Source organism: Lissotriton helveticus, chromosome 8, assembly GCF_964261635.1.
Source record: "Lissotriton helveticus chromosome 8, aLisHel1.1, whole genome shotgun sequence".
NCBI lineage: Eukaryota > Metazoa > Chordata > Amphibia > Caudata > Salamandridae > Lissotriton > Lissotriton helveticus.
Window position 1 is genome coordinate 1,196,918,521 of NC_136069.1, and position 72,089 is coordinate 1,196,990,609.

At 45.6% G+C, this 72,089-nt stretch overlaps 1 long non-coding RNA gene across 1 annotated transcript; it reads left to right on the forward strand.

Moving 5' to 3' along the window:
• The first annotated feature begins 18,859 nt into the window (after nucleotides 1-18,859).
• LOC144771923 (uncharacterized) lies at nucleotides 18,860-39,027 on the forward strand. The gene is made up of 3 exons (XR_013599547.1): nucleotides 18,860-18,994; nucleotides 23,364-23,431; nucleotides 38,928-39,027. It is a non-coding gene; the product is annotated as an uncharacterized LOC144771923 (long non-coding RNA).
• Nucleotides 39,028-72,089: the final 33,062 nt, after the last annotated feature.

Here is a 72,089-nt window from a genome sequence, read left to right on the forward strand (position 1 = left end):
GGGTGCAAACCTATTTGGGCTACATACACTCCCCCATTCCGCTGGTACTTCCCCAACCAAGTGTTCTAGATGTCCCTCCACAGCCTTGCCCCTTTGCACCTCCTTATTTGCCATCCCTGTCACACTTAATATTAGAGTCTTCAGAGGTCTTTTAAAAAAGGTCCTGAGAGAGAGGGTAACCTTCACCTTCTGGGCTATTTTCATGCGTTTCTTCACCAACCCCTCTTGTTTGTACGATTTCTGTTCTTTCACCACAGGGCTTCTAACTGCTGGGGCTCTTACTGCTGGGGTTGTCTCTCCTTTACTTTCTCCTTTTACCCCTCCACCGAAAAAGGGTCCTCCCACTGCGCACTGTTCGTACAAAGCTTTCCCCGTCTTAGCACTCCTTAGCGTGTACCTCCCCACTCCCCGATGTTTGGGCTTACTTGTGCTCTTAGTTACGCTTTTATTTTTTGACCTTATTACATCTCCCTGCACTTCTTTATACCTTTTCCCCTCTCCTCTCAGCTTTGCACCTTGCTGTGATTCCTGACACCTTACTGTAGTTTACCCCGTGTCTTCTGAGTCCTTGGTAGTTCTCTGAGGCCATCTCTGCCTCCTCCCCGGAAGGAAATCCTCGCTGCAGCCTTCCTCCCTCTCCTCACATCCAGCGCGGCTCTTGACCAGCGCTGCTCGCTGCCCTCCATGCCCACCATAGCTGCCTCTCCACAGCTTACTTTTCCTCTCCAGTCGCCTCACAACACCGCCAATAGCTTTCGGGCCCTCCAAACCCTCCAAGTCCTCCCCAACCAGCCTTAACCTGGGCTGTTGCGGTACCTCTCGCTCAGGTCCAAAGCCTAGAATCAATCAACTCCTCCACGCCGCTGGAAAGAAGCCATTCAAACCCGCATCCCGCGTCCCGACTCAAGGTATGACCCAGAACAGCAATTATCCCATGCTACTCCCCTTGATCAATCATTCCGCCGTATTCATCATTGTTTTCCATCCATAAATCGAAAACCCATAGTCCGCTTACACCTCCTTTGTCTCTATTCGCGTGCCCACTTGGAGAAGCTCCCACGACCCGCCTCTAGCCAGCCACCATGTTCTCCCCCCTGCTTCCTTAAAACCTTCGAGGCATAGTGTGTCTATGCAGCACACAGTGATAAGGTCAAAACGCAACAGAAGATTTTTTTTTTGAATAATAGAGTACATTTCAATTAAAAAAAATTAGACTAATGTGACACAAATACAATCAATAGAATCAGAGATATTAAGTTTCAAAGTTGTAGGTAAGTATAGCTCCTAAAAGTACAAAGTTCCACTTCCAGTCACTTAGTCGTGTTAGTCTGGAGAAAAGTCACAAGTTCAGGCCAACTACGATGGAGCATAGGCCGGATTACGAGACCAAGTTCATCCCACTGAAAAAAGTTACCTTCTCAACGTCCATCATGAAAAGTCCACTTCGTGGTGAAGGAAGCTGTGAGGAGCAGGGAGAACCTCATGGATAGTCATCAATGTAGTGTGAAGAGCAGGCCTGGCATTGTGAATGGTCTTTACTGCCATGCGAAGATCCGGTAGGGCATCATGGACGGTCTTACTGTAGCTTTGTGTTAGCGGTTACCATAGGCTGTTGTTGCTGTAGCATGAAGTGTAGACCTTGTAATGCTGATTGCCACTATAGCGTGAAAAGTCCGTTCACCGTGAATTTTGCGTTGGCGGTTGTCCTGTGTGTCAGTATCTTACCACAAATGGCACCTCTTGGAGATCATTAACTCACTCCAGCAGAGGCCAGGAAGTCCAGTTGCAACAGCCCAACTGGGCAGTGGCAGGGAGGCCTCTGGAGCTTGTTGTGTCCCTGTGGCACAGAACAGGAGGTCAGTCATCTGAACCTTGGCGTCACTCAGGTTGCCTAGGATGAAGGGAGCAGGCTCTGTCTGTTTTCTCTCAGAGCAGGACAGGCCTCAAAAGCATGGCAGTCTTCTGGAGAACAAAGCAGGCCTCAAGAAGCAGGGCAGTCCTCTGGAGAACAAGGCAAGCCTCAAGCCAGAGACGTTTTAAGGCATGGGAAAAGTAGGCTCTGGCCCAGAGCCCCAGTATTTCTGGAGGTCCCCTACCAGAGTCTTCTAAACTTTCTGCCTGAGCTATCTGTATTATTCTGACATTCCAGCCCTGATAATATGAACAGCTGCTGAAACATAACTATTTGTTTCTTTTAATGTATGTTTTTAGCAAGGGGAGACCAGGTGATGGGGAGTTCCTCACATATATTTTGCAGAGAAAAGTTTTTAGCCCCATGTGACATTTGTAATAAGATTTATATAGAGCTGAGCAAAGTTTCATTCAGGAGTAAGGAAGGAGAACCACAGAGACTATTTCTTATAACACTACTAAGCTGCAATTGTACCACAATATTGAATAATCAAATGATACTGTTTTGTCTGCCAGTAAATGTATTCTGAACATTAGGGTCCGGATTTACTAACACTGCGCTGGGGTTGCTTTACCTTTGTAATCCAAACCCAGCACAAAGCATTTCTGTGTAATTTACTTTCAATTCAAATCATGATTTAAAAGGGAAAGATGGTTAACTTAAAGTATTTTATGTCAAGATGACGTGCCATGGGTGGTAGAAGGGCGTTCCCATGCAGCTACCCATTGTTTATCATGCAAATCCCTATCTAATAACAATTTTACACAGTGATTTACACCAGAACCTTACACCTCCTCAAGGCAGGAGTAACAGAGGAGACATGTTTTAATTTCTCCATGCTTTTCAAACTTTTCATGTGTGCTGCATTGTACAGCATGCATACACAGCAGAATAAGTATTAAAGCATAGTATTTGTACTGGGAGGGTTACCTTCCAGTACACAATCTAAGCTTGACAGAATCCACACATCCTTGCTCCATGGTTCCAGGGGCACATCCTTGCTCTATAGTGCAAGGGTGTGTCTGTTGGCACACAACAGTGGGGGAGAGAAAACAGCATTATATCTCATTAGATAATGTGCTGTTTTTCACTATCTCTTTGACACAATGCAGCACAGCAACTGTGGTTGCAGTTCTGTGCTGTCACACTTCAGTAAATTTCCCATAGAATTAAACACATTTGAAACCTGGAGTGGTGTTTGGCGCATACTTACATCTTCATTGTATACTATTCCTCAGATATGTATGTCTTATTTGAGCACATTTATACATTTATAAAATGGCATATGCAGCCCTCCATCCCAAGAACTTCTTGAACAAAGTTACTGTTAGAGAGTTGAGTGAGTAACATCTGTGTAATTTGAGGAAAGCTGATGCTGTCATATATCTAACTTGAAGATAAATGTAGCTTTATGAGATAGAATTGATGCCGGAGCTCGACTCTGGAACATCTGTTTAACATGTGCAATAGAATTGTTCTTTGGAATATCATTTTGTACAATACTAACCAGAGGGATGTATTAGAGGCTTGTGTTTAGAAGATCTTTACAACCTGAGGAGTTGATTTCAAGGCTTATAAAGCATATACAAACTTCCGAAAAACATTCTTGTGTGATGCCTGGGTCTATACTAATATCTGTGTAACTGGAGAATAGTTATTCTGATGAAAGCTAGAATGTGTATAATCTGTGTTATATAAGTAAAGCTCACTTTCCTAAATCTGTGCCGACCCCAACTAGCAATGTCTCAAAAAAGGTGTAGAATATGTGGAAGTTTAAGAAACCTGTACAGTTAGAGTAAAATGTTCCTGGAATTATTGCATTATACCCCAAATCTATCTTAAATAAAAGACATTTAAAAAAAATAATTTCCTTCTTTCTTGGTTCTAAGTTCACTAAGTCTCTCTCCTATATTTGATGAACTATAATTGCACTATTGTTATAACTTTTGCAAGTTGAGGTCCTTCTTGCCTAATGTTAATAAAGTACACTGTTCTACTAGGGAAATTAGATAGTATATTAGGTATCTAGATCCAAGTAGGTCATTGGAAGGGTTAGCTATGTGGAGCACAAGTCCTCATCCACCCAAAGGTGGCATGCTTCATCATCGGGTATGCTCCTTGTTGGGCTAATACTGCAATGCCCAACGTGCTCCTCTGGAGGGCTCTTTGCAGGGAATCTTTTTGTTGCCTCTTGCTTTGTGAGTGTGCAACTCGAATGCCTTCAATGTGAAATGGACACCAATGACTATCTAAGGAGATGGGTGAGGAGTAGTGCAAATTAAAATTAACTGCATTTCGACTTTGGTGAATTGCTTTTCAGTGTAGTTATAAACTCTTTTGTTTTGCTGTTCTTGTCTCATTCATGGAGCCCTATAGACAATGGTATGCTTTCTTGTGCACATAATTGCTGAATTATTTAGTGCAACCTATGAAGCTACTAGGTGAATGACCTTATGAACTATAGTTGTTGGTTCTGTGAAACTCTTTATCTGTTATGGTTTAGAGTAGCTAGGTATACCTTGCTTCTTTCTCAGTAGAAGGACCATTCATTTGAAGATCCAGGCCCCATTCACTGTGGAGGAGGGCCTCTCACTTAAAACTCAAAGTGCACTGGGAGGCTTTTCATAAGAGTGCTCATATTCCACTAAGATTTCGGATGGCTCTGTGGCACCAGAGGCACCATGTTCCAGTAATCTGTTTTTCTTTAAGGACATCCTGGTTTAAGGTTAATGGGTCATTGGAATCTCAATTTGTTTGATGACTGGTCAAAGTTCCTCTCAGGTTCAGAACTAGGAAATAGCAGGCTCCAAAAAATCAAATGGAATTCTGCAACTTAGTTTGGACTGCATTACCTTTCCACCACTGCATCACATGTGCAGGTGGCTATTACCTTCCAAATGAATGAGTCCACAGGGGAGCAAGTTGAGGGGCTACTACAGGTTCACCACCAGGCGTTGTCCCACAGTGACTCTTGCATGTCCTTAGCCCCTTACCTTGCAGATAATAAATTTGGGTCTCAGGTTCAGCCCAAGATATTTTAGGTACAGATCCCCATGGATTCTAAGCAGACTCTCCTTGAGTTGGTTTCTATGTAGATTTCAGTCAGTTGGGACTTATTCGTTTTCTCAAGTCGAGCTGATTGCCTCTTCTCTGGGTAGCCTCGGAACATTCAGGCACATAGTAGCAGGACCTTAACCACTAGTACAAATCTTTTGTTAGCCTCAGGGGTAAAAGATATAGAGTTGGCATAATAAATCCAACTCCTCTTAACTGGTGCTGCTGTGGTTCGAGAGGATTGAGAATTTGGTGGGGGGCAAAGTTAGAAGCTCCCCTATATTCAAACTATTTGTTCCAAGCCAGCACAGGGAATTGTTTGTAGGTTTTTCCCTGGTTTCCAGCACCAGAATAAGGGAGAGAAACAAATGAGGCCAAATTAATATTTTCTAGGTATATCAATGGTCTGACAAACATCTGTGACACAAATATGAAGGCTTACTCCAGTGAGAGGGAAGATACTAATGTAGGAAATCACCATCTTGTTCGATATATGATGTGACCTTGAAGAGTTCACCATTTGCACAGTGCATTATTACTATGCATACCACATAAGCACAACTACACTTCATAAACCTGGGTGAAGCGAAGGACTGTAGATATAAAGGTTTGAAAGTTTTTTCACAAAAGGGTCTACCCGAACCTGCCCTGGGATAGATATTGAAAGACCTGTGCCACTGCAGACAAATTAGCCACCAGCCACCATCACTCTCTCCATAGCCTCGTGACGGGGGCAGAAGCTACCCTCAACTATAATTCGGAGTACAGACTGAGTGTACTCGCATTCTAACAGGACCTTGTGATGTGCTGGTTAAACAATGTAGAACACAAACAGTTTAGGGAAAGATGCTGAGCCAACTAGAAGTGAAACAGAAACTGAAAAAGAGGAAGATGGCCCAGCTGCACACTTAGGGCCTGATTATGATGTTAGGATCTGCGCCACGGTCCCGGGACAGACCGACCTCTGGTAGGCGTTCCAGAGACCTCCATTACAATGCGACCACACAAGGTGCAGTCGCATACTCCCATTTCTCTATGGGAACTTGTGCTGCGGCTCTAAATCCATGGTAGCACAAGCACCCATTTGAGAAATAGGAGATTCTGTTAATCCCATCACCTTGTGACAGGGGGAACCATCGGTGCCCCCCTCTGCCCCCAACCGTATGCTGTGGAGGAATCAGGGCCCTGCTAGGGGCCCCCAAAGTCGCTTTCCGAAAGGCTTTCCAAGTCGGAAAGCCCGACATGGTAGGCCTGTCAGAAACCAACCTCGTAATCCTGATGGTGTTAATGCCATCCTCGTGGATTATGTTGGGCCTCCGACTACCGACGGGCTCCTTGAGTCTGTTGTAATCCAGCGGGAATGACTGGCCAGTTTTAATTCCAACTGCCTACATTGTTATTAGACAGTCGGAATTGCAACCGGAGGTTTTTGTCAGAAATCATATCAACATCATAATCGGCCCCTTAGTGTGAATAATTTTGTCTCTACACGAAGCATTGTTGCCGGAACAGTAATTTTTCTGAACAAATAGGCAGCCTCAAGGCAGAGCTCAATAAAGCAGTCAAACCAACAATCATACACATTCAAAGAGAAGAGGTTGACCTATTGCTCACCTCTCTAAGCAACCAACCCACGCAGAGGCAGTTTAAAAAACATATAACATGGTTTTCAAAGCAAAGTTTCATATAACCCCAGGTCCTTCATAATTTGCACTAAAAGTTTACGTTAGAAGGACTGGACAAATATATAGCCACATCTAGATTCTGTAAGCTACCAAACTCTGGAAAACAGCAACACTAGGAAGTTCCACTGGAGGTGTGGGTATATGTATACACCCAGGCCAAAAAACCAGGTGGAGTGGGGGAATCCTGATATGTATTCATTATTTTGTTCTGAAAATATTTGCCAAGTATTTTAGTGGCATGCTTCATCATCAGGTCTCATCCAGGTCCCTATAAACCAGGAGGAGCTTGACCTTGTTGAATATTTTCTGTTTCTTGCCTTAATTTTTGGTATAGTGCCTAAGCACGAATTAGAGCTGAACAAATAGGTTGTCAATATGTCAAAGTAACAACAATGTAGATTGAATATGTCTTTCTAATGTTTATTCACTTTTATACCCACATTAGATCTAAGAGTAGATCCTAAAGATCATTTTGTCCAAGATGCTTGCAGTTTGATCATAGTAAATGCACCAACAGGTAATGGAGTGTGTGAGGGATTAGTCATCTTGTAGTTTACACACGAGGAGGTACCTGAGTTTTTAGCGACACGACATATATATATTAGAATGATTAGGGCTTCCCTTTAAGATTAACCAATCAAATTGACTTAATAGTAGAGGATTTCCTCCTTTAATCTTGTAATATTAATGGTCAGTTGAAATACCTATGTTTGTGATCTTTCTTACATTTTTATTTTGCTGTTGTGAGATGGAACACTCTCAAGGGTTCCACCTTACAGTATCTTGAGAATGCCCCTTAGCCAAGAAATAACCAGTAGTTTTTGTCATATTTTGGCAACACCTAAAGTTGCATCATTTTTTTTTTTGTCCTCATTTTGCGATTATATGCGTAAGGATTATGACGGGAGCCCAATTCCTTCAAACATTTGTGCCTTCACAGCCCCATATTGGCCATCCTGAGGTGGGGAGTTTCCCTTTACCGGTTGTTTTGGTTTGGGGTCTCCTGTAACCTTTATCATAATCAATAATTTGTTTTTTTGTGGGGTGAGCTAGCCCTCCTGGCTACTCAGCGGGAATTTTTCCCGTCTGGATTATTGTCACCGCTTTAATCATTGGACTTTGTTTTCCGGGGCCACATTAATACGTTAAAGTACCTGATTCATAATGATTTTCCCAGATTTCCCAAAAACTAAACTTTTTACCTGGTTTCCCTTTTCTATCGCTTCTATTTGTTTTTATTATGGAGTTTAGCCAGTCCCCATGTAGTTGTGGTATTGGTTTAACCCAATTTATGCATATCTCTCTCCTTGCTAGTAGTATCAGTACAAACAGCAGGTTTTCCTGTTTTTTTGTTAACTTACCCCGATCAATATTGGAGTCAATCCCAAAGATAATAAGAGTTATACTTACTTCTAGTTGTTTTCCCAGTACTAGTCTTATCGTCTTACCGACTTCCTGCCAGAAGGAATCAAGGGTAGGGCATTCTTTGAACATATGTAGATCATTCGCCCTTTCCAATCCGCATTTAGGGCAGGTCTTTATGCTGGCTCCCTTGAATTTTGATCATCTTTTCGGGGTCCAGGAGGCCCTATGTATAGTAAATAGGTGGTTTCTCTTCAGAGCGGACGGTTTTATGGTGGTCCAACACTTTTCCAGTGATCTTAGCCAGATATTTTGAAGGTCTAGCTCTGGTATATCTTTCCTCCAGACTGCATCTGGGATCAGAGAATCTTCTTCTCCTGCTGTAATTAGAGCCCAATACCACCTAGATATTTCTTTTTTTATTGGGATGGTTTTCAACATTTCTTTCTCTATGTCCTCATTTCCCTTTTTTTCCTCTGTAAGCGATTATACCAGCTTGCGAGTTGGTAATATTTAAATTTGGACAGGGATGAGCTTGTAATTGCGACTATTTGATCCCAGGAGATTATGCAATTTTCTGTCATCAGCTGGCCCCATTTTTTGATTCCTGCAGCTTTCAGGGGTAAGGCCAAGGAGTCTTTTAAGCAATCTGGTGTGCCTGGAGATTCCCAAATGGGGGCCAGAGAGTTATAGTAAGGTATGTTTAGTGTGCTTCTGACTTGATACCATAGTTTTGCTGCGTTGACTAGGATCTTTAGTTTTATCTTTTTGAAGAATTTTGGGTGTCCAAATTTAGATAGGAAATTATCTATTCTACCTGTCATATTTTGTAGGAAATCGGGGTAAAACTGGTAATTCTTGAGAAGAGGTCTCATGTTTTTAAATTGGGAAGCCCTACAGTATTCGAGAAGGTCGGGACTGGCGATTCCCCCTTGATCTTTTCTTCTCCTTAATTGTTTCCATGCGATTCTTGTTCCTTTAGACCATATGAGCCCGTGATTTCTCCCTGAATTTTCTTCAAATCATCTCTCTTGAATTCCAATGGTATAGTATTAAAGAGTTAGGTGAATTTGGGGACAATGGACATTTTTATTATGTTTGATCTTCCCAGGAAGCTAAGAGGAAGTCCATCCCATTTATGAGCAGTTTCCTAGTTTCGATAGCAATTCTGTTGAGGTTTATTTGGGGCGCTTTTCCTATATCCTTAACCAAGGTAATGCCTAAATATTTTATTTTATCTTTAGAGTATGGGGTGCTGTGGTGCGTGTTCCAGCTCATGGCCTCGGTTTTTTCTTGGTTTGTTAGATACCCTGACACTCTGCCGAAATTGGCTATTGTGTCCTCTATTGCTGCAGAGGAACTCTGATAGTTATTCGGGAAGATCATCAGATCATCTGCATATAGGGCCACCTTTTTGGACCATTCATGATGCTTAAAGGTGGTTATTGAGTTGTGGTTTCTAAGGGAGTATGCCAGCGGCTCAATATATAGGTTGAAAAGTAGGAGTGATAACGGGCATCCTTGCCTTGTTCCTCTTTGTATTACAATATTGCTGGTAAGGCCCCCGTTGACTAGTATCTTCGCCCTTGGCTTTTTATATATCTCTGCCACCATGTGGCCAAAATTCTCCCCTAGATTGTATTTACTAATGGCTTTGTTCAGAAATGTCCAGTTGACTCTGTCAAATGCTTTGGCAGCATCGAAGGTGATTATGGTCAAAGAGACTTTTTCGGAGGTGGCTATGTCTATTGCAGCAAAGAGCTCATGGGTTATTTCTTGTATTTGTCTTCCTTTTACAAAGCCCTTTTGATCGGGGTTAATCAGGTTTGTCATTATCGAGGCTAGTCTCTTTGCCATGATCTGCATAAAGATTTTATAGTCACAGTTCAGTAGTGAAATGGGTCTGTACGATTCACAGAATGCTGGGTTTTTTCCTGATTTTAAGATTATGCTGATGGTTGCATCGTTCCAGGAGTCGGGAATTTTATCCTGTTCTTTATAGATTAGATTTAGTAGCTCTGTTAATGGTGGGGCCAAGGTGTCTCTCATGATTATGTAGAGCTCGTTGGGTAATGCGTCTGGCCGGCCGCTTTCCTTTTTTTTCAGACCTTTTATAATGGTTCTTACTTCATCAATTGTGATTTCAGCGTTTAGCTCCTCTTTTTCCATTTCCGTTAGTAGAGGGAGTGGTAGGAGATCTAGGTAGTTCCAAATCTGTTCCTCTGTAGGATTGTGTCCTCCTTGTATAGGTTGGAAAAGAAGTTCATGAACTCCTGCATTATTATAGAGTCTTCCGGGCTTGGTTCATTTTGGTTGTTTTGTTGAATACAGGCTATTTTATTTCTAGTTTGGTCTTTCTTCGTTTTCCAAGCCAGCATTTTACCGCATCCGTCTCCATATTCATGGGTTGATAATTTACTGGCTTCCCATCCTTTCCTCACTTTATTCTCAAGGAGGTCAACTAGTTTCTCCTTTAGTTGTAGCCTTTCCTTCTCTAGTGTGTCTTTGATATCTGGAGTATTCTCAGCCACAATTTGAAGATCGAGTGGTTTTATATCTTTTTCCATACCTCCAACTTACAGCTTTGTACTTCTGGATCTGTGGGCTCCCATACTTAGTAGCTTTCCCCTGATGACAGCTTTATATGTATACTCAAAACGAAGAAGGGGAGAGGGCCGTTAATGTTTAGACTCTACCACCCCAGGCCCCCAAACAAATTCAAATGTGCACACAAGAGGGGTGTGTAGAGTACACGACAAACACAAATCAGACAAATTTCTCTGTTTGGAAAAACTGCCCTCACTCACATACCGAAGTATGTGACATGCTTCATCATCGGGCCTGCTACAGAACGCCCTGGTGTAGCCACATCCAGGGCGGAGCATAAGGGAGGGGGAAAAATAATAAATTCCACACTATAAGACGTACAAGCAAATAATTTCAACACATACAACACTTAACCCAGAATGTGGTGAAAAGCAGTGCAAAACACTCTGTGGCTGAAACTGATAGTGCGACAAAAAGTGCAGTACAAGGAAGTGATTAAAACTGATTTAGGGTGCCAACTGAGAGAATTGCTTTATTAAACATTGCTTGGTACCCCTATCAGGATTAAAAGTAAGAAAAGGATGTGAAATGTCTTCTTGAGAAAGTGAGGTTCCTCAAGACGTCCCTCCTACCACTGCTGAAGTCAACATGTTTCGACCGCTAAGTTCGTGCCTAAAAAGGTCACCCCGGTCTTCGTCAGGACTGTCGCAATCAGCGCCACTGTTGGCCCTCCCGTAATTCGGTCGATGGACCCCCAGAAAAGAGCAGGTCTTCTGGATCCGTACTCTTCTAAGTCATATGTGGAAGCTGATCCCAATAGTGCGGGAAAACATTCACTGTAAGTAAAGAGAGGTCATAGAAACACCCGGTTCTCACAATCACTCCCTTTGAAACCCCCCATCTGTTTCCAGCATCTTTATTCAGAATGTTGTTCGTGATGTGTTGAAAAGTCGAAATATTTATAATAAAACTATAGCAGTATCAGTGTACCTGCTATGCTTCTGACCCGGGTCCGATACTCCGTCCCCTCAAAATCTAAAGCATCAATCAATCGTTCACCCATAGTAACGATATTTAACTTTTTGAACAAAATACTGCGTGCTTCCACTGCCACTTCATGTACCCCCATACCTCCCCACACACTCACACACATACACCACCCTCTCGAAAGGGCAAGTTACTTATAACCCCAGACTCAGGTAAGTGTGACCCCCTGCTGTAATACTCAACGAGTTTATGAATTTCATAAACCCGAAATGGTGTCCGACAGGAGGGTCTCCCAAGAACACAATCTGAAAAAGAGTAATGCGGAAAGCTATTTTATCATGTACAACCTCGCACTCGGTAACTCGTCGGTGGTTCCAAATCCACCAGTACGAGCAGCGGACAAATGTGACCCACCACCGGGCCCCTCCTGTCACTTTCTGCCCAAGTGTGTGCCCCTTCATCCATCTCCTTACCGTTCCGAGGGCTAGCCCTGTCGTGTCTGCCTGTAAGCCATGACACCGCGCAGATGGTGTACGCGGTGTTTGATCGATATTTAAGGCTGAGCTGGGCTATTCCACCGCTTCACCCATGGTGTCCCACGTGATCCAAGCGTGGTCGTCATGACGTCAAGCGCGGTGCGTATAAGCCGATCAAGGGCTCTGGGAGTTGTAGTGTAACAGCATTTTCAGCCGATATCGGCCCCCAATGTAAATTAGCCCTCCCTGGAATGCATTCCAAAGTAGCTACCTGCTACTCCGGTAGCACGTACCCATCCATCTGAATATGATTATTTTATTTTAATCCTGATGCGTGAGGGGGAGTAGATGTCTCAGTGTGTCCCTGTCGAAAACCCATGACACTAACCCTCCTTCCTTCGTACCCGACTCACTATTACGCCATCATCAAGGTACTTAGTCACGTGCCACAGTGATCTAGCATGCCATCCCCAACAGGCCCATGCCCCACATATGTTGTTTACAGCCGGACCCTCTGCAGAAAAGGTACCTCCTGTATTGTGTAATAGTATATCTGGACATGAATCGTATAGTCCAAGTACAAAGAGGACATCAAATAGACTAGTTATCCCAGTACATTCGTGACAGGCCTCCATGATACCAGTCTTATATCACTGCAGATCGTCTAATTTCTGCCCAGTGACTGCCATGGGATGTCATCATTTAATCCCACCAGGTGACTCTTAAGACGATACACCCATCTCTGTTCTCGTTCGAGTAACACCCTCTGGTCCCCAGCTTGGTGTCTACCTGGTGGGACCCTCTCTATCACGGTCCATCTCAGATCTTCTATACTGTGTCCTGTTTCATGAAAGTGTGCTGTTAGTTTCGTATTTCTCTTGCCGCACCTTATCGTGCTGCGATGTTCTGTAATCCTAACTAGCACCTTCCTACTGGTCATCCCTACATACCTTTTCTGACATGGGCAAATTATCAGGTAAATCACACCCTGGGAGTTGCAGTTTGTGTGGGATCTCTGTTCCCAGGGAGTTCGGAGTCCTAGATCTATGGATTTAGTATTGCTCGTGAGGTGGCCTACACTACAGGATCCACATCGTGTATGTCCCATCAGTTTGGGCAGGCCTGCCATCGTGGTCGTCTCCCTTGCTATCCCCAGATCCCTGGGTCTAGTATGTATGAGGAGATCTTTTAGATTTTGACTTCGTCTGAAGGAAAAGAGAAGTGTCTCTATGCTCATGCCCCCTGTGTTTAATATCTTCCAGTTCTTCAAAACTAAGCGTTTTATTTGCTGTGATGCAGTATTGAAGGTTGACACAAACACCGGTTTCTTGGTTTGGGGTCTCATGGTCTTAGAGAGTAACGCGTCGCAGTTTGCATTTAGTGCTCTTTCTTTAGCTCTTTTGATAACCCTCAACGGGTATCCTCTCTGTTGTAATTTATGCGTCAGGACTTCTGATTCCATGACAAAGTCAATACTTTTTGAGCAATTTCGACGAATCTGGAAAAATTGGCCAACTGGCAAATTTTCCCGTAGAGAGCGTGGATGGAAACTCTCGAATGCCAGCAAGGCATTTTTATCAGTATTCTTGTGGAATACCTTTGTTTTCAGGGTCCCTCCACATGGTTCTAAAACTAAGTCCAAGAATGGTAAATTGGTCTTAGTGATGGTTGAAGTGAAATGGAGGAACGGATTCTGGGCATTAAGTCATTCTAAGAATAGATCAACAGATGTTCTCTCGCCCCTCCAAATCACTAGGACGTCATCTATATAACGTCGCCACAATCTCAGATTATTAACCCAAGGTCCATTGGCATCCAATACCGTCACTTTCTCAAATGCCCCTACATATAGTCCCGCTAAGCTGGGGGCGAAGACACTCCCCATGGAAGTGCCGTAGGTTTGGAGATACAGCCCCCCTTCAAATTTCAAAAAGTTTTTAGCGAGAGCTATCTCAGCCAAGTGCAAGATGAATGCCTGTGGTGTTTCATAGGGCCATTCACTTTCAAAGAGTAATGTTTCCAGTACCCTAAGGGTTTCCAACTGTGGAATGTTCGTTTATAGGGCCTCAATATCGAGACCTATCAGGAATTCAATATCTGGATCGAATGGCACATTCTTCAGCAAATTCAGAATATCCAGAGTATCCCTCAGGTAGGAGGGCAATTGCTGCACCATCGGCTTTAGATAGAAATAGCAAAATTGCATCAAAGGCTCCAGCAGGGACCCCATCCCGGAGACGATAGGTCTACCGGGAGGGGGTCTCACTGCTTTGTGGATCTTTGGAAGAGAATAGAAGTAGGGAGTCCTAGGTTGTTTATTAACAAGGAACTCCGCTTCCTGGTCCGTGATCCAATCGTTTGTTCTAGCTTCTTCCACCATGCTCACAATTTCCCTCATGATCTCCTCAGTAGGGTCCTCCCTCAGTTTCTGATAGGTTCTCGAATCCGCCAAGAGGCGGGTGCATTCTTGTCGATAGGCCTCTATGTCCATAATTACCGTGGCCCCAACCTTATCCGCGGGCTTCAGGATAATTTCTTTATTGTTGCCCAAATCCTTGAGTACCTCTTTCTCGCAATTGGAGAGGTTAGAGAAGTGTCTCTAATGTGTAAGGTTGGATGTTTCTAAATCATGGACCACTGCTTCCTCAAAAGCTGCAATCTGGGGAGGGAGCACAGCCAATTGTGGCGTGAAAGTCGATTTCGGGCGGAATGGTGTATCACCCTTATGTCCATCCTTTGGATCCCGATCCTCAAAGAACACCCTCAATCTCAAGTTGCGGAAGAATACAGCCAAGTCCTGTCGGAGTTTAAACAGATCTGGATGATTGGTTGGGGCAAATCCCAAGCCCTTATTTAGAACTTGTTCCTGAATTTGGGATAAGGGGTGGGAAGACAGATTCACCACTAGAGAGGGTCGCGGCTGGTGCTCGGCAAAACTCCTTGTGCCATGCTCCTGGTTACCCGTTGGGTGATATCTTGGTCCTGATCTGACCAGTTCACCCGCGCTGGTGTCTTCTGTTTGCCGCGTCCCTTGCCCCGGCCTCTCGCTAAAAAAGGCCCCTGATAGTTTTGGAACTGGGCATTCTGAAATTCCGGATTCTGGAATCTTTGATTCTCATATGGCTGCTTCTGGAAGGGTCCTGTCAGTTGGTAACCCATCATTGGCCAGTTATAGGCCTGATTTGGGTACTGATGAAAGGGCAGTTGAAAAAACGGTGGTCTCGGGCCCTGCCAGTTGCCGCGTCCTCTCCCTCTCCTCTTGGGTTGGTACTCATTCTCACTACCCTCACTAGAGCTACTGGTGGTATATTGGCGAGGACGGCCTTGTTGGTTACTCTTGTTGCCCTCTGCCATTTTCTGTTTAGCATATTCTGTAGACGTGTATGGATATGCCTTCTCTCTAGTGAAGTTCTTTAGGTCCTTCTGGAGCTTCGAAATCTTCGAGTGGATCAAATGATCCCTATATTCCAAAAGTTCAGTATTAATTTGATCTAGTTTGTGCTCAAACGTTGTCATTACAATATCTGGTTGGAGTCCTGCTTCAGTTGTCTGTATTTGTATAAAGAGAGCATCAGCTAACCGTTTGGCTGTCCGAATAATTAAAACCAACCAATCCCTGGTACATTTCCAGGACACTAATGCCCAATCTCGTCTGAAGTCTTCATCCTCTAAAAAAATTAGCGGTTCGTTGGTCACGAGGAGACCCCTCGGGGTGGCATTTACCCGTAAATACTCAGTTAGGATTGCCCCGTGTAAGATAGTTTTGACCTGTGTTTTCTTAAGTTCCAACAGGGTATCCCATCCTTCCCCTTGTGCAAGCACTGCCGTAACAGTACTATCACCTAGGAGTGACGGCCCTGCCAGGATGTCGGAGACAATATCGTCCCTAAATTTGTCGGATTTGTGTTTGTCGTGTACTCTACACACCCCTCTTGTGTGCACAGCTTTATATGTATCGCAGGTGTTTTGTTTTGATGTGCCAATTTGATTATCCTCAAAGAAATTTGCTGTGGCTATCCCTAGTTCTTCTGATGCCTGGGGGTCTAGTAGTATGGTACGGTCGACCGCCCACCTAGGTTGTGTATTGTTCTTTGTTATTTGTAGGGTTAGTTGGACTGCCGAGTGGTCGGACAGATGCTCTGGTAGATGTTCTATACTCCTTACGTTACCTCGTAGGCTCGTATTTATCAAGACGTAGTCGATTCTAGATCTGTGGCCAAACTTTTTATTTTGGAAGGTAAAGGGGTATTTTTTGTCGCCTTTTTCTTTCCACATGTCCATCAGTCCCAAGTAGTTTTTGTAATTATATAGCCACTCCCTAATTTTGGGTAGGTTTGCTTGTCTTCCTGGGGAGACCTATCCAATTTGGGGTCAATCAAAATGTTATAATCGCCCCCTAAAATTATCGGTGCAGTTGTTGATAGTAGTTCTGTGTAAAGTTTTTGAAGAGGAGTTGGGTCGTCTACGTTTGGACCGTAGTAGCCTGCTACTGTGAATGAGTTGTCATATATTTTTACTTTGATTATAGCCCATCTTCCTTTGTTATCAACTACCTTGTGTTCAATTTTGGCTTTGAGTGTTTTTTTGAGGATTATTGCTATGCCTTTGATGTTACAGTCCTGGTTGGTACAGACATAGGCGTCAACCCAACTGAGATTTTTCATTATTCGGTCCCATTCTGCACTTAGAAGGTGCGTCTCCTGTAATATGATTATCTCGCTATCTACCTCCTTCAGGTATTCGAGAATCCTTCTCCTTCTACTGGCTGTTCTAAGTCCGTTGACGTTCCAAGAGAGAACTCTGAATTGTTTAGGAATTGTCGCCATTTCTTTTGTGGTGGTTAGGGAGTACATATACTTATTTCATGTTTATGGGCCCCGTGCGTTCCTTTTACTATAATTACTGAGGACATTTTTTCTATTTTTTTCCCTATTTTGCTCCCCACCCGTGCTCTCTTTTTGCGTAGTATTTGTGTTTTTTTGTGAGGTTCATTGTTTCCCACCCTGAAGAAGCCTCCCTTCTTCTTTTTGGGCGGTATTATTCGCCCCATTTGAACTCTTTGCTTCACCTAGATTTGCGATTTTCACCTTGCTTGACTTTCTGTTTCAGACGGCAGTTGATCTTTTATTTGTCCTATGAAGATTTCTACCTCTCTGGGATACTTAATGTTATGCATTTTGTTTCTCCACATGACCCTCAGAGCGGCAGGGAATTTATTCTGAACAGTGGCGCCAAGGGATTTTTGTTCTTGCATAAGTTGCCCTAACTCCCACTGTCTGTCCTGGGTGGCTTTGGACATGTCCGAGCGGATCCTAAAGGACCAGTTGTCCTTATTTAAGGTCCTACATTTTAAGCCTTCGCTTAAAATTCTTTCTTTCAGTGTATAGGATTTAAAATTTATAAGGATTTTCCTTGGTGTCTTCCTCTCTTTGTTTTTCCTGAAGGGATCCCGGTGTACCCTCTGTAAGTTGTCTGTAAGGTTGGCTACTTTGGCCCTTGGAAAGTGCTCTTCAAGGAGTGAAATGATGAACTTTTTGATGTCCGTTCCTTCCAGGTTCTCTGGAACATTCAAAATCCTCAGGTTATTCCTTCTCGCTTGGTTCTCTAGCGATTCGAGCTTTTCATTCATGCTTTTATCATTGCTCTGAGATTCCTTATTTCCTTCTGGTTGGTATCAACTTTCTTACTAAGATCTTCTACCGCTGATTCGACTGCAGTCACTCTATCTCCAAGTGTGTTCAACTTTTGGTCCAAAGTCTCACATGCCTCCTATATCTTGTTTTGGTTTGCATGTGAGACTGAGAATTTTTCTCTCATTTCCCCTAGCATTTTGTCCATGAATTTTTCCATGAGCCTCCCTGTTTGTTCTAGCACAGAGTGAGGGTCCATTGCCAGTGAGTCAGCCGAGTTTATCGTGTTGGAGCCTCCTGATGCCTCCATTTGCGGACCTGTGGGATTAACTGTTTCTTGGGTCATATTCCGGGATTCTATACTGCTCTGATCCACTCTTGCGCAGGGGTTTGTTGTCAGGGCAAAGATTGTATTTAAACCTATGTTTAAACCTGTGTTTATGCCTGGAGAAGTGGTTTTGTCCTGTGGAACGGGATGGTTACCCCCTATTTGGACCAGCTGCTGTACTTTGAAAAAGGATCTAAGAGAGGGGGTTACTTTAAATATTCTGTTCTGTTTGATCTTTTCCCTTCGCAGTTTTGCCCTTTTTCTGCTGTGGGTTGGGGTTTTGTTTCTTTTTCGTGTCCCTGGGTATCACAGTTTGTTTGATCGGGGGGAGGAAACTTTGCTTGGAAAACTGCCTATTCCTAAGGCAGTAGCTGGATCTTGTCCTATTCCCTCCTCTGTCCTCTGCCCCTAGCCTCCGAGCCTGCTTGTAAGGTTATCGTTTCTGTTGCAGTTGTAGCCTTTGTAGCAGTTGTTATTTCTGCCTCCACCTCCCCTTCCCTTTCTCCCCTGTCACCCCTCGCTTGCTTATTTCCCTTATATCCAGCGAGTAGATCTACAGCAGAAACATCCTCACCACCATTCCCCCCTGTACCTTGCTCATGGGATCCAGACGTTTTACTTGCGGAGTAGACAGCACTTCCTCCTCGTCCTTCTCCCCTTCAGGCTCCATTAGCCTGCACTCCCTTTCACAGCACGCTACATCTGCTTCTGTCTGATTCTGCTTGGTAGCGCTTCCACTCCTCACCCGGAAGCGTGAATGTTAAGCAACCGCGGTGTATGCGCTGTCTGCGCTGCCACTTATGCCCCGGAAGAGGAATGAGATCCTCCCGATCGCACTCCGCAGCCTCTGCTAGCTCCAGAAGCTGCCGCCCACAGCCCGGAATACAACGCGAGAACGCCGCCAGTTACAGCGTCTGCCCGGGGAGATTGAAATCGCATCCTAAGGTCGTCGGAGCCACTAGTCGGAACCCGGACCACCGGTAGAAACACCACGTCTCCTCTCTGCAGTCAAGGTAGGTGAAATCCTGTGTTTTAATTCGTGATAAGTGCGGCGAGCACGGAGCTCCCGACCGGACCTCCTAGCCGGCCACCATCTTCCTCGCAAACCACTTTTTAATGTTGCATCATTGCTCACAAACACCAACCTGTGCTTTCCTTGATGTTATGCAGGAATACTGAAAACCACATGGACCTGTGAACAAGCGTACTACATTAATTGAATTACAATCTGTGTGATTAATCAACCTATAGCACCTGCACAGTGAAAACTGCCGACATAGAAATGCCCCTGTACTGGTGGGAAACCCTAAAGAGAATTCTCTTCAGCTGATTTGTGTTACAGGCTCTCATATGCACTAATATCCCTTTGAAATTTGTTTTACGTTTGCAAGAAAATGTCAGTTTTTCAAGCAACACTTGATTTTAACTAAATATTCACTAATATTTATTGATTATTTTCTAAATTTCATTAGATGTGTTGCTGTCTTTGGTATCATAGAACAAATGTGTTTTTCTGTCCTCAAGCAAAGATTTTCTCTGATTACTACATGGCAGTTTCTTCGCCTTTTCCATTATCTTCTGTGAATGGTGTCTAGTAGACAGTTTCAATGATAGATTTTCAGCTTCTCTTTCAAAGTCTTGCAAGTTGGTACTTGTTGGATCTGGCTTCCTTGGCATGGTTTTCCCCCTATTCTTTTTGCCTTCAGACCTCCTGCTTTGCTGACTTTGTTTTTGCTTCCCTTAGGACTCCGCACACTTTACCACTGCTAACCAGTGCTAACATGGTTGTTCTCTCTCCTTAAACCATGTTAGCTTGGTTTATTCCCAAATGAAATATTTAATGTACTTGTAATTCTATAGTAAAGTGGCAGTACCTGTGCCCAGGGCCCGTGACTTAAATGCTCCTAGTGGGCCTACAGCACTGATTGTACCACCCACTTATGTAGCCCTTTAAACATGTCTCAGGCCTGCCATTGCAGCCTGTGTGTGTTCAGAGTAAACTGGCATTTCAACATAGCAAAATAAACCTTTTGCAAGGCCCAAACCTTCATTTATAATACATACAAGCCACCCCTGGGTTAGGCCCTGGACAGCTCAAAGGCAGGGTGCAATGTAATTCGAAGGTTGAACATGTACTGTTACATTTTACATGTCCTGTTAGTAAAAAAACATCTTAAATTAGTTTTTACTACTGTAATACCTACCTCTCTGTAAGATAGCATTTGAGTTGCCATATTACATTTAAAAAGCTGTAATTTCCAAATAAGAGCAGGTAATATGTTCAAGTTTGCTGTCTTTGAAATTATAATGAACAATCCTAACTCATGGTGAAGTCAGATTTTAGCTCACAATTTTGAAAATGCCACCTTTAGAAAGTTGTAATTGTTCTTCCTTAGCCATTTGGTGCCTGCAGCATGTCTCTGTGTCACATAACTGGGTGTAGTTGACAGTTGGGATTTGCATATTCCTTCTAAAAAGCCACATACAATAGGGAGCTTAGGTGTGGCTGGATGGGCCATCACGACTGGACGGGAGGGAGTAGGTGTGCCCAGCCAGACTCACACTTAAATAGGCTGTGTCCTGTCTCCCCACAAAAGGCTGCATACCCCCTGCAGTTATTATGGAGCCAGGGCCAGGAAGGCAGGGCATCTGTGCACCTCCAAGGCCGGCCTCTAGAAACTTTTCCACACTTCTAAGGCACAACTGGGTATAATTTCTGGACAACCAAAACCAACTCTTCAGTACACTTCTGGACCTGTGTATACTCTGCCAGGAAGAAGGACTGCTGTGCTGCTCAAAGGACTGCCACTCTGCTTGACGGCTGCCCTGATGGAACTGCTGCCCAGCTGTGCTGACCTGTTGCCTTCTTGCCTGCGTGAGAAAGACTGGACCTGTATCTCTTAAAAACCAGAACCCAAAGTTACTCCAAGGACTAGTTGGCTGATTCCTGACCTGAAGCCTCAGGGGCGCAACAGGCTTCCAACAACCCTGCCCTTTCACCTGGACTCCGCCTTCTGTGAGTCTACTCTGCCAAGTGGTGCCACCCCAGTCCTAGACCCTTTGAAGTCGACCTAAGGTGCTTGCCAGCCTGTGTGGATCCAGGGGAATCGAAGTATCTCCTCAGCTGTGCAGCACAAACCCAAGCAGAACCTACGCATCGCTGCTGCTTCGTTGATTGGACCTGTCACAAAGACCCGCATCGCTGCCGCAGCCCGCAACCTCTTTCGTAACCACAGCTGCATGATGCATCCTCGTGTTCACATCACTCGTTGATGGCAGTCGCAACAGTGATGACACAGTCTGCATCACAACCTCACAGCTCCTCGCAACTGATGCATCGCCCTGACTTCGCGACACATCCTAGACACAGGACTTTGCATCACAATCCATCATTGATGGGTCTGTGACGATAGCGCAGGAGCTTTCACCGCAGCCTTGCAACATCTTAGAACATCTGCATTGCTTCAGCAGCACGATACATCTTTGACACAGATACAAACAATGCTCAGCAAACCAGGATCTAAGGTACTGTGTTCAACGGGCCTAACTTGGTCCCTGTAGATGACTCACGATCCATCATGGTCGGCCTGAGCATGTGACTTTATCCCGGTCCAGCATGACCAGATATTCACAGTTGACGCTTTGTGCTTTTTGCCACTATTTTCACTGAAATCTTTAAAATTGCATATCTCTGGTTCTAAAAAAGTGAATTTTTGTTGTTTTGGTCTTGTTTTATCCATAACAAGTTACTCTATTTTTCTAACTTGGTGTAGGATACTATTTGTGTGGTATTTTCATTTTATTACTGTTTGAAATGTTGCACAAATACTGTACACACTGCCTTCAAGTTAAGCCTGACTGCTCTGTGTCACACTACCAGAGGGCGGAGCACAGGTTATTTTAGGGTCGGCTTCTTGTGCTTTAACCTGACAGAGATTGTGGTTGCTGCCTGGCAGGGCTCACACCCCAGTCAACCAACAATCCAATTTCTTACAGTACAGTTGCGCCTGGTCCTCAAAAACTGGCCGAATGGAAAGTTCTCCCTGAGTGATCAGAGGTGTACACTGCCAAAAATTGTAATACATGTTTTCTATCAGTCAGTTTGTTATACCGTTTTGTGTGTTAAATATCGTCATTAGCCCTTATTAGTAGATCTAGAAATTATATTTCTGAGTTCGTCATGACACAGGTAAAAGTAAGATAAGGGTTCTGTCCGTTCGACCAGTTCACAAACTCCATTGCCTGTTCTTTATTGCTTGCCAAATTGCAAACTCTTCGTTGACATAGCGACACCCAAGTCATAGGTGTTCATGATATGGGTTGTAAACCTAGATTGTCTCAATTTAAAGCCATATGCCTGGCTAACTATCAAGTCATCAATTAAAAAAAAGTACAATAAGAAGTATAGAGTGAGGGAGTGGGCTTTGTATTAACTCCCTGCAGCTTTTTGCTGTCGTGTCTTTCATGGATTGCCATTGCTTGGATGTGTTGCCCATCTCCATCAAGATCATGGCATCTCATGTCTGGGTACAGTGGCCCATTTGCACTCCTAATAGGTTTTGGTGATGGAGCATTAGGTAGTCCTTTTGTTAGACTCCACGTGCAGCAAGTCATGTAGCTTACAAATGAACCAGTGTGTTATTTGATGTATATCCTTTGCTGATATAACAACATTTTAATTGCACATTCGTGTGTATTTTTGCTTAGGAAACATGTGCTCCTTCCATTCCTTAGCCTGTCATAAAGAAGAAATGCTGTTTAATAGTAGCCCTTTCACATTTATTTGATATACTTTGCTGTTATGAAGACATGTTAAATGTACAGCTTTTGTTAGCGAAGTAAGGAAAATAAAAGTACTGGCTATTTGTAAAAAAAACAACAAAAAAACTACTGTACAATTGTTTTCTGTGTTTGCTTTTTAGATTCACCTCTGACACTGCAAACTTCATTTTCTGACTCCTTTTCATAACACTTTCCTTTGAGGGTGAAGCTTAACTCTGCAATCGTTCACTAAGGTTCCTAACTATTACAAAACATCTGCACTCACAAAAAGCCAGGCCTATTGGATCTGTCGATGCTTCTTTCTAATTTTCAACATTTATTCGCAGCATCGTCAAGCATCTTCCTGCATCTTGGCTTTATAGAAAAACAGACTGCATTGGTGCTCAAAATATTGGTCTGTACTTGGCCATCAGCTGATATTTATTGCAAAAAATGATTAGCTTGTGGCAACACTAGGATATTTCTCTTGCACATTAATAGAGTTTTTAACTCCTAACCTTGTATGTGCGATTTGAATGACCGTTTTAAACCTTTTTTCATTGTCTGTGCAGATTAAATTCACTTTAGAGGCTAGACTGTAATCATGTTGTTTTCATTAAGGGTATGCTTTGACCATGTGCCATGAAGGAGTAGAGATCCTGGGTGGTTCCAGCCCTCCTTTGCACACAGTGAGTAGTAAATCTATCCTTCTCTACTTATACTTACCTTCACCTTGTTGAGACAGTCAATCTTGTGCAAATTCTATTTTTGCAAGTTGATCTTTCGACTGTGATATTGTGACATACAGTCATGTGTAATAGTCCTTGAATATTCTTTGTGATTGTAACGTCAAATGTGATCAAGGTAAGGAAATACAGGGAATGACAGATTTATTATTTTTAACTTCATACCAGTGGAAGTTCATTAATGATAGCTTTGGGGCTCTGTCCCCCATTGTTTCCTGTCTCCTACATGTTTCTATTTTATTCTCACACTGCACTATCAAGACCACCACTATGCGCAAAAGTCAGACAGTCAGGGCACTTCTGACTGGCACATGCACTGGGGTGCATGTGTCTTGTCGCAAGTTTTCGAGGGCCTACGTGCTTCACACATTCCTATGACACACACCACCCTCATTATTTGAACACAGCCTGGGTGCTTTAAGCTTCAACCCTGTGCTGCTTGTAACTGACGTCAATCAGAGGGAATGGTCCTTTCCCAAACCATGACAGGGAATGGTGGGATCAGCTAAAATCTCCGATCACACCTCATCCTTTGATGAGCAGAGAAAGGGGCGATGGTCTCACAAAATTGTGTGATGCCTTGGACTGACTGCTCTCCTGTCTCTTGTAACACTACAACCGCAGGATTGTACCTATCAGAGGCGCAGCAGCACCAGGGCTTGGGAGGAGGGGCAGCCTGACCTGCACCAGTCATGGATATTATACAAGCAACCTGCTGCTATATTTCTTCTGTGAGTGCATGCCTGGAGCGGAGCCTGCCTGACTTTGAGTTTATAATTTACTTTTTTATGGAGGTCGACAGGCAGAACCTAGGCAGGCAGTAGAGGGATGGGGAAACTTGAGTGTTTGCGAACAAAGTGTGATCTTGCATATATACTGTCCTTCTATGCCTCTATTGCCCAGGTGTTAAAACCCTTTGCTTCTAGGCCGCTTGCAACAGACACATGAGCCAGATATTGTGTGAAAATTCAGGACGACTGGAAGGCTGTGGACCACGCCGAGAGTCTAGTGCTTCCTGAATGGAGCTTGGTAGGTTAAACACCTGCCTCAGAGATATGCTTGAAAATGCAAGTCATGGTGGAATTTTGACTGCGTTGGCTCAGTGCTTCATCCTTCTATGTCGATAGCATGCACACCACGTGTTGGATAACTAGAGCACTGGTTTTGTTCAGACTCCAAAATAGAATAGTCTGGAGTTACAAGCAAGCAATAGGAAATGGATTTGATCAAAGTTTCTTGTGGGGTATCTGTTAGCCCAGATGAGTCCGCACAATTACGCTTATGCCGGACCGCAGCGTGCAACTGTTGCCTTACCACTTTGCCAGCCAGAGCAATGGACATCGGGCCTCAATTTCAACCTTCCTGCACTCTTGCACCATGGCAAGGGTGCCCACATGGATGTACGGCATTACGACGTGTACTGTTACAACGCGTGCCGTTACAACGTGGTTTTTTCAACGCAAGTCCACGACTTGCGTTGGAGGGGGTGCGGACTTAGGAATTTTTTAATTTACTATTCCAACACCAGCCTACGTACAGTAGGGAAGGTGTTAGATAGTAAATTAAATAATTCCTTGTCCTGCAGCGCCCTTCAGCGCAAGTTGCGCTTGCGTTGAAAAGACCGCATTGTAATGGCACGGCGGTGTAACAGCCGCGTCGTAAAGGCTGTTCACCTGCCCACATTGGCGCTAGGCAGCAAATTGTGTGCCAGCGAAGGGAGAAAGGACAGGAATGCACCATATTTCATTCCTGCCCTTTCACATTGGTGTAAAGAAGTGCAGTAGAAGACTTGCGGCACTGCCCCTCGTCAATTCCTCTCAAATGAGGCCCTATGGATCCATTTTTAAAAAGAAATAAGCAATTGCTGCACTTCCCACTCACTTCGCAGGAAGGAGTTTGCATCCTGTACTCATGCTTAAGTTGCCCCTTGTTACGTATGAGTAGCTCATCCTGCCATGATTTTTTGGCATTTTGAGACTTGCAGTTTAGTACCTTAAAAAAGCAATACCACAAGAACTATAATACTAGAATGCAAAGAAGAAACAAACTTGAAGAAAATATACTTGCCTTGGCTATAGGTTATGGTCTGTAGACATAGAACGCCGACTCATGGTAGAGTTGTTACAACACAAACGTTTTATGTCTCATAAGGGCGAGACCTTAAAGGATTATTGTGAAAAGGGAAGTGACACAGGCAGTCATTTGCGCACTCCTGAGGCGGAAGCCGGGAGCCTTTTTAAAATCTGTCTTATTTTCACTTGTGTCACTGAATAATCTGTACTTTTTAAAAAATAACTTCACCACGTGCTAGCATAGCGCCAGGGCACTCACCTGCATTAAAGTTTAGCGAGCAGCGGACCTAGCGCTGTCTCGTAGGTAAACAAAGCAGAGCAAAAACGCCATTCTCGGCGAGGACGGAGGACACGCCCCCGGAAGGCCACGCCCCCCCTGTCGCGTACTTAAGCGCTGAACTACGAGCGCCTAAGCTTGACATTTGCGCACTCCTGAGGCGGAAGCCGGGAGCCTTTTTAAAATCTGTCTTATTTTCACTTGTGTCACTGAATAATCTGTACTTTTTAAAAAATAACTTCACCACGTGCTAGCATAGCGCCAGGGCACTCACCTGCATTAAAGTTTAGCGAGCAGCGGACCTAGCGCTGTCTCGTAGGTAAACAAAGCAGAGCAAAAACGCCATTCTCGGCGAGGACGGAGGCCACGCCCCCCGGAAGGCCACGCCCCCCCTGTCGCGTACTTAAGCGCTGAACTACGAGCGCCTAAGCTTGACATTTGCGCACTCCTGAGGCGGAAGCCGGGAGCCTTTTTAAAATCTGTCTTATTTTCACTTGTGTCACTGAATAATCTGTAATTTTTTTTAAATAACTTCACCACGCGCTAGCATAGCGCCAGGGCACTCACCTGCATTAAAGTTTAGCGAGCAGCGGACCTAGCGCTGTCTCGTAGGTAAACAAAGCAGAGCAAAAACGCCCTTCTCGGCGAGGACGGAGGCCACGCCCCCGGAAGGCCACGCCCCCCCCTGTCGCGTACTTAAGCGCTGAACTACGAGCGCCTAAGCTTGACATTTGCGCACTCCTGAGGCGGAAGCCGGGAGCCTTTTTAAAATCTGTCTTATTTTCACTTGTGTCACTGAATAATCTGTACTTTTTAAAAAATAACTTCACCACGCGCTAGCATAGCGCCAGGGCACTCACCTGCATTAAAGTTTAGCGAGCAGCGGACCTAGCGCTGTCTCGTAGGTAAACAAAGCAGAGCAAAAACGCCATTCTCGGCGAGGACGGAGGCCACGCCCCCGGAAGGCCACGCCCCCCCTGTCGCGTACTTAAGCGCTGAACTACGAGCGCCTAAGCTTGACATTTGCGCACTCCTGAGGCGGAAGCCGGGAGCCTTTTTAAAATCTGTCTTATTTTCACTTGTGTCACTGAATAATCTGTCCTTTTTAAAAAATAACTTCACCACGCGCTAGCATAGCGCCAGGGCACTCACCTGCATTAAAGTTTAGCGAGCAGCGGACCTAGCGCTGTCTCGTAGGTAAACAAAGCAGAGCAAAAACGCCATTCTCGGCGAGGACGGAGGCCACGCCCCCCGGAAGGACACGCCCCCCCCTACCCCCTACATCATGTGCTGTCACCGGAAGCGCAGCCGACGAGCGCAGCGGGAGCGCCTAAGGCAAGCCCGTCTGCGCCCGTCATCGCCACGACATCGCCTTTCGCCAGTCCCCCCGGTCCAACCAGGCCCCATACGCTCATACGGTACGACTGTGAAGAACTCCTTGCCATGAATCTTAGCCAAAAATGTCCCGATGCTACTGGCACCCTGGGCCATTCAAAACTCCATTGCAACCGCTGCCATTTTTCCACCAATACTCCTTCTCGCGTCTGGGAATACTGTGGCAAAACTACAACCCCGCCTCTGACGATACTCCAGCTCAATGTCAGATCCCTCTCTAAACACCATCTAGAGGTAAACTCGCTCTTATTGGATGAAAACCCTGACATCCTCTTCCTCTGCGAAACATGGCTACGAGAAGGCGTATCTACCATTCCCAACCTGACGCTCCCAGATGAGTTTCACTTGGCCACCATAAACCGCGAAACTCGAGGCGGTGGCATAGCAGTAATTTATAAAAAGCACTTCACCTGCTCTTTTACTAAAGAAACTCTCCCTGACTGTGAATGTGCCCAATTTAAAATTAACATTAGCCCTCAGTTCACGATGTCGGGTCTATACATTTACCGCCCACCAGGTCCGCGTCCAGGTTCATTGACGCCCTTCTCGAGACGTCTACGGCACTCATTACTAAATCTGCCAACTTCACGATTCTGGGCGACCTTAATCTGCATTTTGATCTAACTAATGACCACACAATTGCTAATCTCCTTACAGACCTTTCGGCTCTGCAGCTTAACTCCCTTATCCACGTTCCTACCCACATAGCCGGCCATACCCTAGACCCGGTTTTCACCAATATCCAAGAGGCTGTCACAGAGATCCCCATCCCGATGGGATGGACGGACCACTACCTCATCAAACTAACGGTCCCAGCCCCAGGACGACAGTATACTTCTGAATCCAACCGTCGCTTAAAAAGACCTTGGCACAAAATCTCCATCCCCACTCTTCATGAAACATTAGGAGGATTCCACTGTGAAGCCAATCAGGATATAGACACGACCTATACCTCTTTCACTACCTGGATCACAGATGAGCTTGACACTCTCATCCCAGCTAAACTTACTAAAGGACGACTCACACCCTCTAATCCCTGGTATGATGTAACCCTTAAAACCATGCGTAAGGACTGTAAGAGAGCCGAGCGCCAATGGAGGAAAAACTTTGACGGCCAGGATAAAACTAACTACTTATCCAAGCTCAAAACCTATCACAAAGCCATTAGCTCTACCCGCACAGCTTTTTATGCTGATAAAATCAGTTCCAACCCGAACCCATCTAAAGTGATCTTTAAACTTGTCAAAGAGCTACAAAACCCTAGGTCACCCTCTCCCAAAATCTCATCCAACGAACAATGCGAGCAGTTGGCCACATTCTTTGTGGAGAAAGTCCAAAAAATCCATGCAATTTTTTTGCAGAATTCTCCTCATTCTGAGGAACGCAAGAAACCAGCCTCTACCAGCACCCCTCTTACCCAAATCCCTGCCATCACGGCTACTGAGCTGATTCAACTTTGCAAGAAAGTGAAATCTGGCTCCCCGACGGATCCCATGAGCCCTTCTCACTTTCTGGACTTGATTGACTTTTTCCTACCCCCCATGATGGATATTCTCAACCTTTCCTTCACTTCCGCTTCCATACCCATAGCTTGGAAGCAAGCCTGGGTATCACCTATAATCAAAAAACCCACCCTGGACCCTTCAAAGCCGGAAAATTTCCGACCAATATCCCTCCTCCCCTGGATATCTAAAATAGCAGAAGCCCATGTCAATGGCATTCTCTCTAAACATGTGCACCTAAATGGAATCCTGGACCCATCCCAAAATGGCTTTAGAGCAGGTCACAGTACCGAATCTGCCCTATTGGCCACGACCGAACATCTCCGGACGATTCTAGACTCCGGTCAAAGTGCTGCGCTGGTCCTCTTAGATCTCAGCGCAGCCTTTGACACGGTATCTCATGACATCCTTCTGAATCGTCTGGAGATGGCCGGTGTGTCTGGCCACGCGCTCGCCTGGATCCACTCCTTTCTTAAGGACAGATCCTTTAAGGTATCAGCCCCCCCTTTTCTCTCAAAATCCCATCCTATAGCACAAGGAGTTCCCCAGGGCTCAGCGTTGAGCCCCTCCCTCTTTAACCTGTATGTCCAGCCACTCGCGGAGGTGGCCAAAGAGTGGGGGCTCACGCTGGTGTCGTACGCCGACGACACTCAGCTGGTTGTCTCTCTCACGGAAAGCCCGTCCTCCGCGGCATCCAAGTTCAGAGAGGGCATGGCAGCAGTGGCACAATGGATGACGGATAACCACCTTCAACTCAACGCCGGAAAAACCGAGGTGCTCCTCCTTGGCAGAAACACCAGCCTATGGAACGAGCACTGGTGGCCGTCATCCCTTGGCACCACCCCACTCCCCAAAAACTGTGTAAAAAACTTGGGAGTTTGGATGGATGCCAACCTCAGCTTCCAGTCACACACTAAAAAGGTGGCAGCCACCTGTATAGGTCTTCTAAGAAACCTCAGGCCTATACTTGGGTTCTTTGATCCTAAGGTTCGACAGATAATTGTCCAGGCAACCATTCTGTCACGCCTAGACTATGCGAATGTCCTCCTCCTGGGAGCAAACAAAGCAGAAACGGCTAGGTTCGAACGAGTCCAGAATGCGGCAGCTAGAGTGTTGGTCGGTCTCCCACGTAGATGTTCAGCCAGAGCCACCATCCGCAAACTCCACTGGCTGCCCGTAGAACACAGAATCAAATTTAAAGCTCTCATTACGATCTTTAAAATTGCCAAACAGGGAAACACCGCTCTGCTGCGATACCTGGCTTGCCCTTATGTCCCTGGCCGTGAACTACGCTCCTCCAACCAACTTCTCCTGAAAGTACCCAGAACAAAGCGCTGTCGTACGGGAGGCCGATCCTTTGGCGTTCTCGGTCCCAAACTTTGGAACGATCTTCCCCTCAGTATACGCTCCATAGATACTCTCTCGGTCTTTCGTAAGGCAATCAAAACTCTCCTTTTCCCTGCCCCCTAGGGTATTTTTCCATTCCCCCCCTCCCCCGTCCAGTAAGGTGTGTGCCTGTCTCTCAGCGCCGGGACGCCCCATTGCTGGGGTAGCTGTTGCGCTTCACCAAACATAGAATAGAATAGAATAGTCTGCTTACTTTTCATGGAGAGCGAGATTCCACATGAAACAGAACTAAAAGTGGAGTTGGTTGAATATAAACATGGTGAGCCCTATGCCTCACTAGACAGAGTGTATAATGATCTTTAGATGGGTGTTGCACCGAGAATGAGACAGGTCCAGATGAATATTGTTAACCTGGCAGCTGTTTTAAGGAGAGCTGACCAAGAAGGGGATGTAAAAAAGGTCAAAATGGGCCGTTAATCCTGTTTTAAATTGTATCTGCAATCCCTAACCCAGGTGAAATCCGTAATTATTTGGAAGAAGTGAACATATCATGGCTGACCTGTGTCAATATTTCAAGCAGAGAACATGGAGGAAGAAATGTGTGCAATTACGTTTGACAGAGAAACAGAGACTATCATGTTGGTGAGAATGACCGGCGATTTTGGAGGATCAGCGCTTCGCGGCTGAGGCGCACATAGCAGGACTGCTAAAACATTAGCTTCTGAGCTGAGGGCCAGCAGAGGCAGTAGAGCAAGTGCATTGTTTCCAGTTTTCCATTAATGGAGCCAGAACTAGCTAGCAGTGTTGGATTGGCCTATTGGGCAGGAGTGCTTGGCAGTGTCACATTTGTAGTAGGTTTCCTGCTCTCACTTGTTTTGTCCCGCTTTGCGTCCCTCCCTTTTGTCATTTCGGTTTACTTCCTCAGTTTGTCTTTCCATCTGCATCCTATACTGCAGAGTTTTCAAAGACTTTTGTATTTGTAACCTGGACTTTAAGATTGCTACTTCAGGACCACAGTCTGTAGTTTTGGTTCCTTTAGGTTCCCAGGGGTATGTTTTAGCACTATCTGAAACTGATGATGGAGCAACATGAGGCGGTGGACATGAGGATAATAGAGTATCCCAAAGATTATCACCAGAATCACTATCAGTACCAGATTTGTCTCTAGTATCGGGATTTTCATTTGCCTGCTTCCAATTCTTTTTAGGCTTTTCTGTCACCAATGCTGGGTGTAATAGTTGGCGGTCTAGTAGCCAACAAACACGCACCCACAGCATCCGCAGGCCAGGCGTGGCCTGCGGGGTTAAATAAAAGGGGGACGGCCGCTCGTGGTCGTCACTTCCGACCCAGAGAGCTGTGTTGCCTGAATTATTCATGAGCAGCGCTACTGCCCCCGCGCAAAGTAAAGAGTAGGATAAGGCCCACAATACCCCATCTCTACACTGGCGACGAGTGGAGGGAATCGTTACCTTCGCTCCCCGCCTACCGCGCGCTGTGCCACGCACACGTGCAAGGTGGCTGCAGCCCCGCAGGAAGAGAAGCCCTCTGCCCTACGGAGGGCAGCACACACCCACCACGCTAACGATGGTCCACCGCGCTACCTCAACGTGAGCAGAAAGAGCAGGTGAGCGAGTTAGGAAGACACTCGCCCAACTTGGGAACACACATGCCCGCCTCATTGTGGCAGCTGAAGGCAAGGAACCACGCCCCCACACGAGGCCCCAACAGGCCTCAGAGCACCCAGGGGAGCTGCTAAGAGACAACCAGCCCAACAGGGGAGCTTCTAAGAGTTTTTAAGCCCACAAGAAAGCCAGTAAAAGACCTCCAGCCCACAGAGCAGCCACCAAAGGATACGAGACAGGCCTTAGCGCGAGACACCACGTGGGACACCCTGCGCCATCTTCCCATAGGCCTGCTGTCGAAGTGTGAAGCACACCACCTGCTCAAATACATCCAGAGGTCTCTGTAAGCAGACGCCATGGGGGATGATGACCAAGCAGCAGCGCCAGCCCGCACGCTGTTCCAGCACGCAACGTCAGGGGTCCTACTATTATTCAGTGAGTCCGAAGATCCCGCGTCAGCCTCTCCCAGATGGAAGATATGGATCGAATGCCTCAACAACTATTTTGTCGCAACCAGAGAGACAGACGACGCAGTAAAGAGATCTGTGCTGCTACATTACGCAGGGGACGAGATCTTCAAGCTTTTCAAGCACTTGCCCAACACAGGGGCGGCAAATGACTGCGATGCAGCAGTAACAGCATTAAATGGCCATTTTGACCCTCAGCTAAACCCTGATTTCGAACGATTCAAACTCAGACAAGCCCACCAGAGAGAGGGCGAGTCCATGAACACTTTCTACGCACGACTCCGAGAGCTTGTCAGCACGTGCACTGAAGATGACCAACCGAAAGAGATCAGAGCGCAGCTGATCCAGGGATGCTGTGACAAGACCTAGAGGGGACTCATCCTGCGCCAGCCAAACATCGCGCTTGAAGGCATGCTGATATTAGCAAGATCACATGATCTGTCCGCCGCCAGAGCAAACAAAATGGATCAAGCCCTGATCAAGCCCCAAGGAAAGTCCGACGCCATCAAGACGGTATGCTTGGATGCCATTCGGGCCAATCCCAGAGGAGACATGTTCAAGAGATCAAAGGCAGACACCTCCAAGTCAAGGTGTGTATACTGCGGGCATGAGCCACACACCGCCAAAGACTGCCCTGCCCAGGGGAAGACCTGCACCAGCTGTGGAATACCCAATCACTTTGCCTCTGTTTGCCGAAGACGCACCAGAAACCGGGACTTCCGTGGTCAGAAGTCCCTAAAGCGTGCCGTTCGACAACTCTCAGTGTCAGATGCCGGCTCACCTGATAACACGCAGAAAAGGCCCAAGAAACACCTACCGACGATTGAAGACTTCTCAGAAGATGAGGAGGAAGAGGTATACCTGGTATCTTTTGTGAGGGAACTCAAGCAATGTCGCAGGCTGCAGCCAACATGTATGGTCCACGTCGCGGGAACAGAAATAAAAGCAGTCATCGACACAGGGGCGACTGTGAACGTCATGGGCCTCCAACAATACCAACACCTACAACCTCACCCTCCTGTCATGCTGACAAAAACAGGATCTATGCATATGGGGCTGACACACCCCTCCCGCTAAAAGGCAAGATATCGGTACCCATCAAGTCAGATATTCTCGAAGGGATGGCAACCGTCCACGTCATTGACAGGGAAGCAGATACCCTTCTGAGCAGCCACACTGTGGAAGACCTTGGACTCATTTCCTTCGCAAGGAGGATCCAAGCGTACCAAGTAGAGGAGCTACTCAGCCAGTTCCCCAAACTCTTCCAAGGGCTTGGATGCATCAAGTGTGACCCAATCAAGCTAAATATTGACACGTTGGTTACCCCAGTCGCCCTACGGCATAGGAGAGTCCCATTCCACACGGCCACTGGTGGAGAAAGAGCTAGAAGCCCTAGAGGAACAAGGAGTCAAAAAAGTATCTGGGCCCACGCCCTGGGTATCCCCGATGGTGATAGCTGTGAAGCCAAAACAACCAGGCGCCATGCGTCTTTGCATTGATATGAGACTATCGAATAAAGCTATCCGAAGAGAACGCCACATAACACCGACAATGGATGATATCATCGCAGATGTCAATGGGTCCAAGTGGTTTTCAAAAATTGACTTGAACGCAGGGTATCACCAACTTCCCCTATCTGAAGAAAGCTGGTACATCACCACATTCAGCACCCATCTGGGGCTGCGGAGGTACAAGCGTCTGAACTTTGGAATATCCTCGGCAGCCGAACTGTTCCAGAACACAATACGAGAACTGTTGTCGGGCCTACCAGGAGTACTGAACATGAGCAACGATATTCTAATACACACAGCGACGGCCGCGGATCACCAAAAAAACATGCGCAACACGTTAAAACGCCTCAGCGAGTATGGAGCAACCCTACATAAAGACAAGTGACAATTCTTCCAACCATCCCTCGAGTTCTTCGGGTATGTGTTCAATCAGGAAGGCATCCAAGTGGACCCGAGGAAGTCACAGGCGATCAAAGACGCCCCTGCAGCGACGACCCCATTGGAAGTACGGAGCTTCCTGTGTATGGCCACGTACTGTGGCAGGTTTATCCCTGGCCTGGCCACCCGAGCGAAACTACTGCGAGCCTTTACAAGAACAGATGCAATCTGGCAAAGAGGTCAAAGAGAGGAAGAAGCATTCCAAGGCATAAAGGATGCCCTCCTGGGAGAAGCCACGCTGGCCTACTTTGATCCGACAAAGCGAACAGAAGTACTGGTTGATGCCAGCCCGGTAGGACTTGGAGCAGTACTGATTCAAGAACACCAACCCGGGTACTGGGCGGCCCTAGCGTTCACCAGGTACGCTCAGATTGAGCGGGAAGCTTTAGCCATCAAGTGGGTCTGCAGCCATTTTCATCTGTACCTCAAAGGACAACCGCTCACCATGGTCACCGACCATCAGCCGCTCGCTACCCTTTTCAAAGGGACGGCGCCTCACCCGCCTCCGCGTTTCAAGAGATGGGCTGTCCAGCTTCAACCATATGAAATGGAGGTAGTGTACCGACCAGGGTCTAAGAACCCAGCCGATTTCCTCTAGAGACACCCAGTTCCGTCAGAGATGCAAGAGGAAACCGATGATGTCGAACACTATGCACACCTAATATCCCTCGCATCGTGCCCTCAGAGCATGACCCTAGATGACGTAAAGGAGGCTGCCGCTACCGATGCAGTTTATATCAAGACTCTGCGTGCTGTACAAGAAGGATCCTGGTCAAACTACCTTCGTCAAGCCAACTCCCAGAGCCCAGAGGACCGGGACAACCTTACGAAGAAGTGGCGGATACGACATGAGCTCAGCACCCCCAGTGGCGACATCCTGCTGAGAGGGTCCAGGCTAGTGATACCGCAAAGTCTCAAACACCAAGCAGTCCAACTAGCCCATGGAGGACATCAAGGCGTGATCAAAATGAAGGCACAAATAATGGAGAAAGTCTGGTTCCTGGAGCTGGAGGACATGGTGGAGGAATATGTCTGCCGCTGTTCACCTTGTTAGCTGACAAGCGGCCCCGAGAGACCACTCCCGGTGATCACCAAGGAAGAATGTACCATGCCATGGTCTAAAGTCTATTAAACATCAAAAAGAATGCCCCAACCCTCGTATCTAGATAAAGAAGAATCTATCAAATGGAGACCAAGTGCAACTTCATGAAACTTGGTACGGTACTTTTATGTATACCAATTATTCTTGTTTTTTAAATTATTTTTACAAAGTGTTTTTATCTTTTAGCAAAAAAAGAACACAATTACACATTTATACAATATTTACAGTTCTAGCAACAAGACAATAAATCAAAGTAATATCACAATAACACAAGACAATATATACACAATATACACTTTCATCATTGTTTTGAAAATGAATTTAACGAATAAAGAAAACAAAGCAGTGTGAAATCAAGAGCAAGGACGAAATTCCGCCGTCTTTAGCTTAATCATTCAATGATATAACTTGCTCTTGTGGATGTGCCGACGCGTTTCAGGTTCGAATGTATAGTTTTCGAACCCTCATCAGGGTTTTGCTATTCGTCTGTGTGAAACACAAAACAATAATAAAGTTTTGGTGAAAAGCCTGTACACCTCAATATGCTGCCTCCTGTTGCATGTTATAAATCAAGAGAAATTACCTGTATTTTTTCAAGCAGGGTATCTTTTCATCTACACCTGGGGACGTTGCTTCAAGCTTTTAATTCTGAAGCAAATAAAATATTGGTCATGTACCTGAGTTCTAATGGAGTCCCAAGCACCAGTGTAGCGGATATATGGTTAATTTAACTCGATGTACAGCGTCAGAAGTCTCGTGGAGAGAGGGGATTGTAGCTGTCGGGCTGACCTAATCGAGACAGAGAGGAGCGATCATGTTTGCTGTTTATTTACATTATTCATGGCAAATTGCCGAGGTTTCAATGGTCCCATACCTTGCAACTGTATGTTCGAATGCAAGTGTTTTGCTCTGTGTACCTCACGCCGCTTCTGTGTGGGATGTCCTGTTATGAAAATGAAGGCTAGTCAGTTACTCGAGGAAAGGACGCCGTGTCTATTAATTCAGGCCGTCCTTGTACACCCAGATACCCCAAGAAGAGGCACTTGAAGTCATTGAATTATACCTTGAAATGCGGGAACGACCCCACAGGGTGCCCACGTACTTCATTCTCAGACTTGCAGAAATAGCTCTCAAAAAGAATTATTTCATATTCAATGATCACTTCTACATGCAGGTCAAGGGCACTGCCATGGGGTGTCCTTATGCCCCAGAAATGGCAGTGCTCTTCATGGCGCAGTATGAAATGAGGTTTGTACATAACAACAACCCGTTCATTAGAAATATTGGACAGTGGTGGTGATATATAGATGACGTCTGGCTCCTGTGGCAGGGGAGCCAGACTGACCTATTGTCGTTCCATGACTGGATCAATACAAGACATAACGACATTAAGTTTTCTATTGAATCAAGCACTACAAAGATGACATTCCTGGATGTCGAAGTCACTTGTAGTGAGGGTGTTTTAAAAGCGTCCATACATCAAACTGACCGACAAGAACACTATTCTGCACCATAAAAGTTATCATCCAAGAAATTTGAAAGCTAATTTACCCTATGGGCAACTACTGCGGATACGCAGAAATTGTACGGAGATTAGTGAGTTTGATCATCACGCACAGATATTCTGCAAAGAAATGATTCACAGGGGCTACCCCAAAAAATTGTTGAAACATTCCTATAAAATATTTTGGCCACCACAAGTGTGGAAGGGTATACTCAGACATGAGTCCCTTGCTCACTGCACCATCAGGATTCAAGCAAGCCAGGCGGAAGACGGCTGTAATGCCAGAAACCGGTCCCTGGAAGCTTGTTTCCTTTCCAGTGAAGAATTGGCTTGGTAGTTTGGTCTGCCCTGTTCCCATGATGCACTGGGCCAGGGACAGACTAATTTGCATATAGCCAGGTTCTGAACTGGGATGGTGCAGTGAGCTAAAAAACGGTGATGGATCAAGCCCTGATCTGTTGACTGGGTAGGAGTGTTCTGATTAACTCAGATACTCTGTCCATCACCACCCCCTTTTTGAAATATTCCTATAAACGAGCACGATTCACACCACGCGAATGTCTACTACAAACAAAAGAGAAGAAGGCATTGGACCGTTTGGTTTGTGTCACTACTTTCTGCCCTGACACACACAAAATAAGGCAAATGATCCTAAAAAATTGGCACATTTCGGACGGGTTGGAATGTCCATTCCCCCGCCCCATCTTTGCATATAAAAAGAACAAAAGTATCGGCCAGCAAATTCTTAGAGCGAGTCTGGCGCAGCCCAAACCCAAACATGACATTTTGTCCTGTTGGAATATGAAGCCGATAGAAGGGCACCACAGGTGTGGTAACTGTGTCGCGTGCTCCAGCACAATTGAGGGAAAATAATTTGAGCCTCAGGGGGTCAAGTGGAAGCACTTGGACTTCTCGAATTGCAAGACAAATAATGTCGTATATGCAATTATATGCCCGTGCCAAAAAAATTTACATTGGCAAGACGAATCAACAGGTGAATCTACGCATTAGCCTACATAGATCTCGGATCAAGAACAAGGTTAAAACTGCGCCCATGGTGGAGCATTTTTTGGAGAAGTCTCATAGCGAGCACGATTTTAAATGGTCAGTGCTCCTTGCAATGAGTACAGTACAGCGCCCAGCAGAGGCAGATAGAGTGTTGCTCCAAAAGGAAGCTTATCTTATTCTGAAATTTAATAGTACATTGACGGGGCTCAATAGTATGTCCGAACTATCAAGGCTTTGATTGGAGAGTCATTCGCAATGCTTATAGCTACAAAAGGTTTCATTAGGTTCAATAAAATCTGTCCCCAGTTCTTAATAGCTGTATTGATGTGTACACCACATGTAGTGGGGTAAGGTTCCATCACACTCTGCTTTAAAGTAATTACCAAGCATCTGGGAATGGCCATCGCGCGCCACCACACTCTTCAGCGAGACGTGGATGGTGAAGGCAGCTAGTGAGAGCAGCTCACGAACGGATTAAGGTATGCACGCCCCCTCCCTTCGTGTGGAACGCAGCTCGAGTGACTGCACAAACAGGTGATCCCCCTGACAGCTTTTTTATCGTTCTTCTGTTTAGTGCGTTATTAGCGGAAGGTGACGGTGTGGGCCCTCTAAAAGGAATATCGGAATCGGGTCAACATTACAGGTATGATTATGCCGATCTTGTGATATGGGCGCCTGAATTAATAGACACGGCGTCCTTTCTTCGAGTAACTGACTAGCCTTCATTTTCATAACAGGACATCCCACACAGAAGCGGCGTGAGGTACACAGAGCAAAATACTCGCATTCGAACATACAGTTGCAAGGTATGGGACCATTGAAACCTCGGCAATTTGCCATGAATAATGTAAATAAACAGCAAACATGATCGCTCCTCTCTGTCTCGATTAGGTCAGCCCGACAGCTACAATCCCCTCTCCCCACGAGACTTCTGACGCTGTGCAGCGAGGTAAATAAACCATATATCCGCTACACTGGTGCTTGGGACTCCATTAGAACTCAGGTACATGACCAATATTTTATTTGCTTCAGAATTAAAAGCTTGAAGCAACGTCCCCAGGTGTAGATGAAAAGATACCCTGCTTGAAAAAAAACAGGTAATTTCTCTTGATTTATAACATGCAACAGGAGGCAGCATATTGAGGTGTACAGGCTTTTCACCAAAACTTTATTATTGTTTTGTGTTTCACACAGACGAATAACAAAACCCTGATGAGGGTTCGAAAACTATACATTCGAACCTGAAACGCGTCGGCACATCCACAAGAGCAAGTTATATCATTGAATGATTAAGGTAAAGACGGCGGAATTTCGTCCTTGCTCTTGATTTCACACTGCTTTGTTTTCTTTATTCGTTAAATTCATTTTCAAAACAATGATGAAAGTGTATATTGTGTATATATGGTCTTGTGTTACTGTGATATTACTTTGATTTATTGTCTTGTTGCTAGAACTGTAAATATTGTATAAATGTGTAATTGTGTTCTTTTTTTGCTAAAAGATAAAATCACTTTGAAAAAATAATTTAAAAAACAAGAATAATTGGTATAAATAAAAGTACCGTACCAAGTTTCATGAAGTTGCACTTGGTCTCCATTTGATAGATTCTTCTTTATCTAGGGTTGGGGCATTCTTTCTGATGTTTAATAGTGTATATGGTCCAGCTCCTCCCTCAGTCCCATTAAGGACCTAACTCCTTTGTTTCTATGGTCTAAATTCAGCATAGACTTTGGGAGCTTTCCAGGAGGAAAACACACGCTTGTGATCTTCGATGCATTTTCAAAGTACCCCATAGTGGAACCCATCGTATCCACAACCTTTAACCACGTGGGACCCGCCTTAGAGAAGATCTTCGCCATGTTCAGTTTTCCCCGAGAAATACGCAGCGATAATGGTCCACCGTTCCAAGGGTCAGAGTTTGCCACGTTTCTCAAACAGCGAGGTATCTCCCACTGACGAATCACCCCTCAATGGCCCCAAGCCAACGGGGACGTTGAACGCTTCATGCGCACTTTGAACAAGATGTTCCGCATAGCGGTCGTTGAGCAAGCAGACCCAGAACAGAGGCTCCATGGGTTTCTAAGAGAATACCGCAGTACACCCCACTGAACGACCCAAAGAAGCCCGTGGGCCCTCATGCTCCATGGGCCCAGGCGAGACCTGATCCCCACTTGCCCAGGTGGTCGCCACCTCCACTAGAAGCAGAAGAAGTGCAGAGGAGAAGAATCCGACATAATCAGGACGCGAGTCTCTGCCGCCGTGCTACCTCCAGAACGATCCGCCCAGGAGCAACCGTCATCATCAGAGACCGCCGTCCAGGAAGAAAGTTCCAGACGAACTTTGAGCCGGGCACCTGGAGAGTCAACGCAAACCGCGGAACCATGATAACTGCGCGAAGAGGAGGAGAGGAAGTGTCCCGGAACATCTCATGGTTCAAGGAGGTCCCACCAGAACACCCCGAGAGACCCCAGGTGATCAAGCAAGTCCAATCGCCCCCGGCACACCAGAACACCGGGAGGAAAGATCAGGAAGCGGCGGAAGCGAGGAGGCCACAGAGGCAATTCCCTCACCTCAGCCCAGAGCTCGGGCCGAGGACCCAGGCCTGGATGGCACAGGCACACGCACACGCACCGGCCCCCAGAGGTACAGCCTGAGGCTGAAACCCCACCCGAGCCAACGACTGAGGGATTTCGTTTGCTGAGGGTGTCCGGTCACCAAAGACTGAAGTCCAGGCAAGTACTGAGACTTTATATCCTGTTAGTTGGTGTATTTGAACACGGTATTTGTTTCAAAGACTGAGTTGGATAGGGATGTAATAGTTGGCGGTCTAGTAGCCAACAAACACGCACCCACCACATCCGCAGACCAGGTGTGGCCTGCGGGGTTTATTTATTTATTTATTTATTTTGCAATTTTTAAAGCGCATCAAATACCCATACGGGTGTCTCGGCGCTGCAGAACTAAGAACTCGCTACTGAAGACGAAGGGTTAGGAGGTAGAGAAAAGCCATGTTTTAAGGCTTCTTCGAAATTTAAGAAGCGTAGGGGCAGATTTGATATGGAATGGGAGAGTGTTCCATAATTTAGCTGTGGCAGTGGTGAAACATCTATCTCCCCAGGTGGCCTTTCTTGTCCGAGGTACATTCAGCAAGAGGGCTGTGGAAGATCGTAGCGTCCTGAGTTGTTCCACTGGACGAAGAGCTTCTTTTAGATACTGGGGCCCTGGGTGGTTTAGGGATTTATAGGCTATACATAGGGCCTTGAATTTAATTCTGCTCCTAATTGGAAGCCAGTGGAGCCTTTTGATGTGGTGGGAAGTGGGAGTGAATTTAGGAATGGAAAGTAAGGTTAAATAAAAGGGGGCGGTCGCTCATGGTCATCACTTCCGACTCAGAGAGCTATGTAGCCTGCTTTATTCACGCGCAGCGCTCCTGCCCCCGCGCAAAGTAAAGAGTCGGGATAAGGGCCACAATACCCCGTCTCTATACTGGGTACATTGTAGCGCCCTCAACTACACATTTTCTCCTTCTATGTTGTTTTTCATCCCATTTAGCATCAGCGTAATTACGCACTGCTCTCAGCTCTATTCTGATATTTTTCTTCTCTGTTGCATGTGCTGCTCGCTTCCAAACATTTCATACTTCACACTGTGCTGGTCTAGGAGGAGGTTTCTTGTCATAAAATATTACCCTCAGATTCTCAATAACCTTCAGATCAAATGTGCCATATTGAGGAAATTTTAATGCTCTCTCATTTTCAGTGATCATGTGCTATTGACGAAGCCACAAACACATATGAGGCCCTAGGCTTGTTGCCTTATAATGACCTAGCATACCTCCTCGCCCTCATAGACAGGGATCCACTTATATCCTCTCATCAAAGCTCTAAGGGCTCTGAAACATGTCATGATTACAACAGTTCAACAAATGAAATGAGCAGTTTCAATTCAAAATCATTTCAATGTTTTGTTCAAATCAACATTCTATATGATACATTATTCGCACCAAGTCTCAGCAAAGTCCTTTTTTTGTCATAGATGATGCAGCACCTAATGACTCACCAACTAATCCTAGCACAATGCTTCACACCCATCAAGCTATCTCAGTACAGTGTTCTCTGACACAACTCTCACTCCTCACAGCAGTTCACCCACATTTACAATTTTCTTGTACATAAAAGCCTACAACTTTTAGCAAGCACAATAAATAAATAAACCCTATCTGCTCCACTAAATAATTCAAAGTAATCAATCACACAAGAATGTGCTCTTTTTAAACTTCACGCACACACACAGATGAAATCTAAACCGGCGGAAATCACCCTAACTGACAAAGCTTTCTCTTTGCACAATAATATCTACTAGCATCAATCACTAGTAGTACAGTCACAACAATCTGTTATGCTCCCTATCTCAATTGCGTGATGAATGGCACCTCATGAGCAGACACCACAAAACTTTAGCAGACAAGTAAAATCATAATAACTTTAATCGAATACAAAATCTTATTAAAATACTGTCTCGTCGCTTACTCCCCTTCCTGCCTCAACTTATACATATAGACCAAGGCGGCTTTGTGCCAGGCCATAGCACTTCTCTTAATATAAGGTGCCTATCCATGTGCTGACTGCCACAGCCTCTGACTATCCAGGGACAGGGTGCATCTCATTAGACCTAAGACAAGCTTTCAACACCCTCAGCTGGAAGTATATGCTGGCAACACTCATGAAATTTGGCATCCGTCCGGCTTATACATGCTGGGTTAAACTGTTATAGTGACACCCACAGCAAGAGGCCTGTGAGAAGTTGGCCTGATATATGATGCTCACTAGTTCTAGTGATCACCTTGTATCAGTCCAAACAACCCTTATGGTGATTGGTTGTAAGTCAACCTTATAGACCAGCTATCCTAATGATAGCATGGACAAAGCAGTCTTAGGCTAAACTCTTTTGGCATGTGAAGCCAGCTGTTTTACCACAATATAACCCCTTGAATACCAGATGAAAGGACACCACACAGGTTGTTATGAAAATAAACAATATATTTATTAATAACAAACACTTCTGAACTCTTTATGAGGTCAGAGGGCTAAGCACATGACAATCTCTTAGGAAAAATACGATAAGTTGCACAAAATTACAATGGTGCCCTAGGGGCACGACAAACCATATACTAAGTAAGTGGAATGTGAAAGTCGATAGTAAGAATGGAGCTGTAATAGGAGGCCCACGGGACACGTGTGCAGAGTGTGAACTCACATGCGAGATGCGTAACAACGTCTATGGACAGTACAGTTCAAGAAAAAGGTAAGTACGGACAATCCTGACTAGTTAGGACTAAAACGACTGTGGAACTGGACACTAGGACAGTTGAACTACCCTTGAGCACCGATATGCTCTTGTTACCTCACCCACGGGCTGCGGGTGCATAGGGGTCAAAGTGCGTCGGGTTCTCGCGTTGAAGTCAATGGAGCCTGAAAGAAAAGATGCTGCAGGCGACCAGGAGGAAGATGTCCGGTGTGATCCAAAGATGGATCAGGGATGCTGAAGACCTGAAAGCAGAGGGGACAATGTTCACAGTCACTAGCCAGTGACTGGAGTGGAACCAGGAAGGAACCAGATGTCGTCGTCGCGATCAGGTGAAGAGTGGACGCTTGTCTCTGCAGCCACGCGGACCAGGAGGTGTCTTCGACAACCAGGATGGAGGCACGAGCTGTCCCACGCAGGCTCTTGCTGTTGGTGGTGTTGTATCCGGAATCGGCATCAACAGGCCTTGGAAAAGGCAACCCACGCGGTGAGTGGAAACGGCGTCTGGAGTGGACCAGGAGGGTCCGGGGTGCTCCTCTTTCGGAAGGGAGCAAGGGCCAGTCTGGAGCAACCAGACCAGCAGTGAAGGTTTCAAAGTTCGTCGTCTAGGAGGCCACTAGCCAGCCGGCAAATGACCAGACAATGCGTCAAGCAGCAAACACGCAGAAGGGCCCCACGCAGATCTCGTGGATGCTGGAGGGCTGGTCTTCAGTGCAGGAGCTGCTCGGGGCTGGGGCTTCTCAGTCCCCAAAGCGCTTGGTCGAGTTTACCTCGGAAGTCGTGCTGGAAGCGAAGTGCAGGTTCTTTCAAGATGGCCGGTCCCACGTGTCTCGTCGCACCCACGGATCTCAGCTGTGCTGCAGATGTGAGTTGAGGTCGGAGAGGTCTGGGAATCTGGGTCTCGTCGGGCTCTGAAGTCTGGATCCTCGAGGGAAGATGACAAAGGGAAGCCGCTGGACGCTTGATAGTGCCTGGAGATGCAGGGTGGACACTCCTTGCCCACAAGGGAGATTTCTTCAGTCTTCTGTGGAGCAGAACGTCGAAATCCAGAGTTTCTTCTTGTAAAGTTTCAAGTCAGGATTAATCTAATTTGGAATGGGACCAGCTCCTACCTTTATCCTGCTAAAGGGGGCTGCACTACGACTAGGTCCCTCCTCTGGGTGGGACCAGGAAGGGGGGTGGTTACACCCCCTATCCTTTGTCTGGCTTTGCGCCAGAACTGGGGCAGGGGTGCCCCAGCAACTGGTTTGAGCCGGTGTATGCACAGGGCACCTTGTGTGCCCCAGGCATGTCTCATTCCTTTCAGGCCTATCCTACCCAATACACAAACTCCTGTCTGGGGTGGTGCTTGCACCTCCCAAGGCAGGAAACCCTTTGTCCAAGCCTCCCTCGCTGGAAGGATTCCCAGCAGCAGGAGGTCAGACTTGTGTCTGTGGCGGCAGCATCCATTTTGTGATGCTGAGGTTCGAGTTAACTTTAACCGGGGTTCACAGTTACATACATGTCGTGTCCCTCTAGAAGGGTGGAATGCTACCCCCGTCGCCAGAATTGGCGAGGGGGTAGTATTCCAATTCATATGACACCTTACTCGACATGTTTTGATAATGTTATACCAGAGTTAGCATTTAACCTCGAGGTTGATAATGCACTTAAGAGTATGTGGTATAGCGTTATCATGGAACAGCTATTAGGACTTGGTTCCGCAAGCTGCAGACAGGCTCAGCTCATGCCAGAGCACCATCTCACATAATTCCAAGCACTCTGCCTTCAGGATTGTTAAGGCCTGCCATAGGAGTAACTGATAGGAATATATGTGTCCATTTTAGGGTTAGATATAGGTATACTATATCTATAGCAAATGGTGATTACACCACCTTGCCCCAGCTGTCGTGCAGCCAGTTGTGTCAGTTTTAGATGGCCAGCCAGGGGTGGCATAATACATGCTGCAGCCCCTGGTAGGCCCTGGGTACACCTATGCCCTGGATACCTAAGGTACACTGTACAGGGACTGATAAGGTGGCCCAGTACCAATTGGTAAATGCACCTAAAGTACATGGTTGTCAATTTAGAGAGAGAACAGCTAGGCTGTGGGTCTGATTAGCAGGCCCACAGCCAGGGAAAGTCGTAAACCAGTGAAGCAAAAAGCAAAAATCTAGGGTGGCCATAGGATTGCAGACCCCACTCTCCTACAAGGCCAACCAGGAATACACATCTCACAGTCCTACCCAATCAGCCATGGTACAAGTCAAGGCTGTCTGCTTTCGCCACTCGTATTTGTATTAGCACTTGAGCCATTAGCTAATAAGCTTTGGAAAGATGAAGTAGGACATGGCATTTGCATTGGCAACACTACACATACCCTCTCATTATATGCTGATGACATTATCCTCTATCTACTTAATCTACAGGCGCGCCATCCACGCATCTTCACCCAGTTCCAAAGTGTTTCGGGCCTCACCATCAATGAGGTCAAATCCTATGCATTTGATTTTCATGCCGAGGGACAACCAGAACCTACCCATTTTGACCCTTTAATGCTCCCTATTGCGCCCACAATCTTTAAATATTTAGTTATACAAATATATAGTGGTCCACGGGAGTTGTTGGATGGCAATCTCTTACGGGAAGTTAAGGCACTGAGAAATCAAATGGCTTTTTGGACTTCACTACCACTCTATGTGGCGGGTAGAGTGGCCATCACCAAAATGGTCATGCTCTTGAGACTGCTCTACTATTTTAATATTCTACCAATAGTGATTCCAACTGATATCTTTAAAACTCTGAACACTCTCCTGGTAGAACAAATATGGGGGAAGGGCCGCAGGAGGGTAGGGCTCTCAAAACTTCAGCTGGGAATGGACAGAGGAAGCATGGGTGTACCACATTTTAGGGCATACTGTTATGCGAGCCAACTGCAGTAGTTAGCATACTGGATTGCTAGTCATAAGCTCCATGAGATAGAGCTCACACAGCAAGCATTAGCTCGAGGTACCCTCCATACTCTATTGTTGCACAAGGGACGGGTCCTGCCCAAGGCCCCTCACTATTGAAGGTCGCCCTTACCATTGCAGTACACTAATCAGCGACTCCCTTACACCCCCAGACTTTAGGTGAGCGGAGACCAAGGTTTTTGGCAACAATGTGCTGTGCTACTGGCTTCATACCAAAAGCATAGGTGAGCGATCATATCCACAGTTTGTTTATACATTTACAATTTGGCATTCTTCATCAAATTTATTGCGGGAAGGTTTCCGTGTGCTGTTTGGTTTAACTGCATGAAGAACATTTCACTTAACAGCATTCTACTCGGCAGTACTTTGCACTCGGTTCTGTATTTGAAGACAGTTTTGTGTGTATTTTTTTCACGACAGTGCCATCTTGTGGATGTATTTAGTATTGTGGTTTGGATTGCTTTCCAGACTACTATCAACACAAACAGTTTACGAACAGAGCAAGTAATTCTTATACGTTGAAGTTTCGAGTGAAGGTCATTTCTGCCCAGAAATGTACCTTAGAACCTATAATTTACACAGAGAACCTACGTAAAAATGTCCAATAAATAACGGTGTACAGACTTCAAGAAATAAATCCTTTTCTGAACCATGAATCACAAGCGTGTCTGTTGACTCAGTACAGTGTTCCACAACTAGCACTTGTCATTGTCAGTAAGCCGAAGTGCAGGGCAAAACTAGTCCATAAGTGCCTCAAAGAAGAGAGAGGTCAGAGGTAAAAGATACAGGACTGGACAAAGGTCGTTAGAAAAGGCAAAGTATGGACTATGGTTATGCAAGAGGAGACATGGTCAGCCTGGAATAAGGAGTGAAAAGTCTTATGCTCAAGATGGACAGAAAGTTCAACAATGGGGACAATTGTCTCATGACCAAGTTTGGACGGAAAGTCCAATACGCGGGGCAAAGGTCCCAGGATGAAGTCTGGACAGAAAGTCCACAACGGGGACAAAGGTCCCAGGTCGCAGTCTGGACAGAAAGTCCACAATGGGAACAAAGGTCCCAGGACAGAGCCTGGATAGTAAATCCAAAAACGGGGACAAAGGTCCCAGGACAGAGCGTGACGGAAAGTCTAAAACAAGGAACAAAGGTCCCAGGATCAACACCAAGGGTGGACAGTTGTCAAGACAGTGACAAAGCTAGTCACATCTAGGGCTATGTTTCTACCTTTTGAAGCGAAAATTTCTAAACTAATTTTGAATTTCTTTACATCACAGGTGATACTGCGCTTGGTAATCTTGAAGAGTACCTATGTATGGAATTCTCAAATTTTATCTAAGACTGTCGTATTTGTAAAGCACGAAGGCGTATGTTGAACTGTCTATCTTCAACTCAGAGCGTAAAGTGTTGATGGACGGAAACAGATTTGAGGGAGTTGACTGTCACTTCCTGTTTTGCTGGTCAAAGACGGATTAGAGGGAGTGGACTATCTTTTCTTGTTTTGTCAGTCTCAGGGGAGTAGGTAGTGGTGATGCCTATTAGTTGTTTTGAATGTTATGTCTCACCTCACACTTCACTTTTACACTCTTTGCCCCAAAATGCTCTTTTGCCTTCATGAACTAAAATTAGTTCAAGTTGTCTTAGGCCTCCTATCTGTCTTTAATATTATTGTTGCTGTCTCCCATGCATTAAGATTTATTTTTATGTTTGTTTCATTTCTTTTCTGTAAGGAGGAAGATGTGTTGTATATTGATTCTTATTGTAATATGGCTGACAGTAGTCATTAGCCCGTCCTTAGTTTTTTCACCTTCTCAGTCTCCCAGAATACCTGTGAGTGTTCTAACTTGTACCAGAGTGTTCTACCTGTGTCAGTTGAAGGTTTGGTCAGCTGGCGAGGTTTGTACTCAGCTGTGTCTTGGAATAAATCTACATGTAATCAACTTGAAGTATCCTGTCATCTATCACCATCCTATTCACAACAGATTCCCACAGGGGTAATCACCATCTGAAGCATCTCCAAATGGGCACAGGAAGGTGTGAACACTGTGGGGATGCTATTTGGAGAGAGTATGTTACTAGACCATAAGAACTTTGCGTGTGCCACAATCCCATTATATTCTGCATGTAAGCATCACTAAATACATCAAACAGTATTGGACACCAGAACATAAAGAGCCTCCCATGCACAAGCTGGTAACTACACTACACCTCATAGGTAACTGGCGTCACTTGACTGGGTGGTTGTACCGGGGTATTCGCTCCCATGCAGCAGCCCCACTGGCAGCACTTAGAGCGAAGTGGAGTGCTGACAATGGGTGGGATTTATCAGACAAAGAATGGAATTTCCTACTTGAGTATCCCAAGAGGGGGTCCAGAAACGCTAAATTTAAATTCATCCAGTACATGGTGTTACATAGGGCTTATCTCACACCACATCGATTAAACAGAATATACCCAGGAACGAAAGACCATTGCCCCTGATGTCTAGCACACGATGCCGACCTCATATACATACTATGGGCCTGCCCGCACCTGTCTGCCTTCTGGACCACCATCATAAGGGTCGTAGGGACTGTAACGGAAATTGCTGGAGGGAAACAGCGGCATACTGTACATTGGGTCTGCGGCGCCGTCACAAAAAGCAGAATGTACAAGCCTGATTTGCTAACCTGGCCTTGCTCATAGAAAAATGATAAATTGCCATGAGGTGGAAGTCCGCGGTGCCTCGTGCGGCGCACAGCTGGCATGGGGAGGTGGCCCGATGGGGGAGGTCGGAGAGTGCTGCAATAAGGTGGGAAGAAAACAGGGTCTTAGGAAAGACGCCGATCTCACACGACTAGGATACAATGTTAGAGTTATTCAAAGCCTCAGAACCCCCACCAACATGATACACTGCAGGACATAGCAACATAGGCCATGCTAACCGTAGGTACATCCCAGATCTCCTCATACACCACCCACTGAATGAGTATACGCACCTTCATGCTGGGCAGCTACGACCCTCAGAGCATTGGATCTCTTGCGTCGTCCTGCAAACGCCGTGTATCCCGTGAATTTCATCGACAGACAAGCAAACTTTGGCTGCTCAACTGTTTTATCGCTTAAGGACGATTGCCGGTAACTAAAATACATCTCTAAGACCCACGAGGCCTATTGAGGGATACGCTCCGTGACTTTTGAGAGTGAACACACTGTGATTTGCAGAATAGTTTCTCGAGATACACCACCGATACTGGAGAGTAGCCAAGTGGCGCCGCTAACACACGCCTCTTAAACGAACTTCTCAGCTTCAATGTGAGATTTACTGAAACTAGATACATCTTGCTCACTGACAAACCCACTCAAACACACCGTTGAAATTAAGATTCGTTGCGGTCCTGATGAGAACCGGACTAAAGGGTCCGGTTTGAAACGAGTCGACCTTTCTGTTTTTCCCTGTCAAAACAAATTAGTGGTTCAATAGTTGTTTAAAGAGTTTACATCTATTGTTGGGTATACAGGGCTTAAGTGTGTCATAGATTTTTCCCTGCTTTACCCTGTTCTTTGTTTAACCGAAAAGATTCTATTCCTTGACGTGGGATTCACTTTGTTGTTGTTGTACGTCTGAATTCTGTTTGCATGGGTGTACTTTTGTGTGATTGTGAATGACAGTGATGGTTGAATGAGGTTTTGATACTTGACAGCTAGTAAGAATGGGGGTGTCTAAGTAAAGTATGGTGTATGACATTTTATGTCTTTTGTATATTGTGATCAACTAGTGTTGTTGTTGCACATATCTATGAAATATTTTGTATTATGTTCTTTAAGAAAGTTTGAAAATAAAAACAAACTCTGATGGATTTAATCCAACTACAGCTATAAATCTACTTTATGGCTTGGGTTGAAAACGTGGTTTAGTTTTTTAAGTCTCAATACTGGCTTTTTAGGTCGAGCAGACGTACTCTCAATGCGTGAGCATTGAGAGTGTCTGTCTCGACAACTATTGTTGCCGCTTTTTGGGAATGTGGACACCTATCTGGCACGAGCGTTTCCCTTGCAGTTTTCACCGCGGGAGCGCGCGCGTCTGCCCCGCGCATGCGCAGAGTAACTCACAGCCATTTTTTTTTTTCCAGCCCCGAACCGAATCAGGTATCAGAGCGCTTTACATATAGGCAGCCCCCACCCCTCTGCATGCACGCACACACAGGCGAGCGCATGCACACACATACAGGCACACGGCACACAGACACTCGCTCACACACACACCCCCCTCCCCCACAGTCACACACACGCACTCCAAGACACATACACACACGCACGCACGCACGCACACACACACACACACACAGCCCGCCACTCGCGCGCGCGCACACATGCTCCCCCCTCGCCCCGCTCAGCAACCCACTCACCGGCTTCCTTCGTGCGGCGGCTCTCCTCAGCTGCAGGGCCCGGCAGCAGGACTCTTCTTCCCTCCTTCGGCACCGGGGCGCAGGGTAGGCTCCTGCCTGCTCCGGTGCTCCCCTCCAAACACGGCTCCAATCGCGGCTCTTCCGGTTGTCGCGCCGGCCTGCCTGACTTCCTGGTCGCAGGCCGGCAGAGTGACGGCGGTGATTTGCGGTACTTATTTATTTAGTTATTTATGCATTTTTATTAGCGCGGTCTTTACCCGAAGGAGGTATTAATTTATTTATGTATTTATGCATTTTTTTTGTACTAATCAGTATGTATGGATCGTGACTTTAATTTTGTAAGATTCACCAGATAACAATGATGTGTCAGAGCGTTTGACTTTGACAATGCTTGTTTGTTTACTCACTGCCTCCTTCAGCAGCGCCTTGGTTTTGTCTGGGCTGATTCCTTGCCAGCTGTTCAGCATCCAGGCAGACATTTGGGGCAGACAGTCTCTAGCCAGCGAGGCCGGAGAAGCCATTAAGCGTAATTCTCTTAATTGGGTTCGTGCATGACACACAATGTGCACCTTTGCAACGGGTCCATTGAAACTGAATACATTCTAAAGCAATCACGAGAAGACACAAAGTAACCCGCCATTATGAAGCAACCCCAAACCGGCTTAGAACTGTAAGGAGCCTTTCCATGCCCCCAGAGCGCTTAAACAATAATACATTGAATAATAAAAAAAAATAACGCTGTATTCTTTGTCGGAACCAACAGTTCAGCCTAACAAAATTCCTACAAGATTGCAGACAGGCAGAAATACAGCTGTAGGTGGTTGGACAATTGCGCTAACTCCCTAGGGGGTACTTTGCATGCAACTTTATCTTGAAAACAAAACAGCAGCCACAGAGCTCCCAAGATTCCGAGTTTGTGATTTTATAATGGGATACACCAAACTACAGGTCCCAGAATGCAAAGCAATAACCTGGACTGCATGGGAATTCGAGAGTTCTGCATACATTCTCTGCCCCCCCCGCTCCCCATGTGCACCATATTGTTTGTGCATATTTAGAGCCAACAATCTTGACACAGCCTTGATTTTAGTTTTTCTCTAAGACCAGAACAGTATAGCTCACCACATGCAGTGAGTCATGTGTGACTGAGCAGAATCAGGTTTTTCGGCCAACAGCAGTGAGCACGGTGGGACTTTTGGGCCTATGGTTGTAAAGGGTATGTTAAACATGTGTAATACTGTTGACCGAAACATAACAGTTCTGATATGACGCGTGTTTGTTTCTTATAATACCCCTAACTACAAGAAACACCAAGAATTGCCACGCAAACATCCAACAACATAGTTGCCAAGTTTCCTAGGTGTGACTAGTTACTTAAATACCAAGACACAAACTTCACATGAACAATGTGTTTCCAAAACGTTTCAGCAGTAATCCTGTTTTTATTTGGACAATGTCAGTCTGTGCCATTTAAATTTGAATGCTGTTTACTTTTTTAAGAATCAACAAACCTCACGTGAACAGTGCGGTCTCAAAACGCATTGGCGCTAATCGAGTTTCAGAAATTGTGAGGAACTTTATAGTTAATGCTGTGTCTGTTGATATATTTTGCTTTCTACATTTTAATTAGGTTCCCTGTTTTTTATATCCAGTATATAAGTATATTGCTCTCTCATTACACTGCCCCCTCACACACTGTGCCCCCTCACACACTGCCCCCTCACACACTGTGCCCCCTCACACACTGTGCCCCCTCACACACTGTGCCCCCTCACACACTGTGCCCCCTCACACACTGCCCACTCACACACTGCCCACTCACACACTGCCCACTTACACACTGCCCACTCACACACTGCCCACTCACTGCGCACTCACACATTGTGCACTCACACTAGTTTAGGCCACACACACACACTGTACCCTCACACACCCCGCACCCTCACACACTCTCATTACACTGCACCCTCACACACTGCCCCCACGCACTGCCCCCTCAGACACTGCCCCCTCAGACACTGCCCCCACACACACTGCCCCCACACACACTGTCCCTTCACACACTGCCCCCTCAGACACTGCCCCCTCAGACACTGCCCCCTCAGACACTGCCCCCTCAGACACTGCCCCCTCAGACAGAATACTCACATACTGCCCCCTCACGCACTGCCCCCTCACACAGACACAACCCCCCTACACACACAAACACACAACCACGCACGCAAAACCCCACACACACGCAAACCCCGCCCACACACACGCAAAACCCCCACACACGCAAACCCCCCCACACACACACACGCAAAAAACCCCACACACATGCACACACACACACACAACCCCACACACACAACCCCACACACACAACCCCACACACACACAACCCCACACACACACAACCCCACACACCCACAACCCCACACACACACAACCCCACACACACACAACCCCACACACACACAACCCCACACGCGCACACAACCCCACACGCGCACACAACCCAACACACGCACACAACCCCACACACGCACACAACCCCACACACGCACACAACCCCACACACGCACACAACCCCACACACGCACACAACCACACACGCACACAACCACACACGCTCACAACCACACGCACACAACCACATGCACACAACCACACACGCACACAACCACACACGCACACAACCACACTCGCACACAACCACACACGCACACAACCACACACACACACACAACCACACACGCACACATGCACACAACCACACACGCACACAACCACACATGCACACAACCACACACGCACACAACCACACACACACACAACCACACATGCACACACCCACACATGCACACACACACACACACAAACACACACACAAACACACACACACAACCACAACCAGACACAATCACACACCAGGATAGCAAAACATAGCATAGCAAAACAAAACATAGCATGGCATAACAAACATAGCTTTGCATAACAAAACAAAACCTAGCATAACAAAGCATAGTTTAACAAAACACAACAAAACATAGAATAACAAAACATAGCATAGAATAACAAAGCATAGCATAGCAAAACATAATAAAACAGCACCACTCAGCACCACTCAGCACCACCACAGCATCACTCCGCACCACCACAGCATCACTCAGCACCACCACAGCATCACTCAGCACCACACTCGGCGCCACCCCAGCATCACTCGGCGCCACCCCAGCATCGCTCAGGGCCACCCCAGCATCACTCAGGGCCACCCCAGCATCACCCAGCGCCACCCCAGCGCCACTCAGCGCCACTCCAGCATCACCACATCATCACTCAGCGCTACCCCAGCATCACTCAGCACCTACACATTATCAATCAGCACCACCACAGCAGCACCCCCACACACCACCACACACCACCACAGCATCACTCAGCACCACTCGGCACCACCACATTATCACTCAGCACCATCACAGCACCACTCAGCACCACCACAGCACTACCACAGCACCACCACATTATCACTCAGCACCACCACGGCACCACTCTGCAGCACCACAGCACCACTCTGCAGCACCACAGCACCACTCTGCAGCACCACAGCACCACTCTGCAGCACCACAGCAACACTCTGCAGCACCACAGCATCACTCTGCAGCACCACAGCATCACTCTGCAGCACCACAGCATCACTCAGCACCACCACATTATCACTCCGCACCACCACAGCGCCACCACAGCGCCACTCGGCACCACTCAGCCCCACCACAGCACCACCACATTATCACTCCGCACCACCACATTATCACTCCGCACCACCACATTATCACTCCGCACCACCACAGCATCGCTCTGAAGCACCACAGCATCGCTCTGCAGCACCACAGCATCGCTCTGCAGCACCACAGCATCGCTCTGCAGCACCACAGCATCACTCAGCGCAACCCCAGCATCACTTAGCGCCACCACATCACCATCCACGCCATCACAGCATCAATCTGTGCAACCATTTAACAACAACTGGTTCAAATATGTTCTCTCAATGTTTCACGCTTTAATACAAATGTCACAAAAAGATGGTAATATTTCACCTCTGTTCTTGGATTTTCATCACAATAAAATACACTGAACATAATCTTCACAAAAGTTATTTACAAAGTTTAAGCTATTTCCATTATAAATTACAATCACTTTTATTTAAGTATTAATTATTTAAAAAAATTAAAAGCCATTGTTATTTGTAATATCAATACATCTAAGTCACGTAAATACAAAACATGTTGCATTACAAATGCTATAGGTGTCACATTTGTGAAAGTTATAACTATTGGCATTGTAAATGACAAAGCTATTAATTTAGCTATTTTGAAAACCAACACATAAATAAAAGAATTGTCATTTACAAGACCAATAGCTCAAACTTTCATAATGCGAGACCTATTGCATTGCAAATGCTTGTTTGTTCTTGTTGTTTAAGTTTACAGACTCTGCCTTACTGAGTTGAGTCAGGCCCATGGTTGTTTGATTGTGCAGCTAGGAAGGCACATATAATTATACTAGAACCGTGTGCCACATTGCACATGAGTGGACAGGAGTGAGTCAGGTAGGGAGGGAGGGGAGGGGGTGAGGGTGAAAGGAATGGGGGGGGGGGTGGTTGGGGAATGTTTCCTTGATATGCAGATGGTTGCCATGAACCATGCTGTGAGCATTATTGTTGTGCTACTTTGACAGTTAACCACAGACTTCACTGCTGTTCTACCTTCCTTTGAAAATGTAGGACATTGTGGTTGCTTCATTTCCCTTGGGACTAATAGTATGTACCTAGCGACATCATAATAGTGTCATGTCAGGGTGTTATTAACAAAAATAAATCAAGAATGTTTAAAGAAAATAATATCTTTAATGTATCCCAGGACCTTGGACTGCGATGAGCCCAATAACAACTTCAACTGCTCAGCATCAAATGTGTATATACATTTACACAAGTCAACCAGAAACATTTCTATAATGCAATTCATACAAATTCAACACAATGCCACAAGCTCAACATAGACAATTGTGACGCAGAACCCTAATAATATTAATCTCCACCGCTACTAAAGCCTTCGGAACTGCCAAACTCCTTCAATCTTCAAGGTTGGGCCTTGGACTATAGGGACATGGGCAATACTAAACTAGGACAATTGAAATTAATTTTCTAACAATTTTCAGCTCCTCTTCTCCAGTGAAATTAACCGTCACTCTTCTACCACTTGATGGAGCTGGGATTTTTATATCTCAAACGTCAGGTGCAATCATCAAATAACCTCCACCATTGGTCGTATGGATATTTGTTTGTCGAAAAAGAGAGGGAATAAGGAGCTATCATTACATCAGTTGTCATGAACAGTGAAGTCCAATTGGGGCTTTACAGAAATCAACAAAGAGATTTTGAGTGAGTTTAAGAGGATTTATTAAGAAAATGAATTCATATCCAATCATTAGTCTTTTAAATATTAACATTTTAGTCACCATTGCACAGATTCAAATAATCCAAAAGTTGAGATTTCAAAATAAGATAAAATAGCACATTAGTAAGAATTACAAAGAGAATGCAAAATACGCAGCAAGTGTGTTCCATAAAGGAAAATCTCGAATCTAAATTAATCAGGCTTGGGCATAAATGGCATTTATTTTAAGCATGTAAGATAAGGTGTCATTTTCAGAAACCCAAATGAAAGGTTCTGATGACAGAATAGGACTGCACCGGCATGAAGCCTTACCACTTAAGCAGTGGAGATTAGCAGGGGCTGTAAGAAGCTCAATGTCAGCAAGCATCACTAAGATCGGCCTCCTAAGTTCTGCAGCAAGGTCTCCTCCTTGTTCTAAGGAACAGATGTTAATATAGTTCAACAAAATATTTTTTGCAAGATTTCTCCCATTCCTCACTTCTGCAAATCAATCGATCTTCAGCAAACATTGGGAGCAGGTAAAATCCCCAGTTTCTCACAATGGGTCCTACACAACCATGTCCTTGGTTTTTTACTCTGAGTAGATCTTGTGTTTCAGATAGTTCTTCCCAGATGTCGTAGGTCCTGCCATCTCATCTCCCTACCAGTTGTCTAATACATAACAATTGCCTATTCACTAGCTAATAGAAGGCTTCTGGAAAATACATCCTCTGCAATGGGAAGAAAGAGAAGGACGTCTCGCGCAACACAACAGTTTAAATGCAAAAACAGGCTCTCAACCCTAACTTATAAAGTTGACATTTAACTTGGCATCAACAGTTAAGCTAACTTAATTCCTTACAAACAGGTTAATTCAAGTGTTTGCTTATAATTTGTATATGTGCTTACCTACTACAAATGGTACTTAAATGTGTGCATGTTATTTCGACATTGAAGTTGGCCATTTACAATGTAATTCATTTAATTTGCAAAATGAGGAATATTGCTCTATCACTCACCAGCCAGGGTTTATCACCTACTGCAGTATCATATGTACCCTTTACCACATGGCTTACATAAAGTGTTCCCTTGATATGATAAGAAATTATGCAATGGCCTCCCTGGGTATTAGGAAGGCCTTTGACAATGTTTGACATGTCCTTGAAAGGTTTAATTTTGCCATCTGCGTCTCCTGGAATGGATAAATCTTCTCTCTGCAAGGCCTCTGACCCATGTTCGAACTGGAGGCCAAATCTTGATCGAGTGGTGTTTACTAGAGCTCCCCTCAGTTAATACTATTATTTGCTGTGGTGATGGAGCCCATAGACAAGTTGTTGAGACAATTTGTGGGGGAATTCGGGATTAAAGCTGGTGCAGAGTCCCACACAGTGTCTTTGAATGCAAATGTTTCTTTGGCATACAAAAAGGATCCTGCTCTCTCTATAACCAATTTCTTAGATACAGTGGATGGGTAGGTAGATCTTTCAGGGCTCTGCGTAAACTAGTCTAAAACCTGGATATTCCCCCCTAGGGGTGGGACCTCTCTCCCAGATTAGAGCTAACAAGGGTAAATCAGTGATTTGAAATACACATTTGAGTGCCATAATGGTGCATAATTGAGATGAGTATATTCAATTGACCATAGGGCAAGTACCTGATCACATATGTAAAACTGTGGCTTTCTGTACAAAGTTACACCTTTACTTAGTATCTGTTTTTATTCTTCTGTTTCTCTTTGCAACACGGCAATCATTGTTAAAAAAAAATTAGCACACTGAATGCAATGCAATCTGCACTCCTGCTTCCTTGCAAATCGCCACAACCTATAAAACACACAAGATACTCCCCAATCTTCTTAAAGCAAGTTTTACATTCCTGAGGTAAAAGCCTCTATATTTCACTCAGGAAAAAAGTTGTTAGTCACAATGAGGCTAGTGTAATGAAAGCATGGCCACACAAAACATGGGTATTCTCAACAAAATCATGCTATACCTGTAGGTATAGATTTTACTGATTTCTAAAAATAAATATTTAAGGATTCTACCGCCTCCTAATTTGTAGTTGGTGTTTGTGGTGCATTTTGATGAAGTTATTTATTTTGTCAGCCACCAGTCGTTGAAGTGTTTGAAAAGCGTCTGGGAATCAACATTTTCTTTATTTGTTTTTTAACTTCTTCGGTTTATGAACTCCAATTTTGCGATTGTTGTTCTGAACTATCCATCTCCGGTAGCAGAGGATGTCCCAAAGTTCTCTATATCCTGATTTTGTCTCATGCATGCATGCATACAGGGTATGTATGCTCCAGTCTGCAACTGGCCTTCAGTGCTCTTGTAACTCCTGCTCAACAGCACCTGGATTGCCCTGTCCTTTAAATGTCAGGGGCTTAGCAGCTCCCTTTAAGGCCTGAATAGACAGGTAAAAAGTCCCTGAAGGGCAAGTGCTACTCCCATGCACACTAATAGGAGTCCACCTTTCGGTGGACTAAAATGAAGCTCAAGGTATTGCAGACCTTGAATCTGGCATGTCTGAAAAAAATTGATTATTTTAGAAAGAACAAGGGGAACCCAATAAATGGCCTGGGACCGTGGGTATCAATTATTTCAAAGAGAACAAGTGGTCCCCAGCATAAACAAAGTCGTTTTGGCGAATTAATATATAGACCACAATGGGCTACTATATAGTATACAAAATCCCTTACCCAGCCGGGCAGGGAATCTTTATTCAATTAATAATCTATTCTGATGTCTGAATGCAATAGGTAACCGAAGACATCAAGGTTACTGTAAGGCACAGTCATGTGCCATACATAGAGGAGGAAGTAAAGAAGACAGTAAGTACAAACAATATCAGGCAAACAAAGTGAGCTAACAGGCCACTGACATCACTTGAAATCAACAGTGTGACCTAGAGTTAACCAACCATACTCTAATACAATAAATTATAAATATGGGACACTCTTAAAACAGTCGACGAACGTTTCGATCCCAAGCTCAATTATAAGGGGATCATCTTCAGGACTTTCTTAATCACAACTTTTGCCTGAATATAAAAAAATTGATGGCAGAGACAGACACCAGCCCGGATGTCCATTAGGATGGCACTTTACATAAAAGGACACAATACACACCACCACACAGGAATTCATCCATAATGTCAGCGAGGATGACAGGTGAGATGCCTACCAGGATGCTAGAGACGGAGGGGCTTATTTACAAGTCCGTTGCGCTGCTGGTGGGTCACTTTTATTGACGCACCGGTATACCAATGGGCTTCCCCATATTTACAAGGTAATGTAAAGTCACCCTGCGTGACTTTTCATGGCCTTGTAAATATGTTTCCCTTTCACGCATGACTTTGCATGAAAGCCTGTGCTCCAACGCAACATCCATGGAACTTGACACATTCCCAGATGCACAACATTTTGTAAACCTGGGAATGCGTCAGAATCCTACACCTCCCGAGGGGAGGCGAAAGGAGTTGCAATGAGGAGAAGTACTTTTATTTATTTCAATGAGGAGAAATACTTTTATTTCTCTTCGTTTTTCCTCTTTCTTTGTGTGCTGCATTCTGCAGCACTCGTATAAGGACAAAAAATACTTTCAATCATTGTTTTTGTGCAGGAAGGTATCCCTACTTGCAAAGAAAATAATCATCCCCTCAGCGCAGGCACCCTTGCAGTATGATGCAAGGGTATCTGCTCTGGCGCATGGCTGTTGTTTGTGCACTGGTGCACAGGAGAAGGACAGGAATCTTGAAGATACAGCTCATTCCTGCCCTTTTATTTTGATGCACAGCACCAGAGAAGGAAGGCTTGATGAGCTGCTGTACGCCAATATATTGTAAATGAGGTCCAGCCAATAAGGATATTACAAAGGACGTCATACCAAGTGCCATACAGTAGATGCCAACCAGGATGCTCAACACTAAGCATGCCAGTCAGGATGATATAATGGATGTCATACTAAATGTTATAGAGTGGATGCCAACCAGGATGCTGAACACAATGCCAGTCAGGATGTGAATACGTATGGCACAGCGAGTGCTATATAGCGGATACCTACGTGGAAACAAGCATTTGGCCTTGCCAAATGGGCGGAGCAGGAAATAACCTTAAGCTCAGGAAGTTTCTTTCACGTCCATTAAATTGACCTGTAGTGCTTCTGACTTGTTGGACATCTTTGTTTTATTGCTGCTCTTTCGTGTAACAGGCCCCGTAATACATAAGGGAAAGTAGATGGAAGGCAGTGGTACTACAAAGAGAGCCATCACAAATAACACGCCAATCATTCCAGGAGTATCTACTGATAGGAACCACTTGAATGGATGACATGCAGCGGTTACAATGAAAAACAACATGGCTTTCCATGTGGACACACTGCTATTACTGTATGAATTAATGCACAATTGCAAAAGTATTCTTTGCCTGGCAGCACCAAGTGAGAAATGGGTTACCTTCAATGCCTACAACCACAGATAGTGTCTAGTAAGAACATCTGCAGGGCCTCTTTAGACATCAAGGCTACAGGGCAAATTATTGTTATTTCACGCAACAAGTACGGTAAACAAAGTTGCTGCACTGCGTGAAAGGGAGAGAGCAGGACACAGATACAGCACTGCTGCTCCCGTCCCGGGCGTTGACACACAATCAGGCCGCCTAGTGCCACGCACACACGCTTAGGATGTTTGGGATGTATTTAGATGAAACCATTTTTGCTGTCAGCGGGACAAAGGTATGGTGCTGCTTCTCTCTTCCCAGCCATAAGTAATCTGCACCATTATACAAAGGTGTGTGCACAAGTCTAGCATAAGGTTTGTACTGGACGGCTAGCCTTCCAGCACAAAACACCATGCTAAGACTAACTTTAAAACCTGCCCACATTGTATGAGTACTGTACAGTGCAGCACACATACAAAGTTTGAAAAGTTTGTAGAAATAAAAATATCATCTGTAACTTTGCACCTGCCTCAATATATGGTATCTTTGTAGTGCAAAATCCTGGCCACTGTTGTTAGTACATAGGCCTCCATATCAAAACCTTGGGCAATAGCCTGGTAATGGCCATGTCCCGCCCACGTATGACCCCCCATTCCCCCTTGATGCAAAGTTAGGCAAAACAATGCACAGGCACAGTATTGATTAGTCTGGCCCTACTGCTGTCTCACTGATGGTGTTACTGCAGTGGAAAAACAAATGACACTGAAACATTGTCAATATCAATCAGTTCCCCCAGGGGCGTAGCTTCTGGGGGGTGCCTGTGGTGTTACACCCCCTAATCAATGTATTTTCTGGTAAATAGTTGGGTGCAGGTGCTTTCTGTCAGGTTTGGTGAGATCTCTGACGGATTTCCCCAGATAAAAACTCAAACACATGCTCTCCATCTTTCAGTTTTGAAAGTCTGCAAAAATGTTGGTTATGTTATGAAATATTGGGATTTTTCTCACTTAGGACCACTACCAATCCACACTCCTCTCCCTTTTCACCACCCTTTAAGGCCCTCTCATGCACTGTGCTTGTGGTATAACACATTTTAACATTATATTGTTGGGAAATCTGAAGCTCAACCCCCCCAATCTTACTGACCAAGCTACAGCCCTGAGTTCCCCTCATGAGTCCTCACTTTTGCAGTCTGCACTCCTGTGCAGGAGAGGTGTGGCGCAGCCGCCGAAGCTTCTGACTCTGTAGTGCGGGCCTCACAGTTTGATCGTGGGCTGCAGCTCAGTCAGCATAATGTGACTCTGGGCAATAGCTTACTTAATCTCCCTGGCAGCCTCCAGTACCTTGAAACCTTAAGGGGTGATATGTTTGCGCTTTATAAATAGAAATTATTATTTTTCTAATAAAGATAAACCACGTCTGCCTGTGAGGCACCAGCCCACGAAGTACCTATTTCAAGCCCTCCGGAAGGACACCTAAGAGCCTCAATATATTATATTCCATATTTTATTTGTGTATGACTACATGTGAATTTCAATAGTGTTTTTTTCCTGCTAGCTAATAGGCTAATTTTTCAAGAAAGCCTTTATGTTTTAAAAGCATCAGCTGCATTACCATGTGTTTTGCTTGTGTGTGAAAACTATTGCTCCCACACAGAATCCACAAAAGCATAAAAATAGTTTTCATATCTAAGAGTTCTGTAGGATTTAAAGGAAAAGCATAGATGCTTGATACATGTCACAGCATTGCGTGCAAAATGTCCTGCAGAAGACCACAAAATGCAGGCCCTCAAAAACCTGCCTCCTTGGCAACAAATCCTCCGGATCCTGCCCCCCCTCATCAGCGGGCCCTGAAGCTCATTGACGGATCGAGAGCCTAGCCCGATTCTTGGTTGATGCCCATAGACCTGTGATTCATCCCTTCTGATCGTCCTTCAGCACTGCCCTCGACCCAGTCCTGATGAAGATCCTGAACTAACTAGGATCGAAACGCCATCGACCATCCAGCGCAAATACAGGCGCAACACACGAAGCGGTTCACTACATTGAACATACTTAAAATGAACCAGTAAATCTACTTGGAACCACCGTGAACCAAATATTTCAGTGTATATTTCTGCACCAGTCACCTCGCGCCACCTATGCTGTTTCACATTGTCACATGCGTCGCTTCCTTGGTTTTCACTGTTACACCTAGAGCACCACGTACAATTTGGGTTGTTATCCATTTTTGTGAATTGTATACTGCACTGCTGCAATAACTGCAAATTACTTCCTTTCTTTACCCTTGTGTAAATATTTGTATATAAAATGATGCCTCAGGCGCATGTTAGAATCATATAGAGTCTCCTTGTTTCCTTTCGGATAATGTTGTAAGCATATCCTTGCTAACTGCCTTCAAATAATACCAGTTGGGATACTATATTTGTTTACATTAACGCACCCCAATCCCAACACGGTTGACGGGTACCTTACTCCTGTGGTTTCTACAAGGCCTTGATTGTCAGGCATGCCCTCTGCAGAGCCTGAAGCACATCCTTGAGGTGGCACAGGTAGTCCTCCCAGCTGGTGTTGAAGACTGCAATGTCGTCTATTAAGGCAGCACTGAAGTTCTCCAACCCGGCCAGGAACTGGTTGCCCAACCTCTGGAAGGTGGCAGGGGCATTCTTTAACCAGAGTGGCAAAATGAGGAACTGAAAGTGCCCTTCAGGTGTGGAGTATGCAGACCTGTCTTTTGCCCCCTCAGTCAAAGCAATCTGCCAGTACCCAAGCATTAGCTCAAATTTGCTGGGGAAGTTAGCAGCTCTGAGCTGATCTATGAGATTGTCACTTCTGGGGATGGGGTGTGCATTGACCCTAGTGACTGTATGGAGCCCACGGTAGTCTGCACTGAACCAAAGTTCAGGTGTGACATCTGGAGGGGCACCCTTGGGGACCAGCATCACTGGGCTGGAACAAGGACTGTATGAAGGCTCAATAACCCCTAATACTAACATTTTGGAGAACTCTTCCTTAATATTATTTCTCACTTTATCAGACAACCTGTAAATTGTATTTTTTCACAGGTGAGCTGTCCCCAGTGTAAATACCATTGGTGCACCATGTAGTAACCTTGAGGTAAATATAAAGAGAGGCACACTGTCCGACCAACTGGCGGCAGTCTCTCCACTGATCTAGGGTCCGTGTAGAGTAGAGGCTGACACCTTCCACTGACCCATCCTGCTCTTTGGAAGATAGGAGGTCTGGGAGAGATTCTCTCTCCTCTTCCAGCCCATCATCAGTTGACAAGAGCATAGTAATCTCAGACCTCTCAAAGTGAGGCAATTAACACGCAGGACCCTAGAGGGTTCCTAGCAGTTTTGAGGTCTACCAGGTGGGTGACATCGCTCTTGCGCTCCTTTACCTCAGAAGGCCAAGACCAACAGTCTTGCAGAACATGGTGCTCCATGGGCTCCATTACCCTTACCTTGTGGCCAGACTGAAACTGAACTAGAGTGGCATTCTGGTCATTTCAGCATTTCAAGTCCTTCTGTCTGGCTTCCAGATTTTCCTAGACAAGTTTACAGAAGCGGGCTATTTGATAGCGAAGGGCCAGCATGTAGCTGTCCACATCTTGGGGGCTCTCCTGGGAGCTTGGTCCCAGCCCTCTTTTTCCGAACTGAGAGGGCTTCTTACAGGGTGCACATACAGAGGTTCAACAGGGCTAAAACCAACCCCCTTCTGCTGTACCTCCCTGTATGCAAACAAAATAAATGGCAAGACGACGTCCCAGTTACTCCTCTTGTGTTCCGCTATACCCATATTCATGTGTTTAAGGGTTCAGTTGAGCCTCTCAACCAGTCCAGTGGTTTGGGGGTGATATGGAATCGAGAACGTGTAGGTTACCCTCACTCCTTCCATATGGCCTTCATGTCATAAGACATTAAGTTGGTAACCCGATCAGATACCACCTCCTTGGGGAAACCCATTAGTCTGATGATCCCCATCAATATTCTGGCTATGGAAGGCACAGTCACTGTCATCAGATGGATAGCTTCCGGGTACCGCTGGCATGGTCCACCAGGATCAGATTGAATATTTTGTCTATGGCTGTCTCGCGGTTTAGAAGCACAATGACCTTGAGGCCCACCCTCCCAAAGGTAGTGCAAATGACTGGAAAACATTGTAGGGGGGACTTGCACTTACCTCCTGTCTTGCCACTCACCTGGCAGGTAGGACAGAATCTACAGTATGCATCTGAGGCCTTTCTCATTTGAGGCCAATAAAAGTGGGTGACAAGCCTGTCAAAGGTCTTGTCTTGCCCCAAATGACCTGACAGTGGCACTTCATGAACCTGACTCAGTAGAAAGGACCTGTAGCACTGGGAGACCACCAACACACATGTTGCACCAGTCTCAGGAACCTTAGGCTCACTATACAGAAGACAATTCTCTCAGTAAATCAGGTGCTTGCCAGAGATGTCACCGGCTGCCTGGGTCTCAGCCTGTTGCTGCAGAGCATCAAGAGAAGGGCATTCCTTCTGCACCCTGCAGAATTCTCCCCCTGATGGAACCCTCTTGCTTCTGCCCTTCTTGCTCTTGGTTCCACAGTTAGGCCACTTCCTCCAGCCTCCTCCCAGCCCTGGGTAATCTCAGGAGCATGTTTCTTGCATCCCTTACCCTTCCTACTTTTGGCAGGTGCATGGCTCCAGGCCCTCTTGACCACCATGTCGGGCTGCCATGGACCCCGTGGTCAGGCCCTTCCACTCAGGCAGCCCTAACATCACCATTTGGGACCTGAGCTCTGCCTCCTTCCAAGTGGTATGCTCCAGGTCACTACCCAGCAGACAATCCACAGACATGTATGGACTCACAGCTACCTTGAGCAAATCTGACCTCCCCCCATTCAATGGAGACCAGAGCCACTGAGTAGTGGCTCTCACAGTTGTCAGTCGCAACCACTTGGTGGAACGCATTCGGGGCTACTGCTCTGAAGAAATCAGATGACACCTGACAGTTGTCAAGCAGGCTCCTGTGTCTCCCATAGCCTCCATCCAAGGCCCATTGATGGTGACCCACTGACTGTACTTTCTATTATTGTCAGGCATATAGGTTATCTGCACCATCTCTCTGTCACCCAGGGACACTAGGGTAACCTTTGCACTGTCCCCCAAACTATCTGGGACCATGTCTTCCCCAAGCTCTACTCTTTCCAGCTCCAGTTATTGCCCACTTGTGGGGGCACTTGGGACACTTGGCATCTCTCTTGAAGTGCCCTTCCTTCTGATACTTAAAACACTTTAGGGGTGCCGTCCGTGAAGACTTACTGTCAGGGAACCACTTCTTATTCTTTTCAGTAGGGGAATGGGAGCCATGACCCATATAATGTGGTAATGACCCTTTAGAGTACCTCTACCTTTTATTGTGTCCTCCCCTCTGTCTTTTGATGCGAACCCTGCCCACCCTTGTGGTGACCCCCAGATAGCTTCTTATGGATCCTGGTGTTGGCCCAGTGGTCTGCCTCATTAGCAAGCTAATTGGGGTCAGTGAACTTACTATCCACAGGGTGCTGGTGCAGATCTGCAAAATAAAGACTGTACAGGTGCTCTTGTGCAATCAAATTGTACAACCCCTGGTAATTTTATACATCCCTGCCTTTCACCCAACCATCAAGTGCCTTGCAACACAAATCCACACAATCCACTCAGGTCTGCTGGAAAAGCCTCTGACTACCCCTTAAATTCTGTCTGTGCTTTTCTGGGGGTCAAACCAAACTTCCTGTATAGGGCTTCCTTCATGATGGGATACCACATCCTGTCACCCTCTCTAGGGCCTGCAGGGTGTCCGATCCCTCACTAGGAACGTTCCTCCAGAGTCTAGCTCCCACACCCTCCTCAGGGACCTTGTGTATCTGTAAAGCAATATCATAGGCCTCAAACCACCTGTCTATGCCGTCTCCCACCACAAAGACAGACACCAAATCCTGGGGGATGTGGACCCTTCTCTCAGAAGACATTGCAGCATTGCTGCCACCACTGGACTCCACTTGTAAAAATTTGAAATTCAGTTCCTTTAGTCTCTTGGCATGAGCCAACGGCTTTAGATCAAGCCTCTCCCCATTGCCAGTTTTTGCTGCTCCATGATCAACCTTGTATTCTTTTATTTTTCCGCCACTGTCATCCTTTTCTCCTCTAATGCTCTCTCCTTCTCCAATTTGACCTTAGTCAGCTCCAATGTTAACTTCCTTTCCACCCTCCTATCCTCAAGCTCCTACGTGGAAAGGCCTCTAGGTGAAACACTGCTCCCTGTATCGGTGGAATCACAGGCCCTTGAAGGATGTTACTCCCCCACCCTCCTTCCACAGGCAGCAGTCCAAGATCCCTTTCCTGGGCCCTGGTCAAAATAACCCTCCTAATCCAGCTCCTATTCATCCTCATCCTCCTATGGAATCTCTTTCAATGCAGCATGGGCCTCAGACCAGGCTATCAATGCCTTTTGCAGTGCCACCTTCCTGGTGGTGCTCTTTACAGGATGCTCAAAATCCTTACAAAAATCCTTGAGGTGGATCACAGTGTAATCCTAAAATTTGTCCAGCTCAAACTCCACTTTTTCAGGTACCGATGCAGATGTAGAACCTCGAGTTAGAGACATGATTTAAGGAAAAATCTAAAATGTCAGAGTATTGAAAAATCAAAAATGCCAATCAGAGAGAGTTTTTAAAGAATTAGGTGGAGTAGTGTATGAAAGAACAAAGCGCCAACTGTGGCTACCTGGTCGCTCCAGACCGGGACAGAGTTAGACATTCTGGCTGACCTCGATGAAGCATAGGCTGGCTACAGGGACCCACCTGCAACCGCTGAACACAGTTTCTCAAATCCTGGTGCAGTTTATGCGGTGTTCCTTTGCAGGTCATTGCGTCATCCGGTGTCACTTCCAAGAAGGATCAAGAAGGCAAAGTACCTTAGGCCCACTTTCAATGGTCCAGGACAGAGGGGCACTACTTGGCATGATAGACTCACACATGGGAGAGTCCAGGTGCTGTAGCAGGTGAGTTGGAAGTCTTTTGTGTCTGTGAGACTTCAGAAAATAGGAGGTAAGCCAGCAAGACCTTGGAGTCACTTTGGTTATGGGTTGGAGAGATGCAAGTCCAGTCCTTCCCGCTACCAGGCAAGGAGGGCAGCAGACAGCAGGTCAACACAGGAGAGCAGGAGTCCAGCAGAGGGACAGTCCTTTCAGCAGTACAGCAGTCCTTCTTCCTGGCAGAGTATCCACATGTCCATAAGTGTATTGAAGTGGTGTCTGAGATCCAGTATTTAAACTTGGCTGACCCGGTTCAGGAATGTGGGAGAAGCTTCTAGATAGTAGCTGTGAAGTGTGAGGAATCCCTTTCATCCCATACCCTAACTCCAAGCTAGCTTTAGTGACAATACAGGGTCATTAGGCCTATTATGTAGAGTCAGGGCACAGCCTATTTAGAAGTAACTGGGGCTGTGCTTAGCTCCGCCCTCCCCATCAAGCCAATTAATGGCCCATTAAGGTCTATCAATTCACACCTAAGCTTCCACTGTGGGCAGCTATCTAGAGGAAATGCAAAAAGTCCAGCTGTTACCCACCCCAGACATATATTCAGAGACAGGCAGAAGGCTCAGAATGGTTCAAGTAAAAAAATTACAACTTTCTAAAAGTGGCATTTCATACTTGCAACTTAAACTCCAACTTTACCATAAGTTGTGATTTTAAATTGTGAGTCCAGAGACACCAAACTCAAAATATCTATCTTTTCCCAATTGAAAATTACAATTATGAAATGTAATAAGGTATTCCCAATATTAACCTAAGGGAGAGCTAGGCCTTGCAGGAGTGAAGAACAAATTAAACAGTTTTTACTACCTGGACATGTAAAACTTAAACGTACATGTCTAACCTTTTAAATACACTGCACCCTGACCTTAGGCTACCTAGGGCCTACCTTAGGGGTAATGTATATGTACTAAAAAGGATGGCTTGTGCCTGGCAAGAGGGTTAACTTGTTTAACACAAAAGAGCCGCTCCCAGTATGATGACCTAAGTGCTATATTGTAATAGTGTTAATTTGTGAGTGCAGGCATCTCACAAAAAGTGAAAGACTGGTCTCACACACCACCTGGTGTCATGCTTCATCATTGACCAGTCCTCGCCCTCTAAAAACTTAGTGTGATAGAGGGCGGGCATGCACCTTAAGACAAGGATGCACTCCTGAATCTATGTGGGGGCCCTTACAAAAAGAGCGTGAGGTTAAAATGCCATTACAGATGTCATACTTATTTTAATGTAACTGGCATCTGTATGTTGTTTAAAATCAATGGTCGGTGTGTTGGGGATTCTACGTTGCCCCCACCGTACTATAAGTGGTCAACATGTTTCTGCCTGTGGCCCCAAGAGGTCCGTGGCATTCATCAGGACCTATACTGCATAAACGGGCCCGCCCTTACTGTGCTTTGTTGGTGAGGGTTCCACTTGGTGGGGTGAACACTTTCACACAACACCGTATATGGGATTAAAATTAGCGCCTGTAGGAAAAGAAAACAAAAGTGAAGTCCAGACAGAAGTGATAGAATGACAGGTCTGGAAAAGGTCATCTGGTATGCCACATACTCATGCAAATTTTAAGTGCGTGGCTATAAATGCATCAAGTTGTGCCATTCATCTGTGCACTTAGAAGAAAACTGGGAACAAAGTCCCCAATGCTTACCCTAAATGATGCAACGTACGAACCACATAGGAGAGTGAGGAGGGGAGACCCCTTTGGTCAAGCGCAAAAAAAAAAAGGAGAAACAAAAGAGAAATCCCAGAGGGGGGTTTAAAAACATGTCCCAGGAATGTTCCGGGTACTGTTATACTCAAATTGATGTCAACAGGTGGTCATACGTCTAGAGTATGTATTCAAGGATTACCAACACATGAATCCATTCCATACATGCTCTTACTGTGAATGCGGAGAACTCCCGCGTCTACACCTGCATCCTATCCCCTCGCTTCCTCGCTGGTGAATCAGGGACATAACTACGTGTTACTCATACCTTTTAGCATCGGTACGCAATTGCTAATTAGGGCGGAATAACGAGGATCCGGTGTCAGGAAGCCGTGCTTGAAAAATAGTGCTTGACCTGCCTGTTGCTTGTTGAGGATCCGAACGGCCCTTACAAGGACATCCACTGTCCCAGCTGTGGCTTGCCTGGATGGTATGGCATGGCGAGGGGCCGTTGTCACTGCTAGCGCCTCTCTATCTCTGGCGCAGCGCACCCACTTGCAGGGGAGGGGACGCAGGCTTCTGGCTCTGACATTATGGGCTGGTGCTGTGTTGTTGATAACGCAGTAGTGTCTGTCTCACAGTCGCGTATGCACATGATTGTTCACTAATCGGGGTGTGGTTCTATGCTGCTACGCCTGATGCAGCGCTGTTTAAAGGATTGGTAATCGTCAAGAGAGCTGTTAGCACAGTAAAACAGCAGCTGTTTTTGTGAATAAGTATCATGTAATAAGGCCTACAGGTAGGGCCACCACATTTACACAAAAGCGGAAATTTCTCCATACATTGCTAGCTACTACGCCTGATGCAGCTCATGTTTCAAGGATTCAGCAGTCGTCTAGTGAGTTGTAAAAGCAAAAAGGAGATGAAACATCAGTGCCTGCTAGAAGTTAAGTGTCATGTAATAAGGCCTCAAGGTAATGGTGGCCACTACACTTACCTAAAAGCGGCAATTTATCCATACACACTATGTTACGTGGGGACTTATGAGATGACCTTGCTACCAGAAAACACAGAGTAGCCCATACCGGTGCTACTGAGTTTTAAAAATGTGAGTGCCATATGTGATCAGTGCATTTTCTTGACGGACTGTGATGGAAGGTTCTGTTTTTATGTTTCTGGTCAGTGTAAATTAAAGACAGAGTGGGCCACTGCGCAATCACTTAGACTACTATGCCATTTGGAGCCAAGGGATCTCATAGTTGAGTCCCTATTCCCAAGTACGTAGCCTGTGGACCCACCTCTGTTCTCTGATGTGTAGTGGTTTATTGAGTTCAGTTTTGTGTTTTTTCATGACTTCCAGGATCACCCATCTCAGGTTGCTATCCTTATGATTAGATTCCAAAAAATGCCTGGTGAGTTTAATGTTTGGTTGTTTGTTTTGTATTGTACTATGATGTTCATTTTTGCGAACCTTAATCTTCCTGGTGGTCATGCCCACGTACATGAGACCACAGGGGAATTTCAGGCGACAGACCACATTTTCTGTATTACAGTTACTGAAGCTGTTGAGTTTCCATGGGTTCACTGTGCCTATGTCCACTTCCTTAGTAGTTATGGTGAGTGGGCATGCCACACAGCTACCCCAGGCAAAATGGCCGGTAGGCATCTGTGTGTTCTATATGGTGACCTGGTTGTCCACCGGTTGCGGGGGTCTTTAGCATGTACTAGCATAACTCGAATGTTTTTACTTCTTTTGAAAGCGAAGAGCGGGGTGTCCATTGTTTGTTGGCTCCATCCAGAATGTATCTATCAATAAGGAGCCCAGAGGGGATAAATGTGGGAAACAGGAAGCCCTCCACTCAGTAAATCACATAAATCAACAAAACCCGCCCACAAGGCAAGAAGTATCTATATATACACCGTGTCTAGACCACTGATAGTTGTCTTACCAACCTGAGTGTATATATCACACAACTTTATTTAGAATGTTTTAGCAAAAATAACCTGTTTTTTACTCATGGTTAGTTGCTATACATAACTTGCCTTAACAAATTTCTAAAAAAATTGCCTCCTTTCCACTGACAGTCTCTCGAGAGGGGATAACGCTTGATAACCAATTAATTACAATCAAGCGGAAATACATCTAAAATATATGATTAGCAACACAAATTTAGTGTAACCTTGAAAAATGTGAGAAAAGACAAAGGGGCATATTACCAACGATTAGCGATATTTATCGCTAACGATGCTTAGCAACAAATTTTTTAACGCTAAGCATCGCCGGAAATAATCGCAGAGATAAGTTACTATTAGCAAGGTTTATCTCAGAAGTGATAAAAATCCTCACGCTAACTGCCAAATGAGAGATTATCGCTGGAAAACCAACGATAATCTCTCGAAGTTTGGCGTTAGCTTGATGATAGGGGCTCACAAACTTAGCCATGATATCCACCTTCCATAGGATATCATGGCTAAGTCAGGAAAATACCAGGTGTAAAAAAAGCAGTGCTAACCATGGTTAGCTCTGCTTTTTTTATCACTAACAGGGTTAGCGAAATCCTTGATAATAGGAGAAATGTCGCTTAACAACATTTCTCCTATTATTTTTCTCTGGAACGCCCCCTTTGCATCTCATTAGAGATGCAAGGGGAAGCGTAGAGAAAAAGGTTGCTAACATGCGAATTTGCATGTTAGCACCCTGTTGCTGATAGGGAGATAATTTTATCTCCGCTTTCTTGGCTTTTAAAGTCAAAAAAGCGGAGATAAATCCCTTGATAATATGCCCCAAAGTGACCCCTCACGGGCGAACCACCCAGGGGAGAGCTGGCGGGTACTCACCAGGTCAACCCACTGTTCTCATCATTGGTAGTCACTTTGTCTAAAACAGAAAAACGTGTCCAACAAACAAACATAAATAGTGTAGGTGCCTAAAGAGTGATAATGAAATACACTCCCTGAAAGTGAAAACAAAGGGGCATATTACCAACGATTAGCGATATTTATCGCTAACGATGCTTAGCAACAAATTTTTTAACGCTAAGCATCGCCGGAAATGATCGCAGAGATAAGTTGCTATTAGCAAGGTTTATCTCAGAAGTGATAAAAATCCTCACGCTAACTGTCAAATGACAGATTATCGCTGGAAAACCAACGATA